The 72,089-nt window shown below is 45.2% G+C and overlaps 1 protein-coding gene across 1 annotated transcript; it reads right to left on the bottom strand.

The window, feature by feature from the left end:
• Positions 1-11,563: 11,563 nt before the first annotated feature.
• LOC147881139 (outer envelope protein) lies at positions 11,564-71,462 on the bottom strand. The gene is made up of 4 exons (XM_087369848.1): positions 71,089-71,462; positions 70,721-70,897; positions 42,971-43,229; positions 11,564-12,600 (listed from the first exon to the last, which is right to left on the bottom strand). The coding sequence occupies exons 1-4, from the start codon at positions 71,151-71,153 to the stop codon at positions 12,415-12,417; spliced, it is 687 nt and encodes a 228-aa protein (XP_087225974.1). The 5' UTR covers positions 71,154-71,462; the 3' UTR covers positions 11,564-12,414.
• Between the last annotated feature and the right edge of the window lie 627 nt (positions 71,463-72,089).

Below are 72,089 nucleotides of genomic sequence, written 5' to 3'. Positions count from 1 at the left end.
AGTATCATTCGTAGGCTATTTGGATACTAGAGCTCTTTGCTACCTCCCAAAGGGTAGTTGGCCTAGATACTCCATGCGTGGAGCATCTAACCCACAAAAAACCTCGGCACTCATGAAAAGAAGCTTGGCAAATAAAGATATCGAACGCAGACAAACCACAGTATCCCGCCAAGATCTACGTAGCTACAATATGCAGCATTGGAAGGTCCCCTGAGTGTTGAGTTTGGCCGAGAAGTGTACAAAGTAACTTTTAACAGTAGTTGTTGGGGAGCGTGATAGATCGACGGAGAGCTTGTCGCTCGATTGTCAGCCGTATGAACAATTTTGTCATTCAAAGGAGCATTTCGATGAAGTTATAGGAATAGCTTTTCAGCTTCGGTGAAGAACTGTGGGTTGTGATCATCGTGCTTACGCTAAGCTACCTCAGTCTAAGGAAATGTAGCTTGTTGCCACCACAACTATCTACCGGAAAAGATCCAACTAGAGAGATCTCAGTCAGATCCAAAGTGTGTAACTCGACTGTGTGAGCTTCGTGTGAGCTTTCTCTAGAGCATCGAATTATAAATAGTAGCTTTTGACTTGAGTATACACAGTTAATAGGCAAAGATGAAAGGACGCGGAACGGGAGGAGGCCATAATGACCTGGTGTTTATCCATGGTCGTGAGTTGGATTGAAGCGAGCCTCATTCGTGTAGTTCGCCATTTTCTCCACGCCACAGTTTGTCTTGAGCCCTATGCAAGAAGATAATATTTTGTCTCACACATTCCGCCCTCATGGTGTGGCTGTAGTCTCGCTTTGTGGAGAGATGATTGGAGGTAAGTAAGAAGGAGGTAGGAGAGGAGTGAAAGGGGTTGGAGGCATTGAGGAGGTGAGGCTCAGATGGAGCAAGAGAGTGTACTGGAGAACATGATGGAGAGAGCCGATGCCATCTTGTACACACAAGAGTTAATGCCAGCCTCCACATGAATTTCCCCACTGTGTACTTCCCATCAAGAAGTATTCATGTCTTGCACATGTACCATTGAACTACCCATAGTTAGGACAGATAAAGAAAAAGTATATATATATAAATGTATATATAAATGATGGAAAAGTTAAACAAGAAAATATAGATTAGTAAGGGAAACTGGGTAGCTAGTAAAAAAACATTTTTTTTAAAAGAAAGAAATTACGGACCAGAGGAGTACATTAAAGGAAAAGATAGAAAAAAGTAGTAGGAAAAACACAAAATTGGGGATAATAAAAAGTAACAAATGAAAGAATAGGCAATTAGTGATAGATAGATAGATAGATAGAGAGAGAGAGAGAGAGAGAGAGAGAGAGAGAGAGAGAGAGAGAGAGAGAGGGGCCAGGGTCTAAACAAGAGAAAGGAAGGTGTAGGAAGTGTGTGTGTGTATGTGTCTAGCCAAAACGAGGGAGGTGTTGGGAGTGTGTGTGTGTGAGTGTGTGTGCGGAGAGAAACATAGGAAGTGTGTGTGTGTGTGTGTGTGTGTGTGTGTGCATCAGAGAGAGAGAGAGAGAGAGAGAGAGCTAGCATGGGGCCAGGGTCTATATATAAAAGAGAGGAAGGTATATGTGTGTGTGTGGTCACTCTTCTTTGTTGCAACCCGTAGAAAAGGTTTGCAATCCCTTGTTGTTTTCTGATAGGTTGGCGTGCAATAGCAGTTTGTCATGTGTAGGGATAAGCATCGGAAATAAATCATTAATTGTTTGTATTATCACTTCCACTTCATTATTTGTGATTATCTTTGGCAAGAAGCATTAAACTATTCATTTTGAAGATGATATCAGTGATGAGGAGATGATCATAGATTGCTAAATATTCTTAAGCTTGTATAGGAAAATCATCATCTCAAAACATTCAACTTCACAAATCTCAAGGAAATAATTCATTCAAATACATAAATGTTGTTCAGTTGATTTCTTGCCAAGGACATAGAAGCAATAACAAGCTTAATTGGCCTTTTAACTTTCTTTCTTTTTGAAAACCTAAATATTCCTATTGTAATATTACGTGTCAATTATGACTTTGTATTTACACAATTTCCAAGCTTTGAGAAGAATGGAATGGGAGTAACAAAAGAGCCACTGTAGCTTGGACAATCGTTAAGCATCGTGCAAAGACCGTGATTGATCAAAAGTCATTCTTTCAAGCAAGAATCATGCCCCCTAATAAGAATTTCTCTTCAATCATCAAAAGATCCTTCCATATTGAACTTGGAGATAGAGATACCATGTTTGGAATTAGCTCCCCTTATCCACTCCTTTTAATACTTCTCTTGTCACAAAATTTATAAATGCTATAATCTATAAAGTCTACATTATCCACATCATGAATGCTTTTTTTCAAAAGAAAAAAATTCTATTAACTATGAAAGAAGCACCAAGAGCAAGCTCATTAGTGGTAAAATGTTGTGGTCAAGGGGCTTCTACCAAGACGGGAGCCTTGGAAGAATTATATTATTCAATTCATTCACTCTTGTTCTCCTTCCATTGGTGGGGATTGGATGGATGGTACCAGGTGAATTTTTACTGGAGCCCAGCTCAGGGCTTCCTCTCCCCTCTTATAGCTACGAGCCTAGAAACTTGGGTTAGCTTCAAAAGTCCTCTTCAGAGAGTTCCCCCTTCTTCTTAGGAAGAGGTTGATAGGCAACCTATCATGTGGAGTGAAAGTATACTTGATGACTATGGAAGACCACTTGGCACTTCTCACTATATGCAGTGGTTTAAATGTGAGAGAGATCCCTCTTCCTTTGTGGGAGCTTGAATGGATTTTAGAAAACTTCCAAATGATTGTAGACTCCAGCTAGTAAGTCACCTCAGAGAATTGAGAAGATTGATGTAACCATACCTTTGGGTTTGTTGTCTCTCATTTGGCCTACTTGGCTTGGGGCCCTTGTGAGGTTTGGTAGCCCACTTCAAGTCAGAAGACTATAATGTCCAGACCGGGATGCCTTGATCTTTGACATTCACTTTGGGAGCAAGTTATCCAAGTCTACAAATGATATCCTTTTGGATGTTGCATTTTATCCTGTCAAGGTTGTACGTCATGTGGAGCAGTGTTTTTGGCTTCACGATGTTATCTAGCCCCTAACTTGGAGCACATTGCCTTGGCGTGCATGGAGGGTTTGTCTCTATGGAGGTGCCCCCATAAAGTATTTTTCAATGAGACCCTGAGGAATGGGAGTGGATTGATGCAAGGCACCAAAGGAATAACCTCCGCTTCTTTTGCTACGTGATCAATAATGCCAAGAAGCTTCAGCTCAACTTTAAGAGGTTGGAAGACCTCTAGAGCTCCTCGTTGGGAGTATTTTCATATTTCTACTGATTTGCTAAAGCCCTTTGGTGAAAGACTTTGGGAATCCCTGATGAATAGAAAAATCACTCTTTTTTTTCTTCTATCCACAAAGGGATTGCAGTGAACCACTGGAGGTCCCCACTTGGAGCAGCATCTTTTTGTCCTTGTTACCCCTCTATTGAGGAGTCTATTTAGCATTGTTTATGGGAGTACAGACAAATGAGGACCATCTAGAAGTGGATAGCTGATGAGCACTTTTCACCCCCTCCCCCCTTCTTCATGTTCTAGAGCTCAGTGGCTTGTCTCTCTATTTTGGGTCTTCATGTGTTGTATGAGAAACATGACCTTCTTGGGCTCTTGGGATTTAACAACTTATAGTTGAGTCATGCTCTCTAGATGATGCTCTCAGCTTTTCTAGAGACTTGGACATGCCTGAGTGGACTACTGGGAGATTTTTATGAGTATTCAACATGGTATATTTAGAGAGCCAAATGCATAGAGTCTTTGGATGACTCCCAAGTCCACCCTTCGCACACTTTGGCTAGTATATCAATAGATACTATACATACTTTGATGGCCATTTGGGTTAGCATCCAAGGTTCGGTTATCCTAGGCAGCTTCTTGTTGGAGGACTATTTTCCTTAGGAATGAAGTGGCTCCCCATTTTGCTAGGAGTCCTCTATAGGTTTGAAGTGGTACTTTCAGTCTCAACCTTAGATTTTCTCTAGCTCTCTTAGATAATCTTTTTGTTTCCATCATGAGATTTTTCTCTTTCACGCTATGCATGCCGAAGACCAAAAGGTATGAGCCAAAGAAAATTTACCCAAATTTGAACAATCACTAGCATCTAGTTTGTGTTCCTGAATAAAAAGAATGACCGTATGTCCCCTAATAACACTTAAATGAAGTTGATTATGAGTCAACTACCTTATGAGGCACACCACCAAGGCCCTACATGTTCCAGCTAACAATCCTCATTGGCGGGAGGGGAAACAACTCCCTTTTGTGTATATCTCCTAGAGTAATGAAGAGGAGAGCAATCCATAGGGAAAATAAGCCCCACACTTGTGGAAGATGATACTAAAAACCACATTATGAAAAGAAGAAGGTACAGAATCTACCTCTCCAAGATCAACTAGGGAAGAGAAAAGGCTCCTTCGAGCCAGGCATGACGCCAGACTGCCTAAAATCCCTACATACAAAGATGAAGAAGAAGCAAGAGCCACACACTTCCCTCGATCAATGAAGGAAGACTAAAGATGTGGGGAGGAGGAGGGATTCTCTTATGGAAGACTAGGACCTGGGAGATGATATGAAGGAATTACACCAATGACCTCGTATAAGGATATGTCTGGGGCATTGTTGGTTGTGAACTAAGCTGGCTTGTGGGCATCACTAGTCACAAAAAAAATCGGCATATTACTAGTCCCAATCGCTATGGACTCTGAGGCAAGAGAAATGCCTAGCAGTTTGGCTTGTACGAGACAAGCAACTAGAGCGATAGGAAGGGGATACACAGCTAGTACCGGACATGTAGAAGGTGCCATATAGACACTCTGTCAAAGACCACACATAAAATTTCTTGAAACTTTTCTTCTTTTTTGGGAAATCTCCAACAAAATGCCTAAAGTTCTTGTGTATCTGACACTATTCCTACTTAGCCACTATCTCAACTCTCTACCTAAACAAAGAGCCATCAAGATGCTGGAGCATGATGTGGTCATTGGAAATATTAGAGGAAAAAACAATGACCCTAACTCTAGGAACCTCATCCATTCTAATCGCCTTTGTTGCAAAAGAGGGTAAACTAGGAGGGTGCATCTCTATGATCAGTCCAAAAGTGCCTCTGATCATGGCTAGGAGTCAATGAGTAGAAGAGAGGGTAGAGGGGGAAGCTAGAGGGAAGCGAGGCTAATGGTGGAAAGGACGTGGAAGTACAGTGAGGGGAGCTTGACGAGGAGGAGTTGCAACCACTGGCCTTTTGTGACTTTGAAAATGTGTCGCCCTAAGGTTTTGCACTACATTTCCTTTGGAAATTCTCATTAAGAAGATGCTGGGTATTAAGGTTACAATGTTAACCACGAGCCCAAGCATGTATTGCAGAATCTCTTGTGTTGCTATCGTTTGTAAGCTCTCCATTATCCAGTCCTTGAATGTTTTCATCTACTTCAGATATGTGCAATACCCAAAGTATCATGAAGGTATTGCACATTTTGAGGTGTTGCAATCTCTAGTGTTCCATTGGCTACTATCTAAAATCAAGAAATTATTGTAGTATGGCAAATTTTGAGAATCTATTGACAAAACAATATGCAAAGATTGTAAAGTTGGAAAAAGGGTTACTTGGAAAGCTTTGAAAGAAAACCCATAGAAATATATGCACAGACAGGATGAGTTAACGTAAGAAACAAGTGTGCTTTCTCCCAAAGCTTGTTGAAGGTGAATCCACATATGTTTGAACTGTTCATCCTCTATGCCACCCATGGCATATGGCATATTTGGAGTGAATTTCTTGAAAAACTAAGGTCACATGTGGACAGACATGGATTTCAAGCAAGCAACATAAATTTCATTAAAGGTGCATCTATTTAGGTGAAGGTTCCGATAAAACATGTGGCAATTAAGGCTATAAAGAGTGTTAGGGCAATAATGTAGGTTTTCCAAGGGGAACATGTAAAATCATAACAACCATAACTAGGATTTGAAGTGTCCAAGTATATTGCCAAAGTTAATGTTTTCAGTTGTTAAGGATTTAATAGAAGAAGGAATTCAAACCAATATAACCATACACAACTCCTTACAAGTTTGGTGGTGCTAATGCAAAGTATGCCAAAATAATGATTTTATTGAAAGGATATAGAAGAACTACCCAGTTCTTTTAATCATAACATTGCCATTATGCTAGTCTCCTATGCCAAGGACACACATAGCAAAACTATATCCAACACAAGAATGCATCATTTCTCTTGCTCGGTACTATGAGGTCAACCAAGTCATATGCGAGGACCTCTACAACTACACACATTCAAGACCTCATTGGCAAAACATCTTTCTCAACCCCTTTCCTCTCTCTCTCTCTCTCTCTCTCTCTCTCTCTCTCCGCCCTTTTCAGTATAGCATTGATACACCATTTCTCCCCCTTGGTACGATGAGGTCAACCATGTCATATGTGAACCTCCTACATCTACACACATTCAGGATGTGGTTGGCACCAAGTGATCTTCTAGTGAAACTCGACTTCTATAGAGATCATTGCTTGCACATTTCCAATAAGGACTTCATTCATCCTCCAGGATATCATCTCCCAACTCATTGAGGATCTCTATTGCCCACCTTCATATTGAGAGCGGGCGGGTTGAGAGAGTAATTTGTACCTTGTGTGATCTAAAGGGGATCGAGTTAGAGGAGCATTTCATCTTCAAGTGGCCAGTGCACTATGAGATCCGAGGCCACTACTATTGTCTCTTTAAAGATAGCTTCAAACTGCTCTCCCACTTCCTCTCCTATCCATATGAGAGCTACTTAGCCGCCTTCATTCATGAGGCAGTTAAATATCAAGAGCACCTACACAGACTACAAAGACATGGAGAGGGGACGCAGGTAGGTCAATTTCAGAGCATGATCATAGAGTTCTTTAAGCCAGATCGCACAGTTCATGGTTCCACTAGTCAAGAAGGTAGAGATCTAGAGCCAGCAACACGACAAACCCAACACAAGGAAGATGCACAAATCATGCTTGAAGACATCCTTCCATGTTTAGGCCTAAGGCGTGACCCGCAAAAGTTACCATGCCTCTTGTTAGACATAGAGCCGCAGCTAGGACACACCGACCCACCCACATAGATAACCATCAACACTCTATCTTTGATCTTCTACTATCATGATCTCCCTTCTAAGGGACCCCTAGTATTGTGTCTTTCATGACCTCCCTTTTAAGGGACCCCCAGTATCTTCTATATATACCAAACCAAACTTGAGATTGGATTTGATTGAACACAATGATGATGATGATGATGATGCTGCTGAATTTAAGATTTTGTAGTACTTGTACCTTCTATGACTATGTGACATTTAGCATCTAACATGGGTGATGATGCCCGTTTCAATAGCTCCACCCTTTTACCTTGTTGTATCTACTTTCTTATAATCTCAAAGATCTATCGATCTTCCAAAGACTTTAATAAAGTTTCTTTCTTTCTTTCTTTCTCTCCATCCCCAATGTTCTCATCTAAGAGGTCTATAACCCTCTCATGTTGAATTTTCTTAAACATGAAACCCCCATATACATATTACTTTCTTTGCATACATGGTACTCAATCTACAAGCTTGTCTTGAAATATGTGCCACCCCATTGATATTATTTATATGAGAATCTTGAATATTAAAAATCCATTTTGTTTAGTATATATTACACTCTTTTAGTAGATTTGTGCAATGTTATCATTGTTATGAACCTTTATAATGCATTGAGTCTTTTTATGCTTTAAGCACTCCTTGGGATGCAACAAGCCTTGGCATGATTAGACTCCTAAGGAGCGAAAAAGATAACATAATTGCAGCGTATGCCATTATTTAAGCATCTACAACCTCTTGTGTAATTTTATTAGATTCAAACTCCCGTTTCACAATGAGTTGATAGGTGATATCATGACAATTTGCCTTTGCAAGGCTTATAAATAATGCTACTCTTTCAAATACTTTCTTTGAGACTTTTGTGAAATGGTGAAAGAATAGGCAAGTGAGATTTTCCAACCACTAAAATTAGTCAAATAATTAATGCCTTCAAAAATTTTGGTGAGAAAGACACTTATCTTACATATACCTTTGTAAGACTAGATATATTCAATCATACAAATTCATTATTTTCTTGATCTAAAGTCCAAATTTCTACAAAAGAGAGAATGAAAGAGAAGAAAATTGAAATAACAAATTTACGAAAACTAAAGGTATACAAGTGCCGAAGCATAAGTAGCTATACTAGGTTTCTAAAGACCTGAGGAGTCTCTTGGGTAAACCTAGTTGTTACTAAAACACGTTAAAAGAATTTAAAATAAAATAAAATAAAATAAACAAGAAATAAAACAACAAAGGAAGACGAAAGGAAGAAGGTGACTAAGTAAAAATAAACAAACAAATCAAGAAACAATTTTTACTTTTTTTTAACATCGATGAAATCTCTCTCATGTATGAATAAAAGAAAGGACAGAATGAATGATTATGTCGTCATCAGTGCCAAAGCATAAGTAGCTATACTAGGTTTCTAAAGACCCGTGGAGTCTCTTGCGTAAACCTAGTTTTACTAAAACACGTCAAAAGAATTTAAAATAAAATAGAATAAACAGGAAATAAAACAATAAAGGAAGAGAAAAGGAAGAAGGTGACTAAGCAAAAATAAACAAACAAATCAAGAAACAATTTTTACTTTTTTTAAACATCAATGAAATCTCTCACATGTATGAATGACAGAAAGGACGGAATGAATGAATTATTTAAAACATAAAAAACAAAAGGGAAACTTACATGTTTGTACCGCTTCCTGCCATGATGCAATATTAAATTCCTTCCTTAGAAAGCACATGCATACTCCATTTAACTCTTTTTTCTAAACTACAAGGAAACAAAGCTGTCAACTACCCACTTTTTATTTCAACGTAATGTTCAATCATTCTAAACATGCATTGCATCGATACACCGTAGATAAGACTTCATATCTAAGATTGTGCATACTTTTTTCAGCCTAAGGTCGATACACAATAGATAAAAGACTTCATATCTTAGAGTATGCATACTTTTCCATTGCTTTTCTTGGATTATACCTCTTGTGTATTACCAAAGTGATCAACGCACTACATTAAGTGATAAAAGATGGCAAGAAAATCTATGGAATTGGAATGAAATGACTCCCATATTTCACCAAATTAAAAATGTTTGACTCAATGTGACACATTTTTATAATGTGTAGATCACTATATTCAGGTTGTTGACATTTATCATGTATCTCAACCTCTAATCCTATGATAGATTGAGAGCGTCTAAGATCTCAAAAAAAACAAGATTGTCCATCCATCTTGCTTGAAGATACACCTAAGGCCCTCTAACATCATGTTAATACGATAATTCCATTTGCATTCGTATTCCATAAAGTTATGTAACAATGTCCATTAGTAAAAATTTAGGAAGCAATGTTCATGGAAAATGTTTTGTGATTGTTATAGAATCTAATTTAGATGAAATCACATATATCAACAAATGACAACACCCACAAGGTTGAAAACCATGAACTCCATGCATGCATGGAGGGGACTAGCTATTAAGACATCCCCACCCAACAATGGTTGTAGACCATAGCATAAACATATGCCCTCATAAAAAAATATCCATGCACCCAAAAACACACTTGAGCATCCATGCACTAAGGTCTTTGTATTGAGTTTTATTGGACACTTATCTTCATTGTGTTAAAAGCTAGCACTATATGAGAAGCTACTAAATAGAAGCCTACATTCTCTTCATTCAAGCTAGAAGTACTTTATGAAGGCTATTTTTACAAAAGTCTCCCCAACAAGCACTTCTAAGCAAAAACGATTATTAAAAATATATATATCATGAATATAGGAACATGCCCAAACTCATCCTCTAAAACACAACACATAGTGCAATTTCAATCTCGTGATGGTCACTCGTTAAGTTTGAAAACCATAAACTCCATCATGCATACTAGGAACTAGTTACTATGCCATCCTAACCAAAGTCATACAAGCCCAACGATGCGTGTAGACCATCAATATAGAACATATACTCTCACACATACAAATATACATACCCACAAATACTTTGAGCATCCAGTTATACAAAGATCTTTGTATTGAGTTTCTTTATGCCTTTGAAGAAGAAGGCAGACTTGGCCGTGACACAGGCTAACATTAAAGGAGAAGACTAATCCAAAAGTAGACCGCATTTTTTTCATTCAAGCTACTACTTGTGAAGACTATAAGATTTTATTTGAGTCTCTCCCAAACTAGCATCTAAGCAACAAAAGGGAAAAAAAAGAAGCTTAAATAATCTAGCTCATAAAACAACGCATCACTTGAGATAGACAGAATTTTGAAAAGGGCAACACACCACTAAACATAGAAAGAATTTACAACAAAATAAATATTGATGTAAATTTTACAAGAAATTTTGCATGTCCCTTGATACAGTGGAAACACATATCTAGATGAATCTAGGAACATGCCCAAACTCAACCTTCTATTCTTTTTGTTTTTTTAAAGCAATTCTAACCTCAAGACAATCACCACAAAGTTGAAACAATAAATTTCATTACAAATGTCATTAGTCTATAGACCACGTCATAAACATGCGCTCCCACACAAACATATGCATGCACCTACACATACTTAAGCGTCCACTGATACAAATATCTTTGTATGGAGTTTCTATTAACACTCTAGAGGGAAAGACTCAATTGTGACATATGTTAGCACTAAAGGACTCTGTATTGAGTTTCTATCAACACTCTCGAGCGGCAGACTTAATCGTGACAAAGGCTAGTACTAAAGGAGAAGACTAATTTAAAACAATCTACATTCTCTTCATTCAACATACAAGTAGTCTTTCTTTATCATCTCTCCCCAACAAGCATTTCCAAGCAAAAAAGCTTAGTAAAGATAGCTAACAGGGCAACCCAGCACTTGACATAGAAAGAATTATAGCAATATCATCAAGCTAAACATGGACACAAACTTCACAAGAAATTTGCATGTTTGCTAGCACCACAAAAGCATATATCTAGATGATCTAGGAAATTCCCAAATTGATCCTCCTTTTTCCATTTTAAAGTACATTCCAACCTCATGATAATTGCCATTAAGGTTGAAAACTAAGACTCCATGCTTCTAGCAAGGACTTGCTACTATGACATCCCCACCGTCATCAACACCTAATGGTGGGTATACACTAGAGCATAAACATATGCTCTCACACATACATATCCACACTTGAGCATCGATTTATACAAAGATCTACATGTCGAAGGTCAAGAGCAAACTCAAACCTGAAAAAGGCTCTTTGCAAGAGCACTCAAACAAATCCATGCTATATGGTTTCGTGTTGATTACCTTTTAAGGGACAAGTATTGAACTTGAAAACCCCTTCAAAAAAAATAGATAAATAAATAATTATTATAAAAACCCTTAATAATAATTTTGGCACTCTTGCTGCTCACCACCAAAACTTATTTTCTGATTTTTGGATAGTATATTTTCATTTTACAAGCATTCTTGAAAGGCTGTCAAGAGGTTAATAGCACTAAACTCCCTTGAATCCCAACTTGATATGTGTTGCCATGAACAAACATGAGAAATCTTATATTACCCTAGACGTTTGAATCGAGCAACACCAAATTCTTCTGGTGTGCTTTCCCAATTCAGCTCTTTGGAAAGTCCTTGAGTTTAATTTTCTCACGCGCGACACTCGGTACACCTATGCTTGGAGATTCTGAGAAATGTCATGGTCTATCTCTGAAAATAAATGTGAAAGCTTGGGGAAATATAATACATGACATGGACTTCATATAGATGTCTCACAAGCTTGTAAAGAGAGATCACATTGAAATTATATTTTCTCAAATGTGAAAGGAAAAAGGAAACAATAAAGACAAAGATAAGGAATCAAACTAGCTATAGAGGCTTGAATCACCTCAAACCTTCCATAAAGAGGAAACGCAAGATGAGGCATCATTCTCTCCTCAAGCCTCCGAGCAATTCCACAGTCAATCAGCTTTGGCTTTTGCTACCTTTGAAGGTGGTGGGTCATCCCTAGTGGATGGGGCGCCTCCTCAGTAGGTGTCGAAAGCTTTTTCCTCCACCACAGGCATGTTCTGTTTCTGTGTCTTCTTGGCAACAAGCACAGCAGTCTTTTTTCCAGGTCTTGTATTGCTCGGTCCTTGATTCTCTACTCAACTTTAGATATATACATGATAGGCAGATCTTTCCAAGCATGTCAAACTGTACATTGCTTTTGCACTACTTGTATTATCAGTTGTTGGTTAGTTTTGGTAGTTGCACTTAACATAACACAAGCTTACATTACTTCCCACATTCAAATTGTAAGTTTAGTTGGGCTCAGACATAGCCCTTAACATCGCATTGCTAGATTGTTTTGCAAAAAACGTTTGCCTCCACTTCACATATGGATATGTTGCCTTGGATAAAAATTTAGCTGGCTTTGAAAAAGAAAGAATTTCATACCAGACACTGTCGTCTGCTTCCCACTCGACTGAGAACATTTCTTCACCAGCCTGCACATGGTAAAAGACTTGGACATTAGCTTACAATCACGGGAGAGTGAAATCACAAGTCCAATAAGAAGAATCACTAATAAAATTGTGACCTAGAATCCTGGCAGTCCAATATTTGTCAAAATGTGTCGCTGGAAACACTTTATATATATAGAAAAATTAGAAAGGTATCCTCACTAATCCACCGAATCCATTAGACATTCATTGTGTTCATGAGTGTTTGAAGCCAGCACTTCAAATGGGGACAGGCAAACATGCATGCACATGCACACATTTTTGTGTCTGTGATTGGCATACACCGCACACACAATGACTGCCTGAGAGGAATAAACCTGTGAAGCCTTAGGGCCAGAAACCACATAAAGAAGATGTGGGCCAGACTTGCAGGAGCTGATGGCAGCTAACAAAATAAAACATGCAAGCCTTAGGGCAAAGATACTATAAACCATGCTAGGGAGATTGGACCGGGCCAAAGAAAAATTAGTAAGAACAAGATCTGCAGGAGGCAGTCATCAGAAAGTGGCAGAGCAAAAGAGCAAGATACATATATATGTACACAAATAAATTGTGTTTCTCAGTTCTGGAGTATAGGGTCATCCTTTCGGCGGACAAAAACTCTTTGACTGGAAAATAACCAAGTACTACAGGAGATGGCATCAAACCACTAGCTTTAGACTTGTGGGCTGTGATTACAACAAGGACAGGAAAAAGGTAAATATCTCATAGTGCAGTTTCAGGCAGGCCCAAAGTCCCCCCCCCCCCCCCCCAATTTGCCCCCGACGGCCCGTCAGCCAATTTTCTCTGCTCCCCCCCGCGTGCGTTCGATTTCCGCTTCCCCCTCCAGCCATTCCACTTCACTTTGCCTCTGCTCAGCCTCCTTTGGCAAGCTCCCCTCGCCCACCCGCTCCCCTCTTGCACACATTGGCAAGGGTGCCCTGTCCCAGCCTTTTTTCCAGCTCCCAAACAGCCACTTTATTCTGAGTTTTCTGCTTCCAAACAGCCCCTTTTTCTCTCAGCTCCTTTTTTCATGATTCTCAGCTCCAAATCACGCTCTTTTTCTCGGAGTTTTTTGCTCTAAAACAGCCCCTTTTTCTCATTGTTCAGTCCCCTTTTTCTGTGCAGTGTGTTCTCAGCTCCAAAACAGCCCCTTTTTCTCTTCTCACTCACAGGTCACATGGCTCTGGATGCATTCTAGAAACATGTAGAGAACGTAGGGAGCTACGAAGGGTCTGGTGGATCCAAAAAATGGAGATGCTTGTATTGTGGAGTGGTCAAATCGGGGAGTGTCACCCACGTGAAGGACCATCTTGCCCATGTGCCAAACAAAGATGTAGGACCATGCCCCCCGTTTTCCCTCAAGATGTTCAGGATAGCCTTGAAGGGTTGAAGTGGAAGCGCTTGGCCATTCCCAAAGAGGAATCCAGATAGCCTTGAAGGGTGGAAGCGGAAGCGCTTGCCCATTCCCAAAGAGGTGGATTCTATGGCATTGGATGAAGCTGAAGCTACTTAAGGTCAAGGAGGGTCAGCAAAGAGGGGCAGAGATGCAGGGTCAAACAGTGGCCATTTGTCCTCCACCTCAGTGAACGGTCATGAGGATCTGCAGGCGCTCCACCCGTGTAGACTCTATCTCTGACATGTCAGGCCCCCAACAAGGAATGCCATACATACCGGACCAAGGAGTCGAAGACAAGCGCCTTGGTCCGAGGGTCCTGGAAGTAGGAGTGGAAGCATTGTCTCTCTAGCTGAGCCAGTGAGGCGTATCCCCTGCTCAGTTTGGCTTGCATCGCTGGTCTCATCGTGAAGATCGGGCCGGAGAAGATGACCCCCAAGTAAGTGTATGAGGATACGATCTCAACTGGTGACCCACCGAAAGTAAAAGTAAATTGCTTCCATTGCATGTTTGCTCGAGAGGTGTTAAAGATCATGACCTTGGTCTTGCCAAGGTTGACCTCCAAATCATGGGATAAACAAAAAGCCTACAGTGCATCCAGCTGTCGCTGGAGCCCCTCGGGTGTGGACGACAAGAGTGCCACGTCATTTGCATAAAGAAGAATCTTGATGATGATCCCCGCTAGTGAGCAACGGGTCCCTCCGAACACCCCCACGAAAGTCTCAAGCTCATCGATGTACAGCCCAAACAGGGTCGGTGATAAGGGACAACCCTGTTTGACCCCTATGGTACTCAAGATCTCATCTGTCCAACCTGCGCCTGTCCAAACTCAGCCTGAGACTCTCTCATACAGTGCCATGACTGCCCAGATGATCTCCTGATCAAATCCCAGTGTCTGTAGGCGTGTGATGAGACGAGCTCAAGGTACTGTGTCAAAGGCTTTGCGGAAATCCACAAAGCAGCAATATACTCTCTCCTTCCGTGATCTGGCCTCCTCAATGACACTCTTGAGTGTGAGTATGTGATCCATAGTCCCATGGTCTCGCCTGAAACTGGCCTGACCCTCTGCTCTGAGCCCTCTCATCTCTGTGAATAGGCTGACCGATGCATCCAATACAGCTACATAGATCTTGAACATCACATGTCCAATCATGATAGTCCTATAGTTACTAGGGTCCATGGGATCCCCTGCCTTCTTGTGGATCGGGGTGATGGTGTTGAGTGTCCAAGTGCAGGGGAAGCCAAGGCAAACAGCGTCATTGAATAGCTTTGCTAGGCTCGGGGCTAACATGTCGATCCCATATGCGATAAACTCAGTGCATAGCCCCTCGTGATCCTTAGCTCGGCCATTGTGCAATTTCAATGTCGCGTCCTTGACTCCCCCTCTCGTGAACAACGTGCAAGTGGTGGGGCGAGGTGTGTGTATGAGATCTGGAGTGGACTGGTGTGGGACATCATAAAGATGGTGTGCATACGTGTGCCAGACTCTCATGTCGATGAGGGGTGATGGAGACCTACGCTCAAGGAATCTCCGCAAAAAATCCTTAGAGTTATTGCTGTACAAGATGTTCAGCAGCTCCTCCTCATTTCGACAAAGAAATGTCTGCTTCTTTCGATGTACGAGACATCAATACTTGCGTACCGTGTCTGGTGTGTTCGAGAGGTGACATCTGGTTTCAAGTCACAGTTGTCGGCGATAAGCCTTGCACTCCGCATCGTACCAGTTGTTGCAGGGTACAGAACCAAGAGGTGGCGGTTTAGTAGACCGTGTGGTGTGGGTAAAGATTTGGAGCGCAGCCTCGTGGAGTGTGTGACTAATCAGGGCAGCACGGTCCTCTATGAGTTGTATGTGATCGATGTAGGTTAGGAGTCTGTTTAGGCGTCCAGAGTAGGCAGGTGAGAGGCTATGATCAAAGTGTATGTCGTGGTAGGTGTCGTGTTTCCTATGTGGTGTGTGTGGTGTAACTAAGCGTGGGGTGGCGATAGTGAAGAATAGGTATGTGTGATCAGCTCCTGGAGGAAGTGGTGCTACAGTGAAGTCGGTGATACATGAAGTGGGTAGGGGATCCCATGATGTAATCTACTACACTAGTATCCCCCCCATGTGGGAAGCAAGTAAAACCACTTGAGGAGGGCCATAGGTCAAGCCTGTTGTAGATGATGAGATCGTGCATCCTGCCCAGATCAAGGAGCGCGTGTCCATATGGTGTAACAGGCCCGTGTCGGTCCGATGAGATCCTGGTCATACCTGCTCTGTCTAGGTCCATGTCTGGTAGCTGTGTCGGTGAGGGATGATGTAGACCTACGCTCAAGGAATCTTTGCCAAAAATCCTTAGAGTTGTTGCTGTACAAGATGTGCAGCAGCTCTTCCTCATTTCGACGAAGAAATGCATGCTTCTTCTGTCGTAAGAGACGTCGGTACTTGCGTACCGTGTCTGGTGTGTTCGGGAGGTGACATCTGGTTTCAAGTCGGAGCTGTCGGCGATAAGCCTTCCACTCCGCATTGTACCAATTGTTGCAGGGTACAGAACCAAGAGGTGGTGGTCTAGTGGATCGCGTGGTGTGGGAAAAGATTTGGAGGGAAGCCTCGTGAAGTGTGCGACTAATCAGGGCAGCACGGTCCTCTATGAGTGGTATGTGATCAATGTAGGTTAGGAGTCTGTTTAGGCATCCAGAGTAGGCCAATGAGAGGCTGTGATCAAAGTGTATGTCGTGGTAGGTGTCGTGCTTCCTATGTGGTGTGTGTGGTGTGGCTAAGCGTGGGGTGGCGATAGTGAAGAATAGGTATGTGTGATCAGCTCCTAGAGGGAGTGGTGCTACGGTGAAGTCGGTGATACATGAAGTGAAGATAGGGGATCCCATGATGTAATCTACTACACTAGTGTCCCCCGGGGGGGGGGAAGCAAGTAAAACCACTTGAGGAGGGCCATAGGTCAAGCCCGTTGTAGATGATGTGATCATGCATCCTGCTCAGATCAAGGAGCACATGTCCATATGGTGTAATAGGGCTGTGTTGATTCGATGAGGTTCTAGTCATACCTACTCCGTCTAGGTCCATGTCTGGTAGCATGATGGAGTCGTCTCGGAGGTCCAAGAGTGGTGCCTGACGCGCCCTCATTTAGAGGTTTTTTTACCTAACCACCGTTAGTAGGTTTGTCACTAAGACAAAACCCCCAATCTTGTAAGCTTTCTTATCCTTTTCTATTCAACTGTGTGTTGCTCTCTTACTTTCTCACTCTTGCTCTCCTGCTCTCACCTCTTTCTCTCGATACCTGCTACCCCCTCCGCTACCCCCTCCCTACCCCCTCCGCTACCCTTCTACTACCCCCTCCGCTACCCCCTCTGCTATCTCCGCTACCCCTGCTTACCCCCTCTGCTACCCCCTCGCCACCCCCTCTGCTACCCCTCCGCTACCCCCTCTGCTACCCCCTCGTTGCTACCCCTCGCTATCCCTCCGTACCCCCTTGCTACCCCCGCTACCTCTCGCTCAGCCCCCACCCCCCCTCGCTTTATTTTTATTATTATTTATTTATTTTATTTTATTTATTATTTATTTTTTTTATATTTTATATTTATTATTATTATTTTTTTCTTCAATAGCTCTGACCTCCTGCAATCCCTTCTTTGCCCGCTGCTGCCTCCCCCATAATGAAGGGAACAGGGGGATGAGGACAGGAGACTAGGCAGGAGACCCTTCGGTCCAAATTTACATACGCGTGGAGATGGGGAAGGGGAACGGTGACAAGGCGAAAACACAAAAGCAACTCAGTATGGAGGACTTCAACAAACGCAACAACCGGAGCGGTTTGACAGTGGACAGCACCGCGGCCCAGAAGAAAGGGATCCACCCAAAGCCCATGCCGCTCACTACATCCTCGACCTCTATGGTCACCACCACTATTTCACCACCATCATCCGCCTCATCATCTACGCCACCTCTCTCCTTCCCCTCTCCTGCATCATCATCACAGGTCTCCTCTCCAGTAGCCTCACCACTGGCCCCAACGGTCACAGCCCCACAGCACTTTCTCCTCATATCACCTCTACCTCTTAGTCAGCCACCCTTCATGACCTCATCCAGCCTCGCTACTCCTACATACCACTCCCCCGTCCAGATCATGTTGGGGAAAAGTACTCAAAACCCACTTGTTAGTCATACATTGGTCATTGCCATGAATTATGCCTATAATTCCAACACCCCCCTGCAATGCCAATGTGATGATGTACAAGGAAACGATCAATCACCAAAAGGAGATAAGTTCAGGGCACTGCGAAATGCCTCAAACTTCTCATGAGGAAGTGCTTTAGTGAATATGTCTGCAACATTGTACATGTAGATCATACTGATCTCCCTTGCATGAAACTTCTCTCTGACATAGTGATAGTGAATCTATTTGCTCACTTGTGAAACTGCAAATTGAATGTCAGGCCAAGTATTGCACAAGTAAATGAGGCATCCAACAGCCTGGCTATAAAGTGTGGCATCAACCGGTTCACCTCCACCATAAATGGTAAGCTTCAGCCCTCGCTCCAGCCATGGCTGTAGGCTTGCAATCTTGCATCTTGAACCGATCCAAAAGCTTCTGCACATACTTGGATTGAGACATAATGATGCCACAACTTTCTTGTATGAACTGGATCCCCCCAAAAAAATGACGCAGGCCCAAATCTGACATGTCAAAAGTAGCTCTCAACTCAACCATGAAATCTGCAATGTTTCCTTCATTGGACCCTATGAGCAACAAATCATCTACATAAAGAATTATGACCAAAATATTCCCCCCATCCTTCTTGATGTAGAGGGCACTCTCAATTGGACTATTATTGAGTCCCTTGCTGGTTAGAAATGCATCAATCTTTGAGTACCAAGCATGTGGAGCCTGTCTCAACCCATACAAAGCTGTATTCAGCTTGTCAACTTTATGTGCATCACTTGATACCTCAAAGCCTGGAGGTTGCTTTACATAAACCTCTTCCAACAAGTCTCTATTAAGAAATGATGTTTTAATATCCAACTGATGTACGTTCCAATCAAAATGTGCAGCCATGGCTATAACTGATCCAATGGTAGTCATCTTGGAAGTAGGAGCAAATGTCTCCTCATAATCAATGCCCTTTTGATGAGCATGGCCTTTGGCAACCAGCCTTGCCTTGTACCTGTTAATGGACCCATCTGGCTTTCTTTTTACTTTGGAAACCCATTTGGTACCTATGGCATGCTTCCCTGGTGGCAAATCCACAAGATTCCAGGTCTGATTTTTATCAATGGACTGCAATTCATCCTCCATGGCTTTCATCCTATCCTTAGCCTCTTCAAAGGAATCAGGCTCCTCTTCATCCAGAATAGTTCTTGCAAAAGCTGAATCAACAAAATGTGTCCCCTCTACATGTCCGGATGCAATGCATGTTCTGCTAGGCAAAGGAGCATCAAGCTTACTCTCCTTGAGAGTTTGGAGCAGCCAATGTGGAGCGGATTTTGCTGCATGTATTTCTGTCCTTTCCTGTCCAACGGCATCTTCCATTGCTTGTGGAGGAACTAAATCAGATTGAGGCTGAATCGGGGCATGTGAATCAAGAGGGACTTGCTGTAAATCCTGATTTTCAGCAGGCATATCAGCTCCAGAACCCAAAGCAATGGGTAATGAACCTTTAAAGGCATCAGTGGAGAATGAAGTAGGTGGCATATCAAATTCAGCATGTGTATGAGCTGAATTTTCAAAAAATATCACATCTCTACTAACAAAGATCTTGCGTGTAGTAGGATCATAGAGCCGATATCCTTTGCTTTCCATGCTATACCCAACAAAATACATTTGAGTGCCTTGTCTTCCAGCTTATGATGCAACTCTTTGGTTCACATGGGCATATGCAACACAACCAAAAACACAGAAATGATTCACTTAAGGCTTCTTTCCATACCAAGCTTCATATGGTGTCATCGTTTCAAAGCCTTCGAGGGAGCACGATTTCAAGACATAATTGGCACACATGAGACCTTCAAGCCAAAATTTGTGAGGCAATTTCTCGCTCGTAAGCATGCATCTATCCATCTCCATGAGAGTGCAATTTTTCCTCTCAGATGAAGGATTCTGTTGAGGAGTAAGCCTCACTGTAAGCTGATGATGAATGCCCTTTTCCAGCAAATAAGCCTTAAATGCATGAGAAATATACTCCCTCCCTTCTATCTGTGGAGAGTGTCTGTACCTTGAGCCATGTCTCATTTTCAGCTTTGGCGACAAAATGTCGAAAATGGAGAAATCAGATTTTGCCTTTAGACAATACACCCAAGTAAATCTTGAATAGTCATCAATAAAGGTGACAATTCACATGTACGAGACCCGAGGGGGTGACTCCAAAGGAGGTAAAGCATCAACCATTTGAAACTTTTGAAGTGTCATCAAACTGCCAAAATTCATATGCCCATATCTAGCATGCCATAACTCCACATTCTGCATAGCAACAGTGGGAATAGAAACTGCAAGCGCATAATCTGGTCTTCTCTCAAAAACATCAAGCTGAAAAAGACCATGAAATAGTGTACCAGATAGTCTCAAGGCATAATCATCTTCTCTGTCTCGAACTGCACACTTGTCATCCTCAAAGACAACCTGAAATCCTCACTTATTAAGAGAGAACACTGAAAGCAATTCCAGGTACATAAAGCACATCATGAATTCTGAAATTTGTGCCATCTGTGGCTATAAGCACAATCTCACCAATACCACGAACTGAATAAGAAGAATCATTTGCACAAGACACCATTTTTCCAGCAGATCGTGGATGTAGAGAATCAAACAAACACTTCCTGGGAGGGGCACCACTATCAAAATACCAATTATTCAATGTCTCATTGACATTGAAAGTGCGTCCATCCTTAGAAGGGTCATAACTGCACGTCAAAAAAGCATAATCGTCCTCGTCAAAGGTGGCTGTCACATCAGGGACAGCCATACTACTATCATGACTACAAGTCAAAAAGGCATATTCCTCTTCTACTAAATTGGTTGTAGCATCACCTTCATGTGCATGAGAGGCTGATGTATCTGAGACAACCATACCAGAATCTTTCTTCTTCTCCTTGGCAAGCCTTTTCCTGCATTCATCAATGTAATGACCGGGCTTTTTGCAGTAATGACATCTCCTCTTTTTCCGCTTCTCTGCATCACTCTTAGCCTTTTGTGAAGGCTTTCCAGAACCAGCCTTAGACTGATTTGCACGCTGATTTGTATGATGCTTCCCTTTTGCCCTTGGCTTGAACTTGGAAAACATGGCCTGTTCAAGTGCATGTGTGGCCATATTGTTCCGTGTCTGCTCTTCTTGCAACAAAAGCCCTATCAATTCATGAAAGGTTAGAGGGTTGCCACCCCCCCCTCAAAGACAAGTTCAATAGGTGTGAAAACCAAGATAAGACTCGGGAAGACAATTCAAAGTGGTAGTAACCATCTCTGAATTTGGAATGATCTTGCTCTCGCAAATCTTGAAGTTTGGTGAGGTACTCAGACATAGAGTCACCCTCATCCATATAAGTATGAGTCAACTCTCTCGTCAGGGCACTGTTGCTGCTCCATCGCCATCACCATCGCAATCGCTTCAAGCTCAAGCTCAAGCTCAAGCTCGGACGAGGAGGAGCTGCTCCCACTGCCCCCCCTTAGCCTTCTCTTCCTTCTCGCAGCCCCCCACGCCTCCCTCCTGCCATCTCCTTCTCCCCGACTCCTCTCCCGCCTTTGCTGCCCCTCCTCCCCCACTTCTTCCCCCGCCATTGCTCCCCTCCGTCCGCGCCTCCTACCCCGCCTCCACCTCTGCTGCCCCCCTCCACTAACCATGCCTCCTCCGCCTCTTCTGCCCCCTCCGCCGTTGCTACCACCGCCCCTCCTTCTCGCCCCCCATTGCTATCTCCGCCCGCGCCTCCCCCCACTTCCCCTCCCCCACTTCTCTCCCGCCTCCCTTCTCCGCCACCTCCTTCCCGCCTTCTCCGCCCCCCCCTCACCTCATCTCCTCCTCTCCGCCTCATCCCGCCCCCCCTCTTCGCCTCCTTCCGTCCGGTTCTCCCTCTTCTTTCTTTGCAACGGGAGCATGTGTTTGTTTGGAGGAGGAAATTCTTGGTGGTGACCTTTGGTATGGCCAGAGGGGCTCTATGGCAGCGCCCTCGAATCCCACAGCCATTAAGGTCCTTCTTTCTCCACCCGACCAGCAAGTAGTTCAGTTCCTCTAGGACAAGGCGATCGTGGGCAGAATTGTGGGCCTCACACCCACAAGAAGACAAGTGCGAGAGTGTATCCAAGTGAGCTTGGCACTAGAGGACCACATTTAGGAGGTCACCATCTATGGAGAAGGTGTCTTCCTCATCCAGTTGAGCTCCCCCGACACTTGTGGAGCAGAGCCCCATCCTCCTTGGCCCGCATTTGGTATACCTCTTACCTTGGTACCATGGCTTTATAGCGGAGGACATGACACACCATGTTTTCCGTTTTACGATCACGCCGCGCTTCCCAGGGCTCCCAAACGAATATAGAGCCATCCTCCCCTCCATTGGTCGAGCACTTGGCATTGTGCTGGAGTCTCCGCCAAATTCGGCCACATCAGTTGTAGCAGATGACAGGGTCCCCATAATTAGACTGGTGGTTGAAAGCCCAAAGTCCCTCCTAGAGTTGATCCTCCTAGAGACCCTTGAAGGGGGTACACTTCGCCAGCGAGTGGAGATTCCTGGCTTACCAGGCCAGTGTCTTCGTTGCAGACAAATGGGTCACCTAGCCAGAGATTGCCCCCATGGCCAAGGCGACGCTCCTCCCCCCCCACCCCCGCAGAGCAGGCAGAGTCAACAGGTCAGAGCCTAGCAACCCCCCAGACAAGAGCAGTAGGAGTCTCAGACCCCGCAGGTGACCCCTTCAGAAGGGGACTGGACCCAGGTTAAAAAGAAAAAGAAACCAAGCAAATAGGCTTGAAAGCGCCGCAAGCAGAGGGCTATGCTCAGCCTCGAATAGAGAGGAGTTTGAGCGTCGGACCCTTGTTTGGCACCCAGAGATCAGGGATCAGGATGGGCGTATGCTTGGACAACGAACTCACATTGGTTGGGCATAGTGGCACAGTAGACCGGCCGGCTCCTTTGGCAGGGGAGCAAATTACCCATGGAGGCAGAGGCGAGGCTTCGCGCCTTAGCGTTTGCCCGGGTAGTGCAGCGGCGGATGAGAGAGATCGACCTAGCCATCCCCGAGTCCTGGTGGGAGAGACTTCGCGTGGACATTAGACGGTTGGTTCAGTTTTCTCAAACTGGTGTCCCCTTGAGGATTATGATGCAGTGAGGCAGCACGCAACCTGGTTTTTTTCATGTAGGGCCTGTAGGCCTACTCAAGGCACTCACTGAGAGAGACCCAGGAGTTTGGATGGGATTCATTGGTAGATGATCAGAGTGGTGGGGCGTTTGGGGAAATGGCACATTGATCCTCCCAATATCCCAGAGCAGGATGCCCCTAGATGGCGCCTCTAGCTTTGGGAGGGTAGGCCCTTGAGGGAGGTCCAGTGGGATCCGGCAGAGTGGTTCTGGTCCTCCAAGGGCGGCCTTGCCGAGTAGGTGGACGAGGTGCCCTTCTTTTCCTACACCACACGGATTGGCAGGAGGGTTCAGATGGACTCTTCGATTTGGACCCCTTCGAGGGAGAGGCATTGGGTGGCCCAAAGAGTGCCACAAGAGGTCCGTTCCAGGTTTTGGATGCGGTTATGGTCTAGTTTGCGACCGAGGAAGATCTCCTACTTCTTCTGGGTGGCCGCCCACAGAGGCTTGCGTATCGGCCCGTGGTTGAAGCAGATGCGGGTGCAGGGGTAGTGTCATTGTTGCTCTACTAGTTTTCTGGAGAAGATCCCTCACTGTCTCTGGAGCTGTCGTAGCACAACGAGGATTTGGATAGGAGCCCTCAAGATTATGACCAATATGCAGAGCCTTCAGAGGGACTACACATGGGGGATGGTGGCCCTGGTTGACTGAGGGAGGACATGCATACCAGATTAATGAGGTCTCCCCAGCTTACCGGATACAGGGTTGGAGAATTCAGAGGATAGAGCTCCATGAGGCGGTCCCTCCTGATATGCTCGTTCCTCATTCTCCTCCGGAGGACAACGTATGGGAGGTAGTAGCCAGTATCACGGCATGGAACATTTGGGTTGCTCGCTACAATCTGGTGGTTCCACCCTCGGCTACCTTGGTTACCATCTGGCAAGATATCATCTACACCATCCGCTCCACCAAAAAGCGTGGGACCCCAGGCTCTAGTGCAATTGTCGCGAGACGCGCTCGATTCTACAAGGCTTGGCTTGCAAGAGTTCTTTACATATTCACTCCTCGAAGGATTTGCTGGTTGTATAGTCCCCCCACCTGGCTGTTAGCCCCAGTACCAAAGATCCCCTAGGTAGTGAGCTAGGTTTCTCTGGAATAGACCGGTTTTCTTTCACCTTTTTCCAGTTTTTTCCATACTCAACACCTTCGGGGCTGCTGTTTTGTATTAAGTCTTTCAAGCATTAATAGAAGGTTCTTTTCTTTGCCAAAAAAAAAAAACTCTCTTTAGGAATGAAACTCTTGCATCATTGCGGGCTGCAAATATCCTCTCAGGAATATCCCAAGGTGCCTTAGAGGTCTTGCATGACCGAATTTGCGGAATAATAAACCTCTTAACAGAAAGAGAAATCACAGATAGTGCTTGTGCATCACAAGAATCCCATCTCTTCTGCTCTTGTGTGGGAGCAACGACTGCAACAACTACACCTATTGCTTGTCCTCTACCTCTTCCTCCATGTTGTTGAGGAGGAGTGGCAAGTGCAACCACATTCTCTGATCTTCTCTCATCCCTAGTGACATAATCCCACAAATGTTTGCCAACTAAAAGATTGTGTACCATTAAACTCCATAAAGAGTAATTGGTACCATCCAACTTATCCTCCTGTTTGAGGACACCAAAAACATCATTGGGATTATTTTGGACCATGAATGCCAAATAAATTGCAGGAAATACTAACAATTAACTTCCCTTCCTGGGAGTAGAGATGCACAACACAAATCCCTTCCGGGATATAGATGCAAACTGCAAAGAAATATCTGCCCACCACTAATAACTTGGTGTCTCAGCCAATCAGAGGCTAAAAAATTCAACAGCCCAAAAGCATAAACCCCAACACAAACTCTGCCAAATCTACCTGCAAAACACTTGCAAAGTGGCCAAAAGCCCCAAATCCTGCAAAATGGGTGTCCAAGATCAAAAGCCCCAATTTACAGCGCGAAATTGACCCAAAATTGGGGCAAATCCAAGAAGAGCCCCAAACCCTGCAAGCAGAACCAAAAGCCCCAATCTGCTTGCAAAGAGATCTGCTCCACCTGCTATGTAATCAAATGTACGGAATCGGTGCAGAATTCGTACAATGTATGGATTGACATGGAGGTACGTGTACGGACGGACTGTGGTAATGTATTGAATGCTGCTCACGGAGCAGTACGGCTGCTGTACGGACAGATGTACAGCACTGTATGGACGAATGTACGGCTCTGTGTGGCAGGTCAGCGAATTAGTATGACAGCTGACGAATCTATGTACGGGGTACATACAACCAGTTGTATGGTGCAGTAGAAGTACGGATGTACGATGCAGGGGCTGTATGGGATGTATGATGCATGAACTGTACGGACGGTGTGGGCTGGCAGAAGCAGTACGGAACTGCGTGTACGGGCAGGCTGGAGATGTACGGCCGGGAGGTCATGCATGGCAAGTGAAAGCTGTACGGACGACAATTCAGAGATGTGCAGTACGGAACTGCCCATACAGATGTACGGCAGGCTGCGTAGTAGGCTGTACGGCTGATGAGTAGGATGGCGAGCAGCTACACCATTGTCCAGCTCTGATCCCAAATGTAAGAACGGAGAGAGGAAGAGGTGAGAGCAGGAGAGCAAGAGTGAGAGAGCAAGAGAGAAACACACAATTGAATAGAATAGGATAAGAAAGCTTACAAGATTGGGGGTTTTGTCTTAGTGACAAAACCTAACCAACCCACTAACTGTGGTTAGGGAAAAACCCTCTAAATAAGGGAAAAGTGCACTTAACCCACTTATTAGTCATACATTGGTCACTGCCATGAATTATGTCTATAATTCCAACATAATTCTCCCTTGGTTTTGCCGAAAGTGGCACAGTACACTGCAAAAGAAATGTCCAGTCTAGTGTTAGTCAGATAAAGCCAACTGCCCAATAACTATTCATACTTGCAGTCCTCCATCTAGAATCGCTTCAGAATCTCACCGCAATACTTCTCATGGGATATGAAGATGCTATGCTCTTTATATCGCAAGGAAGTCCCACTTCTATCATCCTGAATTCCTTCATCAAGAGCCCCTTGACAAGCAGGATCTTCTCCTTGTGATCATCTATAAGAATCAAATCCTCAACGTACAAGATTACAATTAACCTCTTGTCCCCCTGTAAAAATTTTGCATCTAATAGACTTTGACACAATCCCATTTTATTGAATAAGGCATCGTTGCACTACTACCATGCTCTGGGGTCTATTTCAGCCTGTACATATCTTTCTTTAGTTTGCACACCTGTGTACCTGTACCTTGAACATAAAATCCCTCTGGCTAATCTATATGGAGACTTATTCCTCCAGGTTGCCATTACAAACATAGACTTTGATGTCCATCTGAAAAATGCACCACCCAAAATGGACAGCCAAGGCTATGATTGTTTGTATGGTTGTCATCCGTCCTATCGGGACAACCATCCCTCCTTTAAAACAAAATAATTTTGTCCTCAAAATTGCAAGTGATGGGCCCCTTGCTATAAAGAGGACATACACCATCATGCATACCACCAGGGTCAAAAGGAAATGTAATATAAGACTGTGTTTTGGCACCTCCGGGGTCATGTGGGTGGTAATCCCTCCTACCACGATCATCATTAGGAAACTCCATAATCACATAAGTTCCGGCTGTCCCCATGTTTTTTGTTCTGCACACCACATTGTGCTTTGCTGTCCACTTTTCTCCACATGGAAAGCATTGATTGCTTTGCCGTATACCCTCAATGGTAGCTTCCATGAGCGCTTCAATGAGCTGTCTTTGCATAGCATCTCTGGTTATGCTGTCCTTGCCAAATGTCAAAGAACTGAAAATCATCTTCATTATAGCTGTATTTGGACTCAAACAGCTCCACAAGCTTCTTCAATACCCCAACATGCCATGGATCTAGAATTCTGACAACACAGGGCTCCAATATTTGGATGCTAGTAGCATACATGTCTTTCAGATGGCTTCCAGGTGCATCTAGCCTGCGAACAGCCAGATAATCTGAGAGATACGAATTAGGCCTGCTAGGAGTCATGTAGGCATGGTCCCATAAACTTTCCTTGTCACTGGAGACACCAAAGTCCAACCCCCAGACAACACAATAATCAAACACATTGTTTGAACCTATTTCAGTAGACCAAGGAGGGGGCATTGGATGAAACAACAAAATGCTAGATCCCGTTTGACCTCCATTTGCTTCGGGCTGAAAAGGGTTAGCTGTCCATGTTGTTGTGGTAGTAAGAAGACAACACAAACATGCATGGAGAACAAAGGCTATCAGCCATGTGCAACCCAAAGTGCATGTGCTGACCCATAGTCTTCCGTATGCATCCCAGATCGACTGCATCTGAACATCATTGAGCAAGTCGTCTCTGCCATAGTCCTCTAGTACAACTAACCAAGATCCAGTCAAGCCCTCTGAAGAGTATGCCTTCTTTGTTGAAGGAGAGACATGAGCTTACATACATTGATATTCAAGATATGCTGCAACCAAATCTGTAACCAAATTACCATTGGCTGGCTGAATGCTTCTGCCCCTTTTCCCACACAACATCAGCAGGTTGCATGTAGCATGAACATTACACTTGGAAAGACAAGGCCTAGCCATACATTCTCGTGCAATCGTTCTGTTCCAACTGTCACCTTCAAGCTCAGCTAGATCTTTTCCAAAGCTGCCTCTGCTTAAGCTCTCCATACAAGGGACAATTTCCAAGATTGACATCATTGTAGGGTTTCCAATCAGCTGATAAATGAGGTTCCATATATCCTCATTGTGAATGGACTGAAATAGGGGCATGCACATAAGGCTCTGTAATGCATTACCCCATAAAAAGAATTGCATGCACATAAGGCTCTATAATGCATTACCCCATGAAAAGAATTGGTATGATGTTGGGTGCTCTGATACCAATGCAATGAAGGAGGCCGGGCCTGAATTGCCAGGGCATCATTTGGATGCAATGTATCGGTCCTGCAAACTGATATAACAGCCCCCTTGCCGTCCATATTTGTTTCCATCATGTGGGCCACTGCTTTTATTTGAGCAGCTATCCCAACATAACCCTTTTGTAATTGCAGCTGTAATAGCCTGGAAACAACCAGATTTTTGTCCTACATATTGAGGCATCTTCCATGGCTTTGAAGCATGATTTAGCTGCGTACTAGGGAGAGGCATAGCAGGCTATGCTGCATAGCTCCTCTAGGCATCATAGCTCCAAGAGACTCTTTGGGTGGATCGATATCCTTCCCATCCCCATCATTTTGGTGCATAGAAGGAAGCGTGGGCTGCTTTCCCATCGATTGCATTGCACTGTGTACAACCTATCCGACCTTCTCACAAATTTGTTCGCCAATTTGTTGGTCCATCTGCTTCTCTGCCGTGCTCTGAAGAATCACTGATGAAGCATCCATGAAGTTAGCCCTTGTGCCATCAAGCGTGTGCATTGCAAAGCTAGGAGGTATACCCTTGGGTGCTCCCAAAATGATAGCTTTTGATTCTTGCTGTTCATAGCCATTTGAGCTGCTATTTTCATTAGAACACTTCTCCCCACAACATCCTTTAGTATTTGCATCTGTAGTCGCTTGACAACGACCATAGTTTTGTCCTGCATCCAAAGGCATGGCTCTAAAGCATGGTTTGGCTGCATGCTAGGGAGTGGCATAACATGGCTAGACTGCATTACAAGCATTGGCCTAACTACATTCTCCCTAGATGTTGGGTGTTTACTGTTATAGGCTTGCATAGCCTTTGGCATCACTCCCCTTGGGTGCTCTGATACTAATGCAATGAAGGAGGCCGGGGCTGAATTGGTGAAGCACTAGAGATGGCAGAAAGGGGGAAGAGGAGAAGGGAGAGGAGAGGAAAGAGGAGAGAGGGAGGAATAGGAGGGAAAGGGATAGAGGGAGAGAGGAAGAGAGAGAAAAGAAAGAAAGAAATAAATATTAACGTCCACGGGAGACCTCGCGGGCCTATGGGACAAAGTGCACAAAAAAGCGAACTCATACAAGCCTCAGTGGGCTGAAGCAAAGGGTACACTAGAACCCTTGCTAAGTACTACTAAGTACTAGTCTATGCTAATAGAATCATAATCATAATCATAATCATATCAATCAATCTATCTAGGCGCTGGGACGAAACCGAAGACTAGTACAGTGATGGCTCTCTAGTGGGCTGCAAAAATGTCTTGTATCTGCGTCTGTCAAGCTGTCTCGCGCTGCGGTGGGGGGGCGCGGTCTCCTCGCTCTCTGACTCTCTAGGCTATGTCTAGAGTGACCCCTCATCTCTATCGGTCTCCCTTGAGGAAAGCTGTGATAGGTAGGACCTCAATAGAGTGTACTCTGGGGGCTCTCTATCGCACATGTGGCCTCTACGCCCCTCTCTCGGTGGTACTATGCCGGCTGCTCTGTGACGTGCCGCTGTGCCGGCTCTCGTCCAGCCAAAGCACTACGCCCTCGTGTGAGTCGTGCCTGGGCTACATGTTTCATCGTGAAGATGGGTCCTGTGAAGACTGCTCCCAAATATGTGTATGATTGTACTATCTCCACTGGTTCACCACGATAGGTGAAGTAAGTCGGTTAGTCACTGCTCGTGAGGTGTTGAAGATCATAACCTTAGTTTTCCCAAGGTTGACCATCAGATCTCTCTCTCTGCAAAACACCTCTAATGCCTCCAAATCTCTCTGCAGCCCCTCCGCTGAAAAGGATATAAGGACTATATCATCGGCATATAACAATATCTGTATGAGGAGATCCCCTAATAATGAGCCCTCGCCACCTAGGCGATCAATGAAAGATGCGATCTCATCAATGTAGAGTCCAAAGAGAGTTGGTGAGAGAGGGCAGCCCTGCTTCACCCCAATGGTGCTCTCGACCCAATCCGATAGACCGCCTGAGGCACAGACCCTGCCTCTGACTGACTCATATAAGCTCATCACACCCCAAATTAGCATCTCTGGGATTTGCATCTCCTGTAATCTCCTAATCATGTGGGATCGTGGAACAATGTCGAAGGCTTTTCGAAAGTCTACGAAGCATGTGTAGACTCTCTAATGTATGGACCTCCCCTCCTCAATGATAGCCCTCAGAGTGAAGATGTGGTCTAGAGTAGAGTGCTGCCTCCTGAATCCTGCTTGCCCTAGTGCTCACTGCCCTCGTGCGCCTCTGTATGACTGTTGATCTCTCTCTCTAGTACCGATCCATAGATCTTGGCCAGTGTGTGGCCAATCATGAGGGTGTGATAGTTCCCGATGTCCATGAGGTCTCCTGCTTTGTGTATCAGTACAATAGTAGTGGTGCTCCATGCTGGTGGGAAGCCGTGACAAATTGCAAGGTTAAACATATGTGCAAGGATCGGCGATGCTAGGACCTCCTGCCCATGTGCGAAGTGCTCTGTCCGAAGGCCTTCGTGATCCTATGCTTTTCGGTTGTGGAGTTGGCGAAGTGCAGCCCGTACATTCTGTGTAGTGAATAGATGACAGGTAGTGGGCCTAGGCATAGAGGACATGTCTGCCAATGTCTGCCTCGGGACATCATATAAGGAGCATGCATAAGTGTGCCACACGCCCGGATCCGTGATGGGGATGGGTGGCTTCCCCTCCGAGAGGAATCCCCACCCTGTGGTTGGGTCTTCTCCGTGAAATGATCTGATGATCTCATCCATCCTATGTGTGAGGAAGGCTCGTCTCTTGCGGCGTGTCAACCGCTGAAAGATCCTGTGTGCCTCATGTGACGTCAACTGACCCAAGGCTCTCGCTCCCGTGTGAGGTGGGCTCGCATCTCTCTGCATTCATCATCAAACCAGGGGTTTTGAGGCATCTTCCCATCTCGTACCCGCAAAGATTGGGTCGTAGGAAAGGATCTGGTGGCATCATCCTGTATCACTATGACAAGGGTGGCTGAGGCGTGGGCGAGGTCTAAATCAGCCTCCACTAAGGCTGAAAGCTCTTTGGCTAAGTGACACACGTACATCAAGGGCACGATCAAAGTGGGTCTAGGTCCAGGTAGCGGTAGGAACTCTCCCTGTGCCTGGTGTTGTAAGAAATCCTAGATTTACTATATTTAGAACTGTGCTAAGGAACAGAAAAGAGACTGAGATAGCAGAGAGCAAAGGAATAACTGTATTGCTTGAATGTCTGTAGGGTGGATGTGATTCTCATCCATACAATTTGGCCTCTCTTATATAGAGAGTGAAGAGTCACACATGAAAAGGTGTGTACTCCAAAGGGTATGTGCATGAAGAGGTGTGTACCCCTTGTGAAGGGTGTGACCCTTGATAAGAGGGTACATTACAATAGGAATGTCTCTTCATTAGAATGTCTCTTGTGAAGGGTTGTGCCTCATTAGGAAGTGTCGTGTCCCATCGAAAGGTCATACCCTTCCACAAGTGTCCATTCATTAAACCATCCATAAGTCTAGAAAGAGAAAGGAATACGTCACAGATCGTGACATCCCCTCCCACTCAAAAGAAGACCCTGGTGGAGATAATGAACCGATGTAGAAAATATCATGGTAGATGCTGAAAATACTGCTGTAATAGATCAGGGTACTGCTGTAAATCTTCATCGGACTGCCAAGTAGCGTCGGAGTCGTCCAGATCTTGCCAAAGAACAAGGAATTCCGTGATAAGTCGATGTCGAGTCTCTCGCTGTCGATGGTCCAGAATACGCTCAGGAATAAGGAGAACATAATCGTCTTCGATTTCTGGGACATAATCACCTGCAGGAGGAACTGCTTCATCGCCTGGAATGTACGTCTTTAGCCAAGAAATATGAAATGTTGGATGGATTTTACCCCATGATGGTGGTAATTCCAATTTATAACTTAAAGGTGAATTTTTCTTGACGATCCGGAAAGGTCCATAGTATCTGGGTCGCAACTTAGGAAACACAGACTTAACCGTCTTATAGCGATGTGGGGCTACAAATAATAGCACCATGTCACCAGTGTTAAATTCCAGGTGACGTCTATGTTTGTTGGCAGACCGTTGATACCGCTCTTGCGCTTTTCGCATATGATCCCTGACTTGCAGTAGAATATCTTGCATTTCTTGAACCAATTGATCAGCTAGGGCCACTCGATGTTGAAGTACAAAATTTGTTGGTACAATCGGAGTGTGTCCATAAGCTGCTTGGAACGGAGTCATGCTGATGGCACTATGGAAAGAGTTATTATAAGCAAACTCGAGGAGTGGTAGATACTCTTCCCAGGCTGCGAGGCGTGACTGAACATAATGTCGAAGCATTTCTTCCAGAACTTGGTTGACTCTTTCAGTCTGTCCATCTGATTCTGGGTGGTAGGCTGAACTGAACAGTAGAGTAGTACCCAAAGATTCGAACAGTGAAATCCAAAAGTGACTGGTAAACTTAGGATCTCTGTCGGATATGATATTCTTGGGTAATCCATGGTGTCGGAAGATGTGTTGTATAAAGAGTTTGGCTATGTCCGGGGCCTGTGCACTGCTTTTGCAAGCAACAAAGTGTGCCATTTTGGACAATCGATCAACAATTACCATAATCTGAGTGTTACCTCAGGAGGATCGTGGTAGTGTTGTAATGAAATCCATGGAAATACTTTCCCACCTTTCAGTTGGAACTGGAAGAGGCTGAAGAAGTCCTGTTGGAAGTCGTCGACTTGCTTTCATTTGTTGACATGATAAACAAGATGTGACCATTTTGATGACATCTCTTTTCATCTGAGGCCAGTAGTATGTTGCACTGAGTAACCGGTAAGTCTTATTGATGCCTGGATGGGCAGCATAAGGAACTACATGATGCTCTTTTAACAAAAGATGTCGAACATCCTTGTCATGTGGTACACAGACGCGATCTTGATAATACAGAAGGTCGTCCGTATAAGAATAGGATGAGAAAATCTTTTGTTCGGAAATCGAAGGTTGATCTTTGGAAAGAACCTGTACTGCAGTGCCGAAGTCTTTATCATTGAAATACTTTCCTTTGAATGAATTCGGAACATCCACAGATAATGTAGAGATTACCATGGCTGATGCTAGAGGTAACCTGCTGAGAGCATCTGCAACTACATTGCGTAGTCCTGGTATGTACTCAATGGTCATGTGAAAGTTGGCCAGAAACTCAACCCAGCGTGCTTGTCGAGCGTTCATGACTGGCTGAGTAAAAATATACTTGAGAGAGTGGTGGTCTGTTTTGACCACAGAGTCGGCACCCATGAGATAATGTTTCCAAGAGCGATAAGCATGTACAACAGCAAGAAACTCCTTATCATAAACTGGATATCGGGTTTGGATATCAGAATGTTTATGGCTGTCAAAAGCAATAACTCTGCCTTCTTGCATCAAGACTGCTCCTGTAGCGATGTCGGAAGCGTCGGTCATGACCTCAAATGGAAGATTTGGGTCAGCAATAGCCATAACTGGTGTGGTAGTGAGTGCTTGCTTGAGTTGTTGGAAACTATACTCTGTTTCGGGAAGCCACTGAAAAATTGCTGTGCTTTTCAATAATTCGGACATAGGAGCTGCAATTTCGGAAAACTGATAGACCTTTGTATGGTAGAAGTTTGCCAATCCGAGAAAAGAGCGGACATCATGAACATTCTTAGGAGTAGGCCAGTTTCGGATTACCTCGACCTTCTTGGGATCCACAGAGATACCTTGAGCGGAAATAACATGTCCCAGATATTCAAGTTGGGTTTTGAAGAACTCACTCTTCTCAATGTTGATGTAGAGAGAATTGGCACGGAGAACTTCAAAAACTTGGTGAAGATGTTGTTTGTGCTCATGTAGGGATCTGCTGAAAACGAGGATGTCATCGAGGTAAACGATGACGAACTTATCGAGGAAAGGCCGGAAGATGTCGTTCATTAATGTCATGAATGTGGTCGGGGCATTGTTTAACCCAAAAGGCATGACCAAACATTCATAGTGTCCATACTTTGTTCGAAAAGCTGTCTTGTACTCATCGCCTTCTCGTATACGAATTTGATGATAACCTGAACGAAGATCAATCTTGGAGAAGTGTGTTGCATGTAGAAGTTGATCGAAGAGGTCATCAATGCGAGGCAATGGATACTTGTTTTTGATAGTGAGCTTGTTGAGGGCTCGGTAGTCGATGCAGAGGCGCATAGACTTGTTCTTTTTTTCCACAAGTAGTACAGGAGATCCGAAAGGGCTGCGACTGGGCCGAATGTGACCTTTGTCGAGTAGCTCGGTGACCTGTCTTTGGATTTCTGCATTTTGAGTGTGAGAAACCCGATAAGGAGGTTTCGACGGTGGATTACTGCCGGGAATAAGTTCGATTGGGTGATCCACTGGTCGTCGAGGTGGTAACTGCTTTGGCAATTCCTGTGGAAAAAGATCCAGGTAAGGCTGGAAAAAAGGTTGGTTGAGGTATTCAGGAGGATCCTTTGTTGGTGTCTCCTCGACTGCCGTAACCAACAGAAGTGAAGTCTTTGCTTGGCGTTTACGAACCCACTTCTTTACTTGTAGGGCAGAGGCAACTGGGGTTGAAGGAGAATCCCTAGAACCAGTTAGCTCAATAAGTTTTCCCTGGTGGACAAACTGGATAGTATGGCTGCGAAAGCTGATTGATGGATCATAGTCGTAGAGCCATTGTTGTCCGAGTATGACATCGTACCGAGAAAGAGGCATAATGTCGAAGTTCAACTTGTCCGTATAATGTTGGATGCGAAAAGACAAGTTTTTAATCCTGGTGTTGCACAAGAAAGTTGTTCCATTTGCGAGTTCAATCTGATAGTCCATGAGGCTAGGACTGGTGGTCAACCGAAGTTTATCGACCACAGAACTGGCTAGGAAATGATGAGAACAGCCACTGTCGATGAGGATGGTGACTGTTGTTCCACGAATCGATCCTTGAACACAAAGTACTTGAGTGGCCAGGTTCGGGGTTGCTGGCAAGGCTCAGGTGGATGGTATTCGCCATTCGAACAGCTTTGCCTTTCTTGTCTTATGCTGAGGTAGCATCTTCTTTTGGGGAAGTACTAGATTCCATATTAGAATTTTGCTTTGGTCGCTTGGGACAATCGAACCATCTATGGTCGCCTGTACAGATGGTACAAAGTCCTTTTGAGCTGGAGTTGTTCTTCTTGTCAGTGGCCGCACCTTTATGTTGGGGCTGTCGGTAATGACTTTGTGAAGAAGAAGAAACACGATCCTTAGGGGACTGCTTCTGTTGGGATCCAGCAAATGATTTCTGAGGCTTCTGGGGATCTTGAGACTGTCGCTGACCTTGATTACCGAAGTTTTTGCGAAACCTGGTATTATCTTGAGGGCGAGCACCTTTGGCCGTAGGAGAGTTCTGTGTGCGAGTAGCACTCTGCTTCCCTGTGTTGAGGAAATCTGTAATGCGCTCTGCGTAAGCAATAGCGCCATCTGTGGTGGTAATATTGGCTTTAAGAACATCAATGCGTAACGAGGGTTGTAGGCCTGAGATGAAAGCATGAAGGCGATCATCCTCAGTTAAACCATCAATCTCTAGCACCAATGTGGTGAACTGAGAGATATAAGAAGACAGGGAACCCGTTTGCTCCAACTGTCGAAGTTTTGATCGTGCTTGGAAGTCCGCATTGGCAGGTACAAACTGCTTACGGAGCACGTGTTCAAAACGTTCCCAAGTTAACACACTTTTTCCGTCCTTCAAGCGTCTTTGCCACCATAGAAATGCTGTATCCTTCAGGAGGGAGGCTGCCAAGGCGATCTTTTTGCCTTCCGTGAGGTCAACAGTGTCAAAATACATGCGCATTTTGGCGAGCCATTGGTCAACAGTTCGGCGATTACGTTGACCAGTGTAGGCTTCCGGAAGTTTGACGTCAAGTCGTTTTGTTTTGGAAGCTTGAAGTAATCGATAGAGAGTACGCAGTTCAGTATTTTCTACCTCGGGAGGGAAAGAATCCGCATCGTCGTCGGGTTGCGTCACGTTGTCCTCTGTATGTGCTGGGCTTCGAGAATCTTGGAGTTGTTGAACTTTGTGAACCAGGTCGGAGATGCTGTCCTGAAGCTGAGATATTTGAAGTTGCAATAGAGATTCACTTTGGGTGTTGCCTTCAGGGGTCTTTTTGGGACTTGATTCTTTAATCTCGGGAGAGGCTTCACGCGAGCGGTGCGACATGTCGGAAATCCCTGTGAGAGAGGCGCGAACTTGCGCTCTAGTTTGTACCATCCCTGAAAGAGGATTCGGGCTGCTCCCTGAGGTTGCTCATATTGGAGGGGGCAGGCGAGGCAGGATGGAACCACCCGTGGAAATCTGGTAAGGGAGGTCCTGTCGGAGGTAACACTGGAGATTCTGAGAAAGGTGTTACTGCTCGTGATAAGACAGGGGTAGGTAGCAGAGTCCACGGATCTGAAAAAGGATAAGGAGCTGCTGTCGGAAGAGGAGGATATCCAGGAGAGGGAGTGCCTTCAGGATGTAAATACTGGCTGGGAGAAGGTACACCCTGTAGAGGAGGATATCGGGGAGCTGAAGGAGGTGGAGAGTACCCTGGGGATGCCGAAGGTGAAGGGTAGAACTCTCTCCAAAAATGAACAGCAAACTCCTGAGGAATATCGTGTTCCGGATATCTTCGTGTCTCGTGGAACACAACCTGTACTGTGCTGAGGAAATAATGTAATTGAGGTGCCTCACGCAGAAGGTAGAGGATGTGATCCAAGTCACTCGGAGGGCACGTGACACAGAAGACCCAAGATGCAAAGGCTCCAAAATGGGCTGGCTGTGCAATTTGAACACGATATTGTGTAGTAGCAGGTGCCTGAGGTGTCCTTGAATGGCCGGGTGAATTACCAGGGGTTTCCATGCTTTAATATGGATTCTTTCATTTGCTGTAATTTGTTTAAAAGAATCTTGAAAAAGCAAATTGGAAAGACTCCACCTGGCAATACTTTAATCTGCCAAATGATTGCGGAGAAGAAGGCTGCAAATCGTTGTCCGGAGGTCCATGTTGCAGTGTTTTGTGAGGAGTGCTCGAGGCTGGTCTGGTCCGGGCTGTCAACGGGCTTTCTTCATTGCGAGAAAAGGCAACTGGTGCTGAATTGGCAAGGTGAAAACATGGCGAAACAAGGAAAGGCAGCAGCCTGTCAGGAAATCTGGTATGCAGGACTGCAAAAGGAGTGGGCTGTCAGCGAAAAAAAGGCGAGGCAAGGGCTGGCAGCGCAGAATGTCGAAGCAGGGCTGGGCAGCGTAGGAATGGACTGGACTGTCCGTACGGTGTGGACGGGCCAGGCTTGTACAGCCTGTACGGCCTGTACGGCAGGCTGTACGGCCTGTACGTCAGGCTGTAAGGCCTGTACGGACTGCCTGCGCCACAAATCGTACGGAAGGAATGGCGCTGTGTACGGCTGGTTGCGAGAAAGGGGCGCAGATCGAGGATGACGCAGGAAGGTACGGCCGTACGGCAGGCTGACGTAATTCTTGCGCAAGCTGGCTGTCCGGATTCGTATGTTGCAGTTTTCTTGTTTTGGATGGAATGGTACGACGATTCGTTGGGCTGCCTAAGGGTTATTTGCCCCAAATTAATTTGGGGGTTAAGTTAACCCTAGGGTAGTTAGGGTAACCTAGGGTAGGGGATGGGTTTAATTTTTATCCCTTTTTACCCCTCTAGGTTCCCTTTTGTAGGTACTTGGGCCTAGGAGGTGTGCCTATTCGAAGGGGTGTGACCCTTGGAATAGGTGCACCTGTTCATGAGGGGATATGTCCCTATTGTCAAAAGGGGTGCGACCCTGCATGAATAGGTATGTCCCTTTGCCCACGATGGGGTATGTCCCATGAGTGAGGAGTCGAGACTCGTCACCAAAAGGTGTGTCCCATGGTGGAAAAGGCGCGTCCCTTGGTATTGGGACAACCCAAGCACCTTAAAGGACACGATTTTGGTCGTGTCCATTCACATCATCTTGTGATGTGAGGGGGATGGAGAGGCCAGGATGAGTTTAGGCGTTTAAAAATTTTGTGCTCATCCTCTCCATCTCTTCCATGCACTATGTGCACGGATGTCCTTCTAGCGGCAGAAAATGTATCAGATCAGCGCTAGAAGGTGAGGGGCATTTCCTACAGGCAGGAGCGAATTTTGCTCTGATACCACTGTAAGAAATCCTAGATTTACTATATTTAGAACTGTGCTAAGGAACAGAAAAGAGACTGAGATAGCAGAGAGCAAAGGAATAACTGTATTGCTTGAATGTCTGTAGGGTGGATGTGATTCTCATCCATACAATTTGGCCTCTCTTATATAGAGAGTGAAGAGACACATGAAAAGGTGTGTACTCCAAAGGGTATGTGCATGAAGAGGTGTGTACCCCTTGTGAAGGGTGTGACCCTTGATAAGAGGGTACATTACAATAGGAATGTCTCTTCATTAGAATGTCTCTTGTGAAGGGTTGTGCCTCATTAGGAAGTGTCGTGTCCCGTCGAAAGGTCATACCCTTCCACAAGTGTCCATTCATTAAACCATCCATAAGTCTAGAAAGAGAAAGGAATACGTCACAGATCGTGACAGGTGTAGTAGCAAGAACATCGAAGGCCAGATATGAGTGGTCGGCTCCAAGGGGGGGGGGGGGGTATATGGTGAGGTCATGTATCCGTGAGACAAAAGCCAATGGGCCCAGTAGGTAGTCCACTGTGCTGGTCCCGCCTCCATGTGGCAAGCATGTGAATCCCATAGATGATGGCCATCTCTGAAGGCCATTGTAGATGATGAGGTCGTGGACAGCTCCCAACTCAAGCAGGTGTCGCCCGTATGCTGTCACATGTGAAGTATCTGCAGAAAGTCTCCGAATCCCAAAATCTGCTGCATCTAACTCTGGCATCATGTGGGGGTCTCTCTCATATGTGAAGTCAAGTAAGCCCACTTGCCTATCCCTCGTCCTTGCATTGAAATCTCCCAGAAGGAGGGTGTCTCCCTGCCTGGAGAACTCTATGATATCATCATGTATCGTCTCATAAGGATTGTGCCCCTCTGTAGTGACATCATGGGCATATGATGACGTGTGTGGAGGGGAATAGCATACTGCAATGAAGATCGGTCGGGCATCTAGTAGCTGCACTCGTATCCACATGTGACGTGCATGTTCCTCTCTCCCTACTACAAATATGAGTGGTCTCAAGTGTGTTTTGAAAAGGACAGCTACACCTCCAGAGCCTCGTACTCCACTATCTCTCCTCATTTCTCTCCTATGAACAGACTCCCAAATGTACCCTGTCACCGTGGGCAGCCCTCTCTCTGGGCTCTCATGTGTCTCAGTGTAGAAGATGATGTCTCTGCCTGTGTATGTCTCCGAGAAGTCACCTGGGTCGGACCAAAGGGTACCATTACAGTTCCATACAGCCATACTCAGCTTGTTTTGTGCACTCCCCTCCCGACTCTGACACTGTCATAGTCCCCCTCTTCCTTCTCCCCTTCTCCCTTATCACCTCTATCAGCTCTTTCTCGAATAATCACTTTGCCATCCCTGTAGGCAGCCCATTTCCCTGCTTCCCTTGCTGCCATTACCCGTGTCATGCCTTCCCTTCTATGCTCCTGCTGTAGAAGGGTGAGGTCATCATCCAAGTAGATTTTGGTCCCTTTCAGGGATGCTCGCATGCTCATGAGAGGAGTGAGGGGAAGAGAGATTGAGATTGGGAGAGAGAGTGTAGGCAGCACATAAGAGGAAGGGGGTGGGAGTAGATAGGATTAGATGTCACATCAAAAGGTGTCCTTTGTACATGAGAGGATGGTACTTATATAGTACCTCCTTAGCCCTTTAGACCCCTCTATCTTGCAAACACTTTGTCCTTGTCAAAACTGCCATCGGATTTATACTCTCCCTTGTACAACCACTTGGTGCCAATCACCTTCCTCTTGACGGGTCTACCCATCAAGTCCCAAGTGTCATTCTTCAAAATGGCATCCATTCCAGCCTCCTTGGAAAGACCATGGCTCCACAATCTGACATAGTTCACGGTACGATCCTTTAATATTCTTGAGATCTTTTCACCTCTGAAATTGACACCAGAATGTCTGTCACTCAAGAATTCCGCAGAGTCTTCAAGTACCACCGAGGAAGGTCTCTCTCCTTTGCTAGAGTCTTCTTTGGTGATTCTGATGCTTCTAGTTTTAAGTTTGACTCTCCTTCGACTCGATAGCCAATATGGATGTTGATGGGGCTGCCATTGGAGCTTCATGTGCTATCACCTTTGGCTGGGTCGCCGCATCCTCAAGACAACATCCCAACTCATGAAGATCTGCAACTTGTCTAGGTCGAAGAGTTGATAGGCTTTTGACTCCTCGCTACACACAACAAATACACGCTTTTGACTCCTGGAATCTAGCTTCTTCCTTTCATCCTTATGCACATGAACAAACGCATTAGAACCAAAAATCTTCAAATGTGAAATGATAGGCTATTGACCATTGTAAGCGTCATGAGGACCGATGGCCTTGGTCTTCATCCTATTAGAATGTGTACAACTACATGAACCGCCTCACCCCAGTAGGCCTTAGGAAGATTATTTCCCCTCATCATTGTCAACCCCATTTCTACGGTTACACGGTTCTCTCTCTACAACCCCACTTTGCTGGGATGTGTAGGGTGTAGTGACTTGTCTCTTATCCCATTCTTCTTACAGAAATTGTCGAAAGCTTTTGAAGTAAACTCTCCCCCCTCTATCATTGAGGAATGTCTTTACATCTTTCCGTGACTCCTTCTCAACCCTCGCTCTCCACTCCTTGAGCTCGTCGAAAGCTTGAGACTTCTTAGCCAAGTAGAAAACTCAAATCAGGTGGCTACAATCATCAATGAAGGTAAAAAAACAGCAAAAACTTGCGAATGACTTAAGTTGACATTGGTTCATAGATGTCAGAGTGAAGTAACTTAAGCAGAGCTTTGGCCTTTGATGTGGCGGGAATGTTTCCTGATGTTGCTGCCAACCAAAAAAGCCTTGTAGACTCCTTCCGTGCCTACTATTGGTGGAGCTCCATTCGTTATCCCTCCCTTTTGCATCTTTGAATGATATCTTGATTAACATGATCAAACCTCTCATGCCACAATCTAGAGCTATGTGTGTAACCATGAACTACCAATGCTTTGATTTGAGGCAATCCATCTTCTTCAACTCGTCCAGCCACGATCTCTCTAGTCTCCTTTGATCTGACTAGGACTTCTTGAATGTTAAACTTTACCTTCATCCTATTTCTAGCCATCTAGCAAAAAGTAAGTTCTTGCAGCGAAAAGACAGAGTACATTGGAGATTACCTTCTCGGTTCTTGAGTCTGTGATGAATGGAATACTCCCTAGACCTACACAGGGCATATACATAAATGAATCCAAGAACATTCCCAAACTCAACATAGTGCAGTTTCAATCTCACGATAGTCACTCATAAGATTGAAAACCATAAACTCCATCACGCATATTCACCTTTCAATTGACAACTACAGGATCATGGCTTTGAACCATCCTTTCTTTTTTGATGTGTCATGATGCCTCATTGTCAGCATGCCAACCTTGTTTGTTTTCAATGCTCAATGACCAAGAACAGCTCTCTAGTTACACATTGGTAGATTCGTACTTGGGCTTGGCCTCCCTTTTCCTCTTCTAATGAGTTTTCTTTTTCCTGCAATCTTTTGTGAAGTGGTCGAGTTTCTCGCAGTAGAAACACTTTTTATATTTCTTGTTTGCATCATCTGACCTGTCACCCTTAGATTCTTCTTTGGGCTTACCCTTGCTGGTGTTGCCCATGTCTTTTCCGTTTGCCTTGTCATTGTTGCTTTCGTACACTCTCTCTGAGATTCTTCCTACAGCAACAAGGGAACAAGCTCTTCGAAAGTAAGAGGCCTGGTCCTCTATCTTGCCATCACGGTGGTAACGAGCCAAGAATGCTAGCTAGCTCGAGTCCACTTTGCTGCCGACTACCGCCAACTGATCCTTTACTTTTATGAGATGGTTGTGTACTTGATTCCCTTCCTCCATATTCATTGTGAACAATTGATTTTGGAGGGATGGGGTCCTACACTTATTGTTCGTCTCATACAAGTCTCACACAATGATCCACGACTAACCAGATGTATCAGCTTTTTGGATGTGTGGAATGATGTAATCCACTGTCATCCTTATTATCATTGATAGGGTTTATGCGTCTTTGTCCTCCCACACTTCAACTGCGTCTGGATCTACAATCCAAAGCGTACTTGGTATCCTCCGGCTTCAGTTCTATACCTGTTTTTATCTTCTAAACCACAAGGTGGCTCCACACCTTGACCTTCCCAATGGGATAGTTTGACCCATCAAACTTTCCCACATCTCTGGAGTTTGGGATGGGACTGGGAGTGGTCAGGACTTCTGAAATTACAGAAGGTTTTGCTGTAGCAACCAACAAATACTCACACCTTTCTTGAATCAGGGCCACCTTCAAGCTTGCTCCTCAAAGTGAATATAAGGGTCCCATTGGACGTGGTTTAACGGATTCTTCTTCTGTATCTAGATGCAATTGAATCTCTTTTCAATTTTTTCTGTTTTTCTCCTTTATGCCACTAAAAACTTAAAAACCCCAATGGAGGAGATAGCAAACACAATTGGGGGGAGGGATTTTTGGTTGAAGAGAGAACAAAACTTGAAACTTGCTTTCACATAAGCCTTAACATTGTTTCTAGTAAAGAATGCAATCAACAAGAGCAACCAGCTTTACAAACAGAGAAATACATACCAGTAGATGTCCTTCCAATGTACCACTTCCAAACGTAAAATTTCCTTTTAAGCTACATTTCTTTGGAAAATTGTCAGGCCCGATAGAACTTTTCTCTTGTGACACTATCAAACCCTTTGAACACTGTTTATCGTTTACATATATAATCTCCAAAGGTGTGAGAATCCACAAGAATATCTCATTGACATTGACACAAAATCTTACTCCGCTTCTAATGGGGGTATTTGGATCCACTAAAGCCCACCCCAATTGAAAGTGCCTGTACAGGGAATCATCAAATACCTGTTATACACTTATTATCTCTTTCTCTCATTAAGTACATTTTGATGGTACGATTAACACACTTATGGAAATGAAGATGTTGTACTTTGTTCATTTGCAAGGGCAAAGCAGACTAGATACAAATCTTTACTGTTCCACATGAATCAAGGAGAAGCCCAAAATTAATGCGTAGATCAGCAAATGATCGGCTCATGATACCTTGTCTTATGTGCAAAGTATTCACCCAATCCACAAGTACTACGTTCAACCTAAGGTTGGTAAACATATTAACAACCACAGAGCAGCTAAATAATTCCTAGTCATCACAACCTAAATCAACCATCTTGTAAACAATCAATGAATCCTTTCTATGGATGGATCGATCGACTTGTGGGCCACTTCATGAATATTTTTAAGCAACTAGATTGTCCATTAATACTCAAGTTGCATTAATCTCCCCCTTGTACTCCAAACCTGACCCCCTTCTTGAAATTAAGCATGTTTGCATCATTCCTAATCCTTTGCAGTAGCTTCTTTACTAGCTTATAGGCATGGCATCAGCTTTAATAAGATCTTTTGTCACAAGTACCTAATATTCATTCAAATATCATGAAGCAAATGGAATTGCACTCAAGATATTGGGTAGCAAAATTCAGCACAAGTATTCATCCACCTATTTGTTCACCCTTTTTGACTATCCATCAGTCTCAGGATGGTATGCAGTGCTAGGTGGGAGTTAGGTACCCACTACTGTAAATAATTCTTGCCAAAATTCACCCATAAATTGTGCATCCCTACCACTGACAATTTCCTAGAGAAAGCCATGCTGCTTAAACACATGATCAATGAACTGCCAAGCAACCTGTGATGCTGAATATTGGGTTTTAGTGGGTATGAAATGGGCCTGTTTTGTCAATCTACCCACCACAACCCATCCCCTCTCTATAGAGGGCAAGCCTGTTATGAAATCCATTGCCATACGTGTCCATTTGCCCTCTGGAATGGTTAATGCTTGCAATACACTAGTTTGCCGTCCACTTTATTTTGTTGGCGAGTGTAATGAAGGTGGGAAATAGCAGGGAATTAGGTGGGAAATGTATGGTACCTTTTTGATGTGACATCTAATCCTATCTACTCTCCCTCCTGTTTCCTGCTGCCTACGCTCACACTCTCTCTCTCCTCCCTCTCTCTATCTCTCTATCCTTCTCTCTCTTCCTCTCTCCTTCCCCTTCTCCTCTCTCCTCCTCCCTTCCTTCTACTATTCTCTCCCCATCTCCAAATCTGCCCCTTCCCCCTTCTCTACATTGGTATCAGAGCATGACTCTAGCACCTTTGCAACCTAAATCAAACAAGCGGCTCCTCACAGCGATAGCAAGCGCTTCATCAACGAGCAGCCCGGCCTCAGCAATGCCTTCAAGCTCAGCCCAACATGAAACGCAGCTCCAATCGTCGGGCGACCTCTCGCACTTGTGCAGCTATGCCAAAGTTCGTGGACTCCCAACAAGCATCTAACGACTAGTGAGACAGCACATGCAGCCAACTCCAACGACACCCATCCAAAATCCCGTACAAGACCTACGTCGGTCGTCCCTGCTCCCCGTCGTCCCACCTGCGCTCCCCCGTCGTCGCTGCTCCCGCGTCCACCTGCGCTCCCCCGTCGTCGCTACTCCCGCGTCAATCCCTACCCGCCACCAGCCACGCCACGCCCACCGTCGCCATTCGCCGCGCCGTCGCCCTTTACGCCTGCACAAAAAAAACCTTTGCCTTTCTTTCCTTCCTAAGGTTCAATCAGCCAAGGTTAGTTGGGTCGGGTTAGATTTGGCTAGTTTGATTAGGTTTAGTTAGTGGAGTGGGTTAGGTTAGTAGATTGGGTTAGGTTAGGTTTAGTCAGTTAGTTTGGCTCTAGGTTAGGTTAGTACTAACTAAGGTTAAAGGCTGGGTTAGGTTGATCTAAGATAGTGCCCTAATAGTCCTAAAGGTCTTAGGTTAGAACTGTACTAGCTGTCCTAGGTGACTTAGGTCTCCCTCCCCCCCCCCCCAAAAAAAAAAAAAGAGGCAAAAACTTAGAATTTTTCAGCCTTTTTTTAGGGGCTCTCCACAGTCCTATTTTGGCTCATTCAAGCGCCATTTCAAAGCTTCTTCGATGACCTTTCTTATGAGCCTCTCCATCGACATTTTTGTGTTTTCCACACACTATCTCAGGTGCTCATTATAGTAGGGTTTTGCATTCGAGCTACTCTCTCCAAGGCCAGTCACCATGCCACCGAAGCGTGCCCCTCGTGATATATTGCATGACACTGATGAGGCTGCTCAGTATGAGCAAGTGCCAACCACTTATTCCAAGACTTCCATGTGTCATGACAAAAATGCCTCAAATACTTCTCCAACCATTTGTTCACTCTTTCTGACATCCATCTCAGGGTGGTAAGCAGTGCTAGGTGTAAGAGAAGTACCCACTGCTATAATAACTCCTGCCAAAAGTGACCCATAAATGTTGCATCTCTGCCGCTGACAATCTCCCAAGGGAAGCCATGATGCTTCAAAACATGCTCAATCAATTGCCAAGCAATCTGTGATGCTGAATAACGGGTCTTAGTGGGTATGAAATGGGCCTGCTTTGTCATTCTATTAACCACCACAAAAATGCTATCCCATCCCCGCTCTGTGGAAGGCAACCCTGTGATGAAATCCATAGCAATGTGAGTCCATTTGCCTTCTGGAATAGGTATGGCTGTTGAGACCCGCGGGTAACTGGCTGTCCACTTTATTCTGCTGGCAAGGCAAACATTCACTGACAAATTTAACTACATCCCGCCACAAGCCATCCCAGTTAAAGCTCTGTTTGACCTTTTCATATGTCTTAGTAATACCCGCATGTTCTGCCATAGGAGATGAGTGCAGTTCCTGTAAGACCAGCAGTCAGTACTTTGAATCTAGCACCAAATAAATTATGTCCTTGCACCACAACAGCCCATTATGCAGCTTAAATTCAGCATGCCCTTGGCTCGATGGCCTCTCTAACCCCACAATTATGGGAGCTGCCTTAGAATCCTGCATGTATTCTTCCTAAATACCATGAATCCACTGCTAGTAGATGGTAGAAATGGCAGACAAACTGCAAGCCCACATACGGGATAAGGCATCTGCGACCACGTTTTCTTTCCCTTTCCTGTACTCAATGTCGAAATCATAAGACTGGAACCTTAGCCAGCCACCTCTTCTGCTTCATTGACAAGTTGGTCTCCGTAAGGAAATACTTGAGTGTCCTATGATCTATCTTAACCTTGTTTTGCTACAGTACAGGTAGTGGTGCCATTTTTCGAAAGCATGGAGGATAGCCAACACCTCTTGATCATACACATGCTAATCCAGTTCCTTGGCATCCAATTTCATGCTTTCAAAAGCAATTACCCCATGTTCCTGCCTTAGCACAGCCCCTAATCCTTTGCCACTGGCACCTGCCTTCACAATGAAAGTACGTGAAAAATCAGGGCATACCAACACAGGAGCATGAGTGAGGGCGAATTTCAGGTCTTCAAAGCTGCGTTGTGCATCTATAGACCACATAAAAGCATCCTTCTTCAAAAGGTCTGTCAGAGGGGCTGCCCTCTTGGCAAACTTGCGCCTGTAGAAGGAAGCAAGACCTAGAAATCCCCTCAACTAAGTAGGGTTGCGTGGCTGCGGCCAATCCTCAATGCATTTCACCTTTGCGAGATCCACTCGAATGCCATCCTTGCTCACCATGTGACCAAGATACTCAACCTCTTGTGCCATAAAAGTGCATTTGCTGGCTTTTGATGGATACAGATGCCTAGTATATGATCTTCGTGATGACAATGCTATAGTTCTCACTAGCACTTTGCAAAAGGGGCTTTATCACCTTGATCATCACTCAACTGCACTTTCTATTGAAGCATTTGCTATTTCAGATTCACAACTTGCTGAGCCTCATCTTTGGCATGAGAGAATGGGTCACCTCAATTATAGAGCTCTTGCCAAGTTACATTCACAGGGCATGGCAAATGATGTACCTCAAACTCACATAGTTTCCAAACATGTGTGTGAGGGTTGCCTTTTGGGTAAGATGCATCGGTTTCCTTTTCAAAAGAATTGACCAAAATTCTCACAAAGGGAATTGCAGCTAGTGCACAGTGATGTCTGTGGCCCAATGAGGACAAATGCCATTCGGGTGTACAAATATTTCATGACTCTAATTGATGACTTCACAAGATATTGCAAGGTATATGCTTTAAAAGCCAAATCTGAAGTGTTCTCATGCTTTCAGAGGTGGCTGAATAGTTGAGAATGAATCAAAATGCAAGCTTGTCACCCTCAACAAGATAGGGGGGGAGAGTATATGTCAAAGGAGTTTGATGCATTTTTGTCTTCACGGGGCATTGTTCACTCATGCACTACTCCTTACACTCCTCAACATAATCCTGTTCCTGAAAGGAAGAACAGGTCCACTATGGAGATGGCCAGATGCATGCTTAAGGCCAAGTCCTTGCCCAATAAATTTTGGCTTGATGTTGTGATGTGTGCCAACTATGTGCTGAATAGATCACCTACAAGGGCATTGAGGACTATTACACCTTATGAAGCATGGAAAGGCAGGAAGCCTTCACTTTCACACATGAGAGTTTTTGGGTCTCTTGCATATGTTCATATACCATCTCAGCTGAGACATAAGCTTGATGATAAGGCAATCAAATGCATATTTATTGGTTATAGCCAGGAGAGCAGAGGGTATCGGTTATACCAACCAAATACTGGGAAGATTATTGTCAGTAGAGATGTAATCTTTGCTGAACATTCGGCTTCTCCTCTAGTGGACGTACAAGTAGCCCTATCACCATCACCTACCCAATCACTATCACAAAAACCTCCCAACTCAATGCCTTCCTGTAAGTGATACCATAGGTGCAAGTAAGTACCTCCACCCTCATGCCTGCGTCCCAATGGGCCTTATTGGGTGTGGCGGAGAACTAGTAGAGCAATCCAACCGAGAAAGCAACATCTCGGATGTCTTAACGAAGGCGATTCCCAGGGAGCAAATGGAACACCTCATTCGACGCATGGGGATCGCCCCACAGTTGTGTCATTGAGAAGGGGTATTAGAATGTAATTGTCCCCACCTGCGAGCCCCCGATTCGAGGGGACAAGGGGGCAAGAGATTACAGGGGAATCCAGAAGACCTACCTGGCCTAGAACCCACGCAACAACAGCATGATGGTGCAGCATGGAGGGCAAAAAGGGAGATAGAAGAGCAGAAGGGGGAGAGGATAAGGGGAAGAAGGAAGGAGGAGGGGTAGTAGAGAGACAGGAAGAGGTGTGTGTGGGAGAGAGAGAGAGAGAGAAAGAAAGAAAGAAAGAAAGTTTATTAAAGTCTTCGGAAGACCGATGGTTCTATGAGACTGTGAAAATCCTGATACAACAAGCTGTGGTAGTGGAGCTACTAAACGAGCGGCCATACCAATGCAAAATGGCAGTACTAAGTCCTAAGTACAACATAGTCATGTCGATGGTCGACTATATATCAATCTCGGCATCGTCATCAATATCATCATCATCATCGGCAACAGCAAGATATCAGGATGGATGAGGCAGTGGAGGCATGAAGTCGGCAATCGAGTGTTGTCGGCCACTCAGAGGTGCGGTCCTGGCACGTCTCATGGTCGTAGCTCTGTGTCTGACCAGGGATACTGTGACCCCCATCAGTCAGGCTCCGACTCTAAACAAGGAGGGGATGTTTCCAAGTGTGATCTGAGTGTCGACACTCTGTCTGAGCTGTTGGGTCACAGGCTCTGGGTCACGGTCATGTCGAGGCCTCGTCTCGTGGGGGTCCATGTGATCTAGCTGAAAGAACTCTTTGATAGAGCTCTGAGAGGGATTAGCCGAGGAAGAAGTCTGCTCCTGTCTCCGTGCTCGGAGTATCCTCTCACGGTGTCTAAGTGCCTCATGAATGAAACCTACCAAACAGCGCTGGTCTAGGTAGGAGAGGAAACAGGCCAAAATCCCATAACTATTCTTGAAGAGGCAGTGGAAACGCCCTCGGATCTCATAGTACACAGGACACCTGAAGATGAAATGATCCTCTGTCTCAACTTCCTGCATGTCACACAGTGTGCATATGCGCCTCTCCCTGGGTAGTCGCTCTGTTCTGCTGCTCTCGATGCGAAGTTTGTGTGAAGAGACCCGAAATTGCCCAAGAGAAATCCTCAACGAGTGAGGTAGGTAAATCTGCGTATATCCAGGTGGGTCAGTGAAACCCTCCGCTGTGATATGTAAGAAGTGATCTCTGTAAAAACTAAGCTTCACTGGGAGTACACTCGGTCCCAACCAAGTCCGAAATGTATGCAGCTGTAGTAGATCCTCACGGATAACCTTGACCTCGTGTGATAAGAGGGGAGAAAACGGAGCATAGATAGGATTAGATGTCACATCAAATCTACACAATGAATGATGGATGGGGACTTATATAGTCCCTCCACATTTCCCACCTAAAGGGCCACTAAAAGTGTCATTTTCCCCCTTCATTAAAAACTTTCTTTGAAGTATGAGGATGTGCCGTAGCTTGATAACGAGAAAATTCTCTCAAATGCAGATTCGGACTAGTAGCTCGTCTCCCACTCGATAAGTATAGGAATAGCTTCAAAGTTGAACCTGGTGACTTCAGCAAGTGTCTTTTCATAGATGATGCATTCATCGAACATATTTACATTAAGCAAAAGAAGATTGATAGTAGAAAAACGATAATTTACAAAGCGAACGTGAATAGCACAATGTTCAGACCTAGGTTTCGTAGCTAAACCTTAACCTGAACATACAAGCGGAGAGCTGTGTAGAACTGGGGATTTGTAAGAGATCTTAAGATTCGGATACACAATTATGTACACCAGTTCACAGTTGAGGCTTCCATGGACAAAACCATCCTTGCATCCTTGATAGGAAGATGACGTGTATCCACAAGGCTGGCCATACATGTAGCGTTAACAAAACAACCCTTAGCCTAAAGTCTTAAAAGACTCAACCACGTGAGGACCCAACAAAGGAAGATAGAATCCAGAAGTGCCTTCATCGGCTATGTACACAACAACTTCCAATATTTTTACGTGCTTGAGGACACAAAGATGCCAAGTGGAGAACTTATAGATATCTTCAGCATCAATCGCTAGCTTGTTCCAAGTTGCCTTGGAATCCTTGACTTCGGTGAAAGAAGAAGCTGAGTTGACAGATGTCAAACAAGAGCTAAGAGAACGGATGAGGGCCATAATAGCAAAATTGGTTAAGGACTAGGGAGCCCCTAGACTCAAGAAAGAGGTGCCTTGCCATACTTATCTCAACCTGAAACCAGCCTCAACAACGTAAAGGGTGGTAGGATCCACTTAATTACAGCATACACAGTAATTTGACAAATAAAAATGCGCCAAAGATTAAATCATAGGGGAGCTAGAGCGCTCCTACTAAAAAACAAGGACACCGATTGGCCCCAAACGTTGGTGCCCCTTAGGGTATTTATTTAACATTCATTTGAAGCCAAGCTGCTGATTACAAAGGTCTCTGGGAAGCTGCACCACAGGCTTTTTAGAACCATGTGCTAAAAATAGCAATTTTTAGTTGCACCACTCTTTTGGCCCCCTGTTGCACAATTTGGCCCTAGGAATTAATTGCCTCTTAACTGGGCGCACATTCACAATTTCCAAGGACCCACTAGAGAATTTTAAATCCCCAAGTCTCGCCGCTCCATGGCCAGACCCTCGCGCCCCAAAGGCTCAAGGCAATCACACGCAAATTACGGGAGTCGCAAATCAAAAGTCCCATAGTTTCACGTCCTCGTGACAAGCCCCCCTCTGAAAGAAGGCAAACGTCCTCGATTGCCTGCAAACTAAACAAAAGAAATAATAGCAATGGAAAAATCAAAAGCAAATGAAATAACCAAAGCTGAAATAGAAAAATAACCAAATAACCAAATCTGAAAGACAGCCAACAATGCCGTCAATAGATCAACCAAGTCTGAAATGGGAGCGACCCAACAGACCAACCAAACCTGAAAGGATAACCTACCAATGCCGCCAACAGGTCAACCAACAATGAATATGTATCTGTAGAGCCATGGTAACAAATACATAATACATTGCACAAAAGATGCATCATAACCAAGTGACTACTACACCAATCATAGAGGCCCTCATGGCAAAGATACTGTCAGCAACCAGTACCTCAGGTGAAACAAAATAACACTAAGTGTCCTCTAGATACATGAGCGGGTCTGTACAAAAGGAATGGAAGTATCCATGTGCATCAGGTAATGCTACAGACACCTCGCGCTCTACTGAACCTGAATGAGTGCCACATGAAGTGGACTCCCACTAGAAAGTCTCAAGATAAAGCTCTAACACCTGAGGAGTATCTGCTAACTCGTCCTCGTCCATCCACTTCACATGCAATGATGTACAAAATTTCACCAAATAGCGTCGTGCAACTTTACCTCTTACCTTCCTTTCCCTATGTGCTAGAATCTACTCAGGTACAAGGATCTCATCCATGTCTTCCACCTCTGGCTGGATCTCCGAAGGCAAATCCGTAGGCACATCACCTTGAAAAGACTTAAGGAGAGTCACATGGAAAGCATTGTGAATCTTCCAATAGTCAAGTAACTATAAGCGAAATGCTACATCATTGTTACCTTGAAAGGCCCTAGCAAAAACCATGTATGCAGAAATATGACTTCTCATTACAGAATTAATGGCAGAAGCCGTTACAACTCGAACAGACTCCCCTTTTAATTTTGTGTCAATTACATGGGTCTTCCCCTTATGTGAAACTGTAATTTTTCTCTTCTTGGCTTCTATCACCGCATCCCAGCGATGCATCCATGGCATATCCAACAAAACGTCACAACCTGCAAGTGGCATAATATAAAAGTCTTCGCTGTCCACGAAAGATTGAATATGCAAGCGCAACTTCCCTATGATAGGTGTGACAAGAATGGTGAACTCCGGGTTTAGCCATACCGGCTTCACAGCTCGGTCCCATCTCCTCAGCTCGAATACCCAATCTCACTACCATATCTGGAGAAATAAAGTTGACCTTTGCACCTGAATCAAAGAAAACAAGAGCTGTTAAGTTTATCCTACACCCCACTGAATGTCTCAAATTTTACTGCTACACCAATCTCTTTAAAGTCTTTCATCTTCCCTTGAGGTGCCAAATTATCGTATACAGGTGCCTGGGCAAAAGAGACAGCAGCACTCACTCTATCTCCCACACTACCAGCATTGGGAAAAGCTGTATTATTCAGACCAGCACCCATATTTTGCATATTTCCCAAAGCAAGGTTACCTGTTGCTGCATTAGGCATACCTGTTTGCATCGCTAGGGCTGCTCCAACATTTGCATATATCATATTCGGTTCCATGGGCTGTAAACTAGGCTGAAACCCAACTGTTTGACTAGCAGGCATACCCGAAAATTGGGCTTGTGGGCTGACCATAGCCTGAAACACTGAACCACCACCAAAATAGCCTAGTTGCACCGGGTTTGCCATTACTCCTTGCTGTCCGGAAACCATGGAGAAAATATTACCTTGCGTTGGCCCCGGAATAGCATTAGGTTGTTGCTGACCATAGAGGTTTTGAGAGGGCTGATCCTGAAAGCTGACATGTGGCCTCTTGTTAGCTTGAACATCCCTATCCCCATCATCAGACTTCCTTTTCTTCAGCTGCACATCAGAATTCATCATCTTCTGGAAGCGAGGATCCTATGTGAACTACATGAAAGCACTCATGAAACTCTGCATCTGTGCCTTGAATAATTCCATATCCTCTTCATCACTCCGATCATCCTGATGCTCAGCAACATGCTGGGACTCCTCTCTTGCACCCTGGTCATCGTCATAAGACTGAGACATCCACTCTTCCTCTTCCTCTTCCTCTCCAGTAAGACTCAGAGATCTCTCCCTGTGAGACATATTTACTGAATAGTACGCTGTCTTCTTCGCCTAGTCTGTTGGACTTGCACCAAGCCAACCACAGACTCCCCTCTTGAAGAAGCTAGGTGAATCCCGGCAATGGAACCACCGAAACCAGCCTCAACAATGTAAAGGGTGGTAGGATCCACTTAATCATAGCATACACAGTAATTTGACAAATAAAAATGCACCACAGATTAAATCACAGGGGAGCTAGAGCGCTCTTACTCAGAAACAAGGACACCGATTGGCCCCAAACGTTGGTGCCCCTTGCGGTATTTATTTAACATTCATTTGAAGCCAAGCAGCTGATTACAAAGGTCTCTGGAAAGCTGCACCACAGGCAAACCAACGCTCGCAGACTCCCCGTCCAACCCACCCGATAATTCCCTGCTCAACTCCAAACGGTGAAATGGCATCCAATTACTAGACAATCATGTATCCTCAGCCAACTAAAGTGTGCAACAGAGACCCCAATAGCATCCACTCTCTATGCCACGCCTGCAATTGCACAACCGAGTGCCCAACCAGCCAGACATGGCTAAACAACTACAAGACAAAGCCTTCAACAGCCAAACTCACAATCAATCGACAAAGCAATCCCAAACAGGTTGCCTCAATCTATAGCCTCCCTGGCCACTACCCAACAGCATAAATCAACCTTTCTTTGCGAGGATTGAAACCCAAACGCAATAACTAGCCAGCAACCAATCAAGGAATGGCAAAAGTAGGCAAAAACAAGCCTTCTTCTACCCAGTATCCACAAAAGATAGGTCACCGGGGCTGGAAAAACCCTAGATCCTACAGAGAAAAGATCCACTCTTCTCTCCTACCTACTCTCCACTCTCCTACCCTCCACTCCACTCCACTCTCCTATCTCTCTATCCTCTTCACTCTCCTCCTCCTCTATCCTCTTCACTCTACCCCCTCCCTGAGTCCTCCTACTTCTCAGATGCGTCTTAGTCTCTAGAGTCTCTTAGTCTAGAGTCTAGACTATGCTATTTCTTTTTTTTATGATTATTGATGTAGTATTGAGTTTACTTTGGCAGCTGGCTACCTTTTTTTTACATGATTCATGATCATGGATGCTAGTAGCTTCTATGGGTGTGCTTTTATTTTTCAAACATTAATATGTCACATGGTTCATGAATTTGGAATCTGGATGCTGAGTACAGGGCTGCCTGTATAGCGGCATAAGAAGCATTGTGGCTCAGGTGGATCTTGGAGGACATGAATGTGGCCCAAGAAGCTGCGACTGCAGTTATGTGCCACAACCAGAGTTGCATAGCGATCGCCAACAACCCCGTGTTTCACGCACGGACCAAGCACATCGAGGTCCACTACCACTTTGTTAGAGAACTCATTGGCGAAGAAGCCATAGAGTTGATATACTGCCCAACCAACAACGACATCTCAGATGTCTTCACGAAGGCGCTTCCCAGGGAGCAGTTGGAGCACCTCATTCGACGCATGGGGATCGGCCCACAGTTGTGACATTGAGAGGGGGTGTTAGAAGGTCATTGCCCCACCTGTGAGCCCCCGATTTGAGGGGACAAGGGGGTAGGAGACCATAGGGGGTACAGGAGATGAAAAGGGCAGAAGACCTGATTCTATCCTCTATTTCCAACAGTCAGCGCGCCCTTCACAGGGCCTTGTTGCAGGCCGTACGCCTATCTTTTGCTTTGACAGCTGCCCACATGGCAGCTCATGTGCTGCCCATGTGACAGCCCCAATATCACCAGGTCTACCTCCCCCATGCTCTCCTCATATGGGGGCTTACAAATGGGGAGGTGACGATTCCAACACCCCCTCTCACCGACACATCCAGGCCCAATGCCAACACATCGATGACAATGTTCTAGTAACTCCCTCGTCGTAGTCCTCTGGAACATTTCGATGTCAAAATCTTTTCCTGGCTTTTCATCCATTGGCTCCTGCTCCACCAGGTCTGGTTCCGCTTCCGCACACCATCCTGGTACACAAGTCCAACTTTGGTAGCACCTACTGGCACCACCTCCTTCAATCACGTTCCCGCCTTTGAACTCGAGCAATCCAGCCGTCACGATCTTCCAGTTGTCCCCCTCATAATGAGTGAACAACATGGAGTCTTCCATGTTAGAAATTACCCAACAGAGGGTACGCACAGCGGAAGACTTATAGTAATGCCCAGGAGCTCACACAGTGTGGTGTGGGATGTGGAATCACAAACTTCTTTAGTTAATGTGCATCACATAGATGTGCAGGCTCATCAATAGACAATGAACCAGCCAGATAGAGAAACCACCAAAATACATTTCCGTCCAAAACTATGGACACAATACAAAAGATATAGATCCAGAGTCCCACCAATGGTGTGGTCCTCTAATCTTACCACAAGGTCCTTCTCCTATCAGCCAGTTATCTCTAGACTCGAGCCCGCGTGCTCCAACTCGAGCTTATGTGGACTCTCTGTCCTTTGACCTCAGCTCCTTGCTGCCCTAGAAGACAGCCAAAGTCTCAGCCTCACACTTGAGCTAAGTCTGCAGCAACACTAGTACTCCTTCAGCTTCTGGATGTAGGCCCCAAGGGTGGTGCTCTGCTGGTCCTCTCTGCTCTGCTGGAAGCTGCACTGCTGAATGAATTATGCCCCTCCAAAGGGCTCTTTATATAAGCATCTAGGGCCCCTTTCAGTAGCCGACTGGCCTGCCCTAACGTGGCCGACCAGTCTGCCATAGAACCGACCCCACAGGCCCCTATTTATTGGGCTGTGGGCACTTCTCTAGGGATGTGTGCTCCCTGCCTTTAAGTGGGGGCCCAGCCCCCCTTGCTTTGTGTGCCAGCCCCCTCCCACTCCCCTCTATGCATGGGGCTGTGGGCTGGCCTATGTGGCCGATCAGTTTCCTGGCCCTATATAAGGGCAGGGTGCTGCCCACTGCACCCCTCCCTTCACTGCAACACTTGTGCTGCTGCCAGGCCCTCTTGCAGGCCCTTTAACCTGCTCATAGCCTTTCTCATCCTAGGCGCTTCTGCTGCTCCAGATCTGCCCTCTTGCAGGCCCGCTCCATCACTTGGATGCCCCGCCATCTGCACTGTAATTCGCGCCATCTGTTGCAGCCTTCTTCTCTTGTGAGGTGCTGCCCATGTGGCAGCCCCCTCTCTCTCTCTTTTCCTCTTGGGCACATCCTGCCCTAGGTCTCCCTCCCCCACACTCTCCTCATATGGGGGCTTACAGATGGGGGGGTGACCTTTCCAACACCCCCTCTCACCGACACATCTCGGCCCAATGCCAACACGTCGATGACGATGCTCCAATAACTCCCTGGTCATAGTAGTCCTCTGGAACTTTTCGATGTCGAAATCTTTTCCTGGCTTTTCATCTAGTGGCTCCTGCTCCACCAGGTCTGGTTCCGCTTCCGCACACCATTCTGGTACACAAGTCCATCTTTGGTAGCACCTCCTGGCACCACCTCCTTCAGTCACGTTCCCGCCTTCGAACTCGAGCAATCCAGCCGTCACGAACTTCCAGTTGTCCCCCTCATAATGAGTGAACAACCTGGAGTCTTCCAGGCACCATGCTCTAAGAGTCTGTGGCAAGGTCTGCAACCAATAAATATTTCCAGTTAACCTGGACCATGAACTCTTGCTGAGTTCTCAAGCAGGTACTCTTCTGGCTTCAGTACTCATTGTCCATCACCTTCTAGCAATCTGTGTTCGAGATTTGAAGAAGCACCAATACTTCCCCTTCTGCCTTCGAAGAAGGCCAATTCCTTCCAATCTCGTATCATCTGAGACAAATGAAGAACAGAGTCCCTCCACAGCATGCTATAAAGGCTCAAATGCAAAATATCAAGTACATACCAGACTGTTGTACTGCCTGTGTGTTTGCCTTGAAAGCAAACCCTGTACCTCATTGAGGCACCCACCAAACACCTGTGTAATCCTATACTGCTGTCCCCTTCTGAAGTACAGCATCCATCTGACCATGAGAACCCAGGGCCCTCCATGGAATCCACCCTCGTGTCAGTGTCAACAGCCACACACCTGGAAGGTACCAAGCGCTCCATGCTGTCCTTCACCTTCACAAAGGCATCTGACTTCTCGTCGACCCACATCTCTATGTCAGACATCCTCACTATGATTTCGGGATCAACATATTTGACCTCGGTAACACTCGGTGATGTCACCAAGAACAACTCTTTGATTACCACATTTGCTTTGGCCTTTCCCTCTGAATCTGAGTCGAACTCCTTTTTGTTTTTCTAATCCGCCTTTTTCTTTCTGCTTCTTGCCCTAGGTCTCCCTCCCCCACACTCTCCTCATATGGGGGCTTACAGATGGGGAGGTGACCTTTCCAACATTCCAGGCACCCATGCTCTGAGGGTCTATTTCAACCCGTCCTTCCTTTGGCAAGATCTACAACCAAGACCATGAACTCTCGCCGAGTTCTCAAGCAGGTACTCTTCTGGCTTCAATACTCTTTATCCATCACCTTCTGGCAATCTGCATCCGAGATTTGAAGAAGCACCAATACTTCCCCTTATGCCTTCGAAGAAGGCCAATTCCTTCCAATCTCGTATCTCCTGAGAAAAATGAACAGCAGAGTCTCTCCACAACATGCTATAAAGGCTCAAATGCAAAATATCAAGTACATACTAGATTGTTATACTGCATGTGTGTTTGCTCTGAAAGCAAACCCTGTACCTCATCGAGGCACCCACCAAAAGCCTGTGTAATCTTGTGCTGTCCCCTTTTGAGGTACAGCATCCATCTGACCATGAGATCCCAGGGCCCTCCATGGAATCCATCCTCATGTTAGTGTCAACTGCCACGCACCTGGAAGGTACCAAGCCCTCCATGCTGTCCTTCACCTTCACAAATGCATCTGACTCCTCGTCAACCCACATCTCTATGTCAGACATCCTCAATGTGATTTCTTGGTCAACATATCTGACCTCGGTAACACTCGGTGATGTCACCAGAAACAACTCTTTGATTACCACATTTGCTTTGGCCTCTCCCTCTCAATCTGAGTCGAACTCCTTTTTGTTTTTTCGATCCGCCTTTTTCATTCTGCAGTCCTTTGCAAAATGTCCTGGCGTATCACAGTAGAAGCACTTCTTCTGCTTTCTCTTCAGCTTCCTCGTCATCAGAATCGTCTTTCTTGGACTTGCCACCGTTAGGCTTGCCCTTTCCTTTGCCAGCGTAATCCTTCGCTAGCATCACCTTGTTGTCTTTGTCGTCGTTATAGAGCTTCTCCCAAGCTTCTTCCTGTAGCAGTAATGGACCCAACTCCTCAAACGTCACAGGTTTGGTCCTCTGTCCTACTGTCACAGTCGTAACAAAGCTCTTGAAACTCCGAGGTAGTCTCCTCAGTACCATCAAGGCCAAATGGCATGAGTCTGTTTGTCTTCTAACCAACTACTACTAGCTGATCCCTCACCACCTTGACCTTCGTCACATGGCTATGTGCCATATCTCCTTCTTCCATATCAAGATTGTAGACTTGATGCTGAAGAAGCAAAATCCGGGAGGTGTTGTCCGTCTCGTATAGATCCTTTAGAGTGACCCACGCCTCTACTGATGTCTCGACCATCTCGATATGTGGAAGAACAGAGTCTGCCGTAGTCCCTATGATTAATGCCAGGGCATGGGCATCTCTGTCTTTCCAAGCTTTGAGCTCCTCTCTGTCTACTGCCATGACTATCTTCTCTTGCCTATCCACCATGTCCTCCGGCTTCGCCTTCACTCCTGTTGTCAGCTTCCACAACTTCTGAGCCGCTAAATGGCTCTGGATTTTCACCTTCCAAATCGGGTAGTTGGTCCCGTCTAGTTTCCCAGACTCTCCGAAGTTAGGGGTAGTGAATGAGAGAAACTGGGGGAGGAGGAAGGGAGAGCACGGGCTGAAGAGGCTGTAGAGGTCAACATCTCTGCTATTATATCACACAGCAAAGTCCACCAAACTCAATTTTTAGTAGACAAGAACTCGGAACGCACCTCACTGAACCTGAGTCACCACCCTTCTCGCAAGGGCACAATCCGAGTCGTGGAAGTCGATTCCCAAGAGCTTCTGAATCAGGGTCGTCCTTTAGCAAGGTCCCAGGGGCCTTCAGTGTTATGCTCTAGCCGAGATAGCATGACCTCGGAAAGATCAGTGGGCATTTTCTCTTAGATGACCGACTTCTGTAATATTTAATGTGCGTAAATAAAATGGTCAAGAGAAGTAACTGCCAAGGTCCTAGGTGAGGGTGTAATGGCATTGACTAGGTGGTTCTGAGTGCGAAGGCCTAGGTGCACCTAAATGTGTAATAATGCTAAGGGGCAAATGGTTTAATTGTGCCCCAAGAGAGGGGTAAATGGTGTACCAAGTAAAAAGGGCTAAAATGATGACATGTGGCAGAGGCAACCATCTAGGGAGTTGTGGGTTTTGTGGATAGGCATGAGAGACAAAAATTACGTATCAGATGAAACATGTGATGCACGAAGTTGGCTAGGTGGACATACGTGATGCCATCGCCCGTGATTGACGAAATCGAGGTAGAGAATTAGCAAAGGTTCGTTACATTTTGGTATCAGAGCCCAAGGGAAGCGACCAAGGGAAGGGGTTCGTGAGCTGTGACGAGAGCTACGAACAGTGTATTGTTAGTGCTATCACTTGATCGGTGATAGCGGACAGCAGGCGTGGAGCGTAGGTGTGGCGACTCCACTACTTGTGACCTGCGATGGACGAGGGGGAAAATAGCGGGGCAGGCTAACGGGATTCTCCAAGTGAACAAGCTGGTGGTCCTTGATTTCAGTTTCCGGCACAATTGAAATCTAGAAGAAGTTCAGGAACTAGCCACTCCTGCATAAACGTGCCGCGATCTACTTACCAAGGACTCAAGACAGTGATTCAAGAATGGGACCTTCTAAAACCGTTTTCTTATCCGTAAAAGATATGTGAACTCTCCTATGACGAAGACTAGGAAGATGAGGTTGGAGAAAGCAAGGAGCATGTTGGCTTCTGGTCACTGTCAAGTGCGGACCGAATCGCTAAGTGTCTGCTTTTCCATACCGAAACGTGTAGCATTCTGAAGGCGCATCCAAGTGTTGAGAGGTGGAAGAAAAGGTAGCGCCCGTGTGGGGTGGAGCGGGATGATAACCTGCGTAATAGCAGACGAGAAAAAAAAAATTAGGCATTCCCATTTTACACAGGCCGGAAGACCTCGAAGCACCGTGACTTGTACCTGTGGTTCAAAACCAGCGCTGTCTTCGATGAATTACTCCAGGGAGCAGAATTTCTTTCCTTCCATATCAAGTTTTAGTTTTTAGTTGCAGGCGATTTATTCCTGTACAGCAGAGGCTGCCGTTCATTATTCCTGTATAACAAAAGGGGAATCTGGAAAAAAAAAGAAAAAAACCTATTTTCCCTTTTGAAACTATGGAGGCAAAAGGACAAGATTCCAGGGTGAATCCTGGTGAATCTAGAGCACGGTCTACACAACAAATGTCCCATCACACAACACCTACTCTGGTGGGTAGGATTTCGGTATTAGAAGATGCTTTACAGCAAATCATGAACCAGCAGCTTCAAGTAAACGCTGGTCAAAATGAGATTAGGGAGATGGTGCAAGCCTTGTCGGCTAGGCCATCTAGAATTGATAAGGGCAAAGCTCCAGCAGAGCCAGAGCCCAGTATACACTCATCAGAGCGTGCGAAGGTCAAGGTGCCTAATATTGCCAACTATAGACCGGAGAAGTACGCTGGTCGGATGACCGAGTGCAGTTCTGATGTGATCGAGCTTTGGTTACACAAGTGGGAAGAAGCCTTCGCCATTTGTGAAATCAGATCTGATCTAAAGAAAATCCGTGAGGCCACTCACCTGTTTATTGAGGCAGCGGATAGATGGTGGATAAAGCAACAGAAAGATCAAGTTGCCCCTACCACCTGGAAAGGGTTTAAAGCTGAATTTAAGAAACACTTTCTTCCACCTTACGAAAAGTCCCGAGCTTGGGATGCTTATAGAAACCTTCGTCAGAGGAATCTGTCGATGGCAGAGTACACTGACAAGTTCAGGGAATGTGTTATGAAGATAACAGACCCTCTCCCTATGTCGGTTCAGTTAAAAGACTATATATATGGACTGAACGACAAAATTAAAATGGAAGTTCGGGCTAAATATGTGACTACATTAGATGAATCTATCGCAGTAGCCCTGAACTATGAGGATGCCAGAGGCAGATCTAGTGGATTTGTGCAGGTAGGGACTCATTATGAGTACCCGAGAAAAGAGGGATTTCAGAGGAAATGGACTTCAAAGACAAGTGTCTCCCAGCCAAGTGGCCAAACCAAGCAGGTGAAGCCGGTTGAGGGACCAGCAAAAACAAGTACCACCGTTGGGTGAAAAGGAAAATAACTCCAATGGCAGCCTGGGCTTGGTCAAAGTCCTCGTTGACCCCTGAACAAAAAGAGAAAGCTAGAAAAGAAGGATTGTGCTTCGGCGGCCTTCAGCGACATCAGTGGAAAGATTGTCCACTGAATAAAGACCGTCGCACGGCTAATATGATAATATCTGAATGCGACAATGCAAGGAGAGTCCCAATGCGGAACATATGCAGATGCAATTGGCGGGACCTTCTTAGAGGTTAGTACCTGTGTTGTTAAGTGTGTCTGTTACTAAGTTAGTAAGCGGTGCACCTGATAACATCCTTTCAAAGCCCGCAGCAACGGGGTATACGGTTTTCGATGAGCCCGAGTTGATTAAAATGAAAGGGCAAGTAGCCAGTCATGATGTGATTGTGTTGTTTGACTCAGCGTCAACACACAATGTAATCAACTCGAAGCTTATTAAGAGGCTCAAGTTGAAAACTAGTCCAAAACTAGTCCGTCTGACTATGCTTATACGGTCAGGATGGCGGACGGAAGTTCAACTGAAGTATGGGACCAAAGGGTTACCCAGTTGGAACTTCGAATTCAGGACTATGTTGAGAAACTGGACTTTAAATTGACAAGACTTGCTCACGCAGATATAGCCCTAAGCATGGCTTGGCATTTTTGGAAAAATCCAGCCATTGATTGGAAAAAGCATATTACCAGTTCAAGATGAACGGGGTAGAATATGTTTTGCGAGGTGAAAGGGATTTATCTCGAGGACCATTGATTTCAGCCATGGAAATTCGGAAGACTCCGAAAGAGTTTCTGTGTCTGTGTATAGCATCGGTAGAGTCGATTGATGATGTATCAACTAGCACTGAGGCTACCCAAGATGGAAAAATGGCCGAGTTGGCTAAAGAGATATCAGAGAAGTTCTCTGAATGTTTTAGGGATGAACTACCTTATGGGTTACCTCCAGAGCGGAATGTTCAGCATAAGATTGAGCTGATCCCGGGGGCAGAACCTGTAAATAGACCTCCCTATAGAATGAGCTTTATTGAAGAGGCAGAGGTGCGTAGACAACTGGAAGAATACCTCAAGTTGGGGCAGATTCAACCAAGTTTCTCACCTTTTGCTTCGCCAGTGATATTAAAGAAGAAAAAGAATGATACGTTTCGCCTCTGTATAGATTACAGAGCATTGAATAATATCACTATTGAGCACAGGTATCCGATGGCTTGGATTGATGATTTGCTAGATGCATTACATGGAGCCGTAATTTCAGTAAGATTGATCTTAAGTGTGGCTACCATCAAATCCGGATTAGAGCCGAGGATGTGCACAAAACCGCTTTCAGAAGCAGGTTTGGTCATTATGAGTTTTTGGTAATGCCCTTCGGACTTACCAATGCTCCAACGACATTCGTCATGCTTATGAACGATTTACTACGTCCGTATATCGGAAAGTTTGTAGTACATTTTATTGACGATATTGTAGTGTTCAGTAAAAGTATTACTGAGCATCGTGAACACTTGAGAATAGTGTTCAGTACTTTGAGGAAAGCCAGTCTTTATGTAAATAAAAAGAAAACTATACTGTGTATGGTTAGGCTTGAATATTTAGGATTCATAATTACTCCATAGGGGGTAGAAATGGATCTGAAGAAAGTGGCTGCGATACTAACTTGGCCAATCCCTCAGAGTCTGACCGTGTTGCGATCATTCTTGGGATTTGTCAAATTTTATAGAAGGCATATCAAAGGATATTCCGAAATAGTATCGCCATTGACTAATCTGACCTCATATAAAGTACCTTTTATTTGGGGACAGAATCAACAAGAAAGTTTTAACACCATAAAACAAGCTGTGGTCACAGGACCAGTGTTAAAAATAGTTGATCCCCAGAAACCGTTGTTCCTGGAAACCGATGCAAGTGGCATTGCGGTAGGAGTAGTTCTCCTTCAAGAGGGAAGGCCAGTAGCCTTTGAAAGCAAGAAGCTTTCTCCCTCTCAAAGGAATTGGCCAACTCATGAATTGGAGTTGTATGATGCTGTTATCCATGCTTTGAAAACATGGAGGCATTATTTGTATAGTTCAGAGTTTTATGTGGATGTGGATCATGATACTCTGAAACATTTTTGTAAACAGCCTGACTTGAGGGGCCGCCAAGCTAGGTGGGCAGAGCTCATGCAGGAGTTTAATTTAACGATTCGGTACCGAAGAGGAAAAGATAATAAGGTTGCTGATGCGTTGTCTCACATTATGCACAATATGAGTTTCACGGTATTAGAGAGTGCTCTAATGACCGAGATCAGAGAAACTCAAAAGGTGGACGAGTTTGTCCAGAGCTTATGGCCTAAGGCTCATGTGTTAAAACCCGGGGAAAATGAAAAGGATGACCTGGCATCCAGAAAAGGCCAAACTTATGCAAGATATACCATAAGGGATGGTATGCTAAAGAGAAATGGCAAGGTAGTAGTACCTAGTCAGAATGATCTCAGGCAGAGAGTCATTCGACAGTGCCATGATAGCCCATGTGCGGGACATCCAGGGGTCGAGAAGACATATGATCTCATGAAGCGAGATTTCTTTTGGCCAAAGATGAAAAAGCATATTCATGAATATGTGACACGGTGTTTCTCGTGTCAGGTAAGTAAGGCCGAGCGGGTGAAGCCACCCGGACTTTTACAGCCCTTGGAAATACCACTAAGTGGGAGAGTATTTCCATGGACTTTATTGTAGGGCTGCCTACAACACAAGGAGGGTATGATTCTATCCTTGTGGTGGTTGATCGTCTAACCAAGATGGCTCACTTCATTCCGACTAGAGAGTCTGTTAGTGACACGGTGTTTCTCGTGTCAGGTAAGTAAGGCCGAGCGGGTGAAGCCACCCGGACTTTTACAGCCCTTGGAAATACCACTAAGTGGGAGAGTATTTCCATGGACTTTATTGTAGGGCTGCCTACAACACAAGGAGGGTATGATTCTATCCTTGTGGTGGTTGATCGTCTAACCAAGATGGCTCACTTCATTCCGACTAGAGAGTCTGTTAGTGCCCCGCAAGTGGCGGATTTGTTTATTAGACATATATTTCGTCTGCATGGATTGCCTAGTTCCATAGTGTCAGACAGAGATGTCAGATTTACCGGTCATTTTTGAACCGCAGTTTTTGAGACACTAAGAACTGAGTTGGGAATTAGTGGGGATCATCCTGAGATGGATGGTCAGACGGAGAGAGTCAACCAGACTTTAGAGGATATGCTAAGAGCATATGTGTCATTGAGGCAACATACATGGGACAAATGGTTGCCATTGTTGGAGTTTGCCTACAATGATAGAAAACATTCCTCTACAGGGTTCAGCCCGTTTGAGCTGAACTATGGTTATAGACCAGCAAATCTAACTATAGTTGGAGTACCTCAGAAAGTGCCTAGTGCCGTGAATTTTTTGTTCAGATGCGAGAGATGCTAGCACTTGCAAGAGCTAATATCCGCCACGCTATGGATAGAGCCAAGGTGTATGCGGATGAAAACCGGTCTATAAGAGTATTTAAGGAAGGAGAAAAAGTTTTTCTTAGAGTTCCTTCGCACTCAAAGTCGTTGACTTCAGGAGAGTGTGCTAAGTTATCACCTCGATACTGTGGGCCGTGATTAATTCTAAAAAGAATAGGCAAGGTAGCCTATAAATTAGAATTACCACCGGGGTGTAAGGTACACCCACTGTTTCATGTTTCTCGTTTAAAGAAATTTTTGCATATTGGTGACTCACTAATCGAAGGTGTGGTTTTGTTTCAGGAGATAGAGGATAATGCGAGGCGCAAACCAACAAGAATCCTGGACCGAGGAACAATGCAAATACGAAATCGGAAGATACCCACGGTGTTGGTTGCATGGCATGGTCAGCCTCTATCCGAAGCTACCTGGGAATCCTCTCTCTCTCTCTCTCTCTCTCTCTCTCTCTCTATATATATATATATATATATATAGAGAGAGAGAGAGAGAGAATATATATATATGTGTGTGTGTGTGTGTGTGCACGCAAGTTAATCTCTCTATGTATGTGTGTGTGTGTGTGTATTTTTTGTATTTATCCGCCACAACCGGATTTTGACCTCTTCTTCACCTAGGTTCGCTACCGGGCACTATGGGGTCTTTGGAAAGCTCGCAACCACAGAGTCTTTGGTGATCCTGCTTTCTCAGTTTGGGTTTTCTTCCGACGTTCTCTATAGCAATCTTTTTTTTTGCTAGCAGACTGATTGCATAGAGCATGATGTATATTGGCATCATGATGTATATTTTAAGGTTCCCATTTTCATGGGTTAGCTCTCTGGTAATATAAATCATTCAAAGTTTTCACCAAAAAATGTGTGTGTGTGTATATGTATATAACTCAAATCATTGAATCCTACATAAGGGCACAAATGTAGTCGTATATTACTGTGGAGCTGACAAGCAATTTTGACATTAAAGACTATGCCTTGCTTCTACATTTCCTCTCAACTTCCCCATTGATTCAAATAATTCCAGAATCTTTATCCCTACTTACTAAGATATAAAGGGGGGAGAGAGAGAGAGCAGTACAACAACAATGCAAACAAAGGAAATGCAATTTAAACAAGGTGAATGATATTTAATCATTCATAAGGCCTGCCCAAGATCAAAAAAGCAAAAAAGAATACACAGATGATTTGTAAGAAAACTAGGGCACATAAAGGAAAGAGAGGGAAAGAGAGAGAGAGAGAGAGAGAGAGAGGGGGGGTAGGAAGAAATTTTATTAGTCTTTGGAAGACCGATGGGTCTATGAGACTGAAAGAAAACCTGATACAAAATTACAGTAAGGGTGGAGCTACTAAAACGAGCATCATCACCCGTGCTGAATCCTAAGTCTAATCATACATAATCAAATACATCTGGGTGTGACAATGAAAAGAAAAAAGACTGGAGTGAAGCGGAATCCTCCGTATGTCATGTCGCCCTGGCTAGTGCGTAGCCGGTGATGGGACGCTGGCGTCCGTCAAAGGGGGTGCCATGCGTCTCGGTCTCCTGGACGAGACTCAACGCAAGACCAGAGCCACCGTGACTCCTGTGGGATGTATCCCGGGTCTAAACAATGACGGGAGATCCCCCAGAGTGATCTGTGTCTCCTCGATGTCTCGTGTGTCGTGCTGCAGTCGTCGGGTCGGGGTCTCTGTCACGTCTACGGCTAGAAACTGAACGATCAATGTCACTTGATGGGAAGAACTCTGTGATCCTACTCTAAGAGGTGTCTGATGATGTGGCCAAGCCCCGTCGCCTAAGTACTCTGTGTCGGACTCCCTCGTGAATGAAGGCCGCAACCATCTCTGATCTGGGTAGGCGAGGAATTTGGAAAGGAGCCCGGAGCCGTCTCTGAAGAGACGGTGGTAGCGACCTCGGATCTCGTAGTACACTGGGCACTTGAAAATAAAATGCTCCTCCGACTCAACCTCCTGACAGTTGCACAATATGCAAATGCGATGCTCCCTAGGGATCCCCTCTGCTCTGCCGCTCTCTATGCCGAGGCAGTGTGATGATACCCGAAACTGTCCGATGGAGATCTGTAGTGAGTGGGGCATATGAAGCTGAGTGTACCCGGTGGTGTGATGAATCCCTCCTCTGAAATACGAAGACAGATATCTCTATAGAAACTCAGCTTCACTAGAAGCTCCCTCGGCTGCAACCAGGTCCTAAAGGTGTGTAGCTGCAGAAGATCCTCTCGAAAAGGAGGTATCCTATCGATGTGAAACCCTAGTCTCATAAACCATCTGTGAGTCTGTGCATACCAGAATCGCTCGTCTCCCTCTGCTATCAACCTCATGGAGGAATCGAGAGCCAACCATGGCAAGCTCTATCTCCCTGATGTGCAGTACCCATATGATCTAACCCAGTGTAGATATGTGATGGTCTGAAAGGCTGCATCTAGTTGGAGTGGAGAAGCATCAAACTTGACCCGAATGATGTGATGTGGTACAAATGGTTTCCCCCGGATCATCCATGAGAGCATGAGGATCTGCAGGCGCTCCAGCCGTGTCCACTCTATCTTTCACATGTCAGGTCCCCAACAAGGGTTGCCATACATACCGGCTGGTCGCGGACCAAGGAGTTGAAGAGAAGAGCCTTGGTCCGAGGGTCCTAGAAGTGGGAGTGGAAGCATTGTCTCTCTAGCCAAGCCAGTGAGGCGTATCCCCTACTCAGTCTGGCCTGCATTGCTGGTCTCATCGTGAAGATCGGGCTAGAGAAGATGACCCCCAAGTAAGTGTATGAGGATACGATGTCAACTAGTGACCCACTGAAAGTGAACTGCTTCCGTTGCATGTTTGCTCGAGAGGTGTTAAGGATCATGACCTTGGTCTTGCCAAGGTTGACCTCCAAATCATGGGATAAACAAAAAGCCTGCAGTGCATCCAGGTGTCGCTGAAGCCCCTCGGGTGTGGACGACAAGAGTGCCATGTCATCTGCATAAAGAAGAATCCTGATGATGATCCCAACAGAGCAACTGGTCCCTCCGGAAGCCCCCATGAAAGTCTCAAGCTCATCGATGTAGAGAACAAACAAGGTTGATGATAAGGGACAACCCTGTTTGACCCCTATGGTACTCAAGATCTCATCTGTCCAACTTGCGCCTGTCCGAACTCGGCCTGAGACTCTCTTAAAGTGCCATGACTACCCAGATCATCTCCTGGTCAAATCCCAGTGTCTAGGCGTGTGATGAGACGAGCTCGAGGTATTGTGTCAAAGGCTTTGCGGAAATCCACAAAGCAGCAATATACCCTCTCCTTCCGTGATCTGGCCTCCTCAATGACACTCCTGAGTGTGAGTATGTGATCCATAGTCCCATGGTCTCGCCTGAAACCGGCCTGACCCTCTGCTCTGAGCCCTCTCATCTCTACGAATAGGCTGACCGACACATCCAATACAGCTGCATAGATCTTCGACATCACATGTCCAATCATGATAGTCCTGTAGTTACTCGGGTCCATGGGATCCCCTGCCTTGTGGATGGGGGTGATGGTGTTAAGTGTCCAAGTGTGGGGAAAGCCAACGTAAACAGCGTCATTGAATAGCTTTGCTAGGATCGGGGCTAACGTGTCGATCCCATATGCGATAAACTCAGTGCATAGCCCCTCGTGATCCTTAGCTCGGCCATTGTGCAGTTTCAATGTCGCGTCCTTGACTCCCCCTCTGGTGAACAACGTGCAAGTGGTGGGGCGAGGTGTGTGTGAGATCTGGAGTGGGCTGGTGTGGGACATCATAAAGATGGTGTGCATACGTGTGCCAGACTCTCATGTCGATGAGGGGTGATGGAGACCTACGCTCAAGGAATCTCCGCAAAAAATCCTTAGAGTTATTGCTGTACAAGATGTTCAGCAGCTCCTCCTCATTTCGACAAAGAAATGTCTGCTTCTTCCGATGTACGAGACATCAATACTTGCGTACCGTGTTTGGTGTGTTCGAGAGGTGACATCTGGTTTCAAGTCACAGTTGTCGGCGATAAGCCTTGCACTCCGCATCATACCAGTTGTTGCAGGGTACAGAACCAAGAGGTGGTGGTTTAGTAGACCATGTGGTGTGGGTAAAGATTTGGAGCGCAGCCTCGTGGAGTGTGTGACTAATCAGGGCAGCACGGTCCTCTATGAGTTGTATGTGATCGATGTAGGTTAGGAGTTTGTTTAGGCGTCCAGAGTAGGCAGGTGAGAGGCTATGATCAAAGTGTATGTCGTGGTAGGTGTCGTGTTTCCTATGTGGTGTGTGTGGTGTAACTAAGCGTGGGGTGGCGATAGTGAAAAATAGGTATGTGTGATCAGCTCCTGGAGGGAGTGGTGCTACAATGAAGTCGGTGATACATGAAGTGGGTAGGGGATCCCATGATGTAATCTACTACACTAGTGTCCCCCCCATGTGGGAAGCAAGTAAAACCACCTGAGGAGGGCCATAGGTCAAGCTTGTTGTAGATGATGAGATCGTGCATCCTGCCCAGATCAAGGAGCGCGTGTCCATATGGTGTAACAGGCCCGTGTCGGTCCGATGAGATCCTGGTCATACCTGCTCCGTCTAGGTCCATGTCTGGTAGCATGATAGAGTCGTCTCGAAAGTCCAGGAGTGGTGCTTGGCGCGTGCTCATCCTGGCATTGAAGTCCCCAACAAGGAGAACTTCCCCACGGACTGAAAGGTCTGGGATATCCTGATGTAAGGGTGCATATGGCAATGTCTCACCCTCCTCTCGTGCCACTCTGGCGAAGTGGGATGTGTCTGGCGGGAAGTAGCATATTGCTATGAAAAGGTCACAAGTGGCTGTGCGTCGGATCCGGATCCACATAAATCGGGAGTGTGCGTCCTTCCTCTCAATGGAGATGGCTCTAGCAAGGGAAGACCTATACAATCCTGCAACCTTTCTGATCCTCAAACTCCTCCTATATCCCTCGTCTCATCCCTGAAGGCTAACTCCCATGTGTAGCCACTTACTATCGGTAGTGGACGCTCTAAGCTCTAGTGTCTCCATGTAAAAGACACTGTCTCGTCCTGTATAAGACTCCGAGAAGTTCCCTGGGTCTGACCATAAAGGGAAAGAAATAGAAAGTGGGGAGTTGGACCAATCATAAATTTTAGGATTTTCAGAAAAAAAAAATCTGAATTTGAGCTTCTTAGAGAAGAACCTCCACTTACACCCACCAAGGGCAGGCCAAAAATTTGACATAAAAAACGCTGAAGCTCCTCGTTTTATATCCCTTACAAAGAAAAGAGCAAATTGGAGTGAACCGTTCTTGCTTGTACAAAGGCTGTAGAAAGGACACTCCATGTTTAGTCAGGTTGGAAATATTTTGGTCAAATGTGGGGCATTCTCCTACTTTGAAATTACAATAATCAGGTGTCGCAGTTCGTCACAGACATTAACCCCTAAGGCTTTCTAGATTAAGGCAAGCATCAAAGAAACATGTGATTAAAGCTACAAAAGTCACCATAATAATTCCTCAACCAAATGAATTCGAATCTTGTGATGATGTTTGTGACAAGTTTGGTGCAAATCGTGGCTATTGCTCCCGTTTGCAAGATGTCCATCAAAATGATGTTGCTTTCTTCTTTTACATTGTACTCAATTTTAGGCAAACTGTTTCCAAAATCTCTTCCCCTTAGAACGAAGTTCTCTCACGATAACAAAGTTTAAAACGACAACATACCTCCAACTCCTGAGTTTCTCTCTTCCTTTCAGGAAAACTGCTTCACCATCTCCAAGCCGGACCCGAACGTTATTAAAGGCATAGCCATCCTTTTGCAATTCCCGCTTGTGGTCCTCCTCAAGAGGCGCCCTTTCAGTATTACCTACATATTTGCGATCATAGTTGAAGCCACCTTGCCTGTGACAAAACACCTATTTTTAGCGAATGCGGACTGGCTATCTCTAGTAAGCCAATCGGCAACGCTGTTAGAAGCATGGTGAGCGGTAACAATGATATATTCTCATGACGGAGGCTACAATACCAAGCTAAACAACGGAAGAAACTTGAGGATAGTTGGATTGTGGAAAAAAAGGTTGCAGTGAGGAGACCTGGTGAGTGCAAGGCAATGTGCTTGCTGCTTGGATGAGGGTGAGGCCCATGAAATGCATATCATGCTTGCCTCCTCTTCTTTGCTTTGGCACGTGTGCACCTACTACTCAACTTCTCCTAGTGTCTAAAATTTATACCCTTCTACTCAACTTCTCCTACTGGGTCTCCTGCTGTCTAAAATTAAAATTTATAACTTCTGATTCAAATTCAACTTGTAAACAACTTCACTTTGCACGACTCCCATTTTCATCTCTTCCGGCAATGTTTGGTGGTGATGAGGATTTAGTGGGGCTTATAGAGTTGCCTACAAAGGGCACGGATCTGTATTCGCCTCAGATGCAAGATGGTGTTGCTAGGTGACCGTGGCAACCTTAATCCCTACCTCCCGCACATATGGGATTTAGGACGACTAATTGTAATTCACAATGATGTTGAAGGACTTCCACTCACCTATATCCATCCACAATAAGGAATTATAAGAACAAAAAACCTTAAACAATGGGACTACAGGCTTCGTTGCCAAACTCTGCCTGTTATCGATATCACACTAACAAGAAACGGGTTTCTTTGATGGGTGGGCGTGGAAAACCAAATAGACATTTCTTGTTTGTTTTTGTGCAGGTTTTCCAATGCCTTTGTGTTTGTATATCTCTCAAACGCAATGGTAACTTCGAGGTGTGTGTAGTAATGTGGTTGTCCATGTACTTCTCGAGGACCTTGTTGTCGCATTGCCCGTAAGTTACTGCATTGTCTGCCCATAGCAAGCCATGATCGTGTTGGCTAACCCTGTTTTGGAACTCCATGACAAAAAAGAAATCTTTTGTGGGACCCAATATGCTATCGTCTTGTCGCAACAATGTTTTCATGGCTCAGAACTTGTGTGCGTAGTATTGCGATGTCGATGTGTTGCATATCAACTGGAGTGTTTGTGGTGTTGTTAGTCTTTGTGCTGTCACAAAGTTTACGTAGGCAAGACAACAAAAGCTCCCACCTTTTCTCA

Source organism: Dipteris shenzhenensis, chromosome 31, assembly GCF_047967505.1.
Source record: "Dipteris shenzhenensis isolate YYH24624 ecotype China chromosome 31, Dip_SZ_1.0, whole genome shotgun sequence".
Classification (NCBI taxonomy): domain Eukaryota; kingdom Viridiplantae; phylum Streptophyta; class Polypodiopsida; order Gleicheniales; family Dipteridaceae; genus Dipteris; species Dipteris shenzhenensis.
This window is presented reverse-complemented; position numbering and strand designations above follow the sequence as displayed.

Coding starts and splice junctions, on each gene's coding strand:
- LOC147881139 (XM_087369848.1), bottom strand. CDS start 71,153: ATGATATGCATTTCATGGGCCTCACCCTCATCCAAGCAGCAAGCACAT. Junction 70,898..71,088: donor CATTGCCTTGCACTCACCAG/GTCTCCTCACTG, acceptor GTTTTGTCACAG/GCAAGGTGGCTTCAACTATG. Junction 12,601..42,970: donor CATTGGAAGGACATCTACTG/GTATGTATTTCT, acceptor TACCATGTGCAG/GCTGGTGAAGAAATGTTCTC.